The sequence below is a fragment of the Ambystoma mexicanum genome, chromosome 10 (assembly GCF_040938575.1).
Source record: "Ambystoma mexicanum isolate Mex_15411 chromosome 10, UKY_AmexF1_1, whole genome shotgun sequence".
Lineage (NCBI taxonomy): Eukaryota > Metazoa > Chordata > Amphibia > Caudata > Ambystomatidae > Ambystoma > Ambystoma mexicanum.
In genome coordinates this window covers 353,814,271-353,886,359 of record NC_090932.1, presented here as the reverse complement: position 1 = coordinate 353,886,359, position 72,089 = coordinate 353,814,271, and positions in this window count along the sequence as shown.

Sequence of the window (72,089 nt, the reverse complement as noted above, 5' to 3'; positions counted from 1 at the left end):
TGAACGAGCACGACAACACACACACAAAAACACATGCATACGTTTTCTTTCCAAACCCTTGGAAGGGTTTTTATTTTTCACAAAGAAAAACAAGTTTGCACCTCGTTCGCCGCTTTATTTTTCTGGTTACAACTTTGTTGCTAAGTACATTTCGCAGGGGTGTTAGCAAGAAGTGATGTTTTCTTTGCATAAAATGAACTCAAAACAGAAAATGTGACCAAGTGCCCTGGGGATGAGTAACACAATGAAATTCAAAGTTTGTCAGTACTACTTCATATAGCGTGACTGACAGTACAATTAACACTGAAAACAATCCAAGCAGCTGATGGCATGTATCCCACTTTAAACACATTTATGTTCACAGTTAAACTCAGATTATAACTCAAACCTGACGAGCCCAGACCATGCCTCATCAGGGGATTAGCGAAGCAGCAAAAATGTGGCGGTAATGCTATTACTCTGCATTACCACTCCACCCAATCCTGAGTTTGGGTGAAAAGCTGCAGATTTACCTCCAGCATTTTCAGTTCTATTACCGCCAGCGCTATTACTGCCGGCAATAACAGCACCAGAAAACCCCATAGAGTACTACGGACTATAAATAAATTGGGAATTACAGTGCCACCTCATCTCGGGATCTGCCGCAAATTGCGCCGGACTGAGTTGCAGTAACGCTAATAGCGTTAGCGGTATCCCAACATAATTCCTGCTGGGGAAGCGTCAAGGCCCTGATGTTATTCTTGGTAATCTGGTACTACCCGAATAAAGAATCAGGTGCTGCCTGCCAAAAAAAACTAAACTGGGGTTCCAAGTATTAATATGATTACTTTTCATAGTCAGGGATGGATTTAGGGCCTTCCAAATGGCTGGAAGAGCCCCCTTGAGAGTCCCCTTTGCAGTACAGGTAACATGCTCCTATTGCGGGATGCCCTCAGGTCACTGTGGTTGAGGTCCCTTGATGGTGCTCTCTTTTTCATCTCTCTTTGTGACTCGCAGAATGCTGGTGGCATGGAGGCAGTTTCATTTTCCCCCAGGTGCCAGCAGGCTCCCTAGCCTGGGGCACCAACTCGCAGCACCGTCTTGACAGTGGGCTGCATGCTGGAAGTCATTCCAGGTTCGGCTGTGGCAGGGCCTTTCCTTTTTTTCATAATGTTCCCGGTGGCAACACTGTTGAGGGGCTAACTCCCCAATAGCTGGCAGAATGCATTGTTTACAAGCCCAACCCAGCTTAAGAAGCAAGAGGGAATACGCAATGAAGACAGAAGGAGGCAGAGGGTGGTATTGTCACATTTCTTTTCTGTGCTTGAGTGATGCTAGCCCCATGAGGGGAGCAAAGCCTCTCTCCCTTCCATTCTTAGTTCTCGGCCACCATGCTCGGGAGGGGGAAGACAATGCCAGCAGACCTCTTCAGTGTAGTGCTTGTACACCAAGTTGTCTCCTGCATGGGCCGAGCATACCGCTGGTCAAAAAAGTAGATGAGGTCCACATCTAATTCCTATGATGGGGCGACACCCTAAACCATGGAGCGCGGCACTAATTCTCAACTCCAGAGCAGATTGTCCGTGAGGCATGTCATCCAGCTCAAAGTGTATTACTTTGTTGTTTTTTATTTTAATGGCAAACAGAGTTTCGCGACTGCCTGCGAGTGAGGTGGCCTTTCTTTATGTTCCCCTTTTTGAAAGCGCAAGGAGCGCAGGTGCATATCTCCCTCTAGAGTGTTTGGGGCTTGCACTGAAGGTGAAACATTAGTCCTTCAGCAGAACACAGGCCGTTGGCAAGCCCGCCAGTCTATTGACAGGGACACCAGGGATGGCTACCCTTGCAGGGATCATGGCCTTTCAGTTTCTCCCCAGGCGAAACCTGCCAATTTCCTCTCATGGTCCTCATTGAGCGACTCAAAATACCTGGCCACTGTTGGTGTGACCTTTCAGGTTTCCTGCAAATCCAGATGTCCTTCGTCACCTCTGAGAGGACAGTTCCGTTGAAGGCCATTCTGTGGCAATGGACGTTTTAATAAAATGCACTTTGAATGTTTCATTGATCAAATAGATGCACCCCTCTGGAATCACTTGATGGTATGGAAGTGTTGGACTGACTCGTCAAGCAGATGTCCGAGCATATTAATGAAAGTGAAAAACTACCAAGGAATTTATCTTGTGATGTAATGTTTGGTGTATCTAATAGCAGGATAAAACACTGTAGTGACGTAAATTAGATGCTTGAAAGGAGTACCATGTCACCTACTAATATAAACGTAGAGTTCAGAAAGGTGTGATAATGACATGATTAAACCTGTTCTATTTCAACTTGGAATGTTGCTCGTCTTAGTTCTAAGGGCCATGCCCAGACTAGAGTGCCTTTTATTTTTCAACTTTTGGCATTGCAATGTTTCAGGAAAACTGATATATGACACCCTTGTACTTCCCCAGATTCATTAATTGTTCCACCTACCTCTTCATCAATCAAGGGTAGAACCACAAGTGGGCTAATAATTTTTCTTTCTTCTCTTTTAGCAGGCAATTATGCCTCTATATCCAATTCTTCCTAACAATAATAATACTTTATTTAAAGTGATACAGTTTACTTAATAAACTTCACACATAATCTAAATTTAAACATCTACATATAGTAGAAAATACCTAAGAACAAATAGCTTAAAACAACATACAGTAGATCATAAAAATACAGTTAACAAGCAATCCTAAAAGATACATTTCACATTCCGATATAACGTGTATAATGATGGGAAAATCAGACACCGATAAAAGAACAGAAGTGCAAATATGAACATATAAAGTGAAAATGGTATACAGAAAAAACAGATAATCAACAAACATACCAGAATTAATCTTTCACCTTGTTTGTACAAATAAGCACAAAATAAAAAATAGAAAGCAACGATCAACAGCACATCAGAACACTGAGCATCACCAATTGATGTGCTGAAGACAAATCAGAGCGGGTCAGGGCAGAAGTATATTCAACCTCTAATCATTTGGCAGCTAACACCTTAATTTACCACTTCATACAGCATGAGCAAGAGTCTATAGTATGATAAGCCACACATTGTTTTTGGGTTACTATTCAAATCCTGATACCCAACGTCTCTTCAATCCTTAGCCAGATGTTGTACAAGGCCGTCAACGTCCGCAGGCTCTCGGAATTAATGCAGTGGTGCTGAAAGGTTGAGTCATTGATTGTTGCCAAGTCATGGGTATAAGTCCAAATATAATGGTGGATTATATCTATCATGCCACCACATTGGGTTAATAAATGTCTAGCTGTTTCTAGTTCATTGTCTGCTTTACATACCTACAAGTCCGTTGGTCCCTTGGGATATGCTCTCTACTACCATTGACCATCAAGGTTGGAAGCTGGTCCATCCTGAGTAGCAGTATAAAGCGTTGTAACCTTTTGGAGGGGCAAAGATTGAGATCAGCCTGTGGTTTCATGTAATAATATAACCTATATTGTACAAACTGATAACCTTTCAGTATGTTGAGGTGAGCAAAGTTCTCCAACCAATCCCACATTTAAACACGCTTATTCAGTGCATTCTGTAGCAAAGTTGAGTACACCCCTCCTCGCCAGGCCCAGACAATATCAGCTAGATATTTTGTCATCTTAACAGACCGAGAGCAGGGGTTCCTATAACATTCATTTTTTTTGTATTAGAACAGATGATCAGGGGAAAAGGAGTATTGGTTGATTTTTTATAGTAGCCTCGATTTTTCAAGAATGAAGTTTAGTATCTTAAATAATTGATTAACCGTTCATCGGATTTATCTAATGATAATTTGTCATTGAATAACTTTTATTGTTATTTGATTATGGGGGAAACCAAGAGTGTTATGATTTTTATTGAAATGAGTTTGAGGTCTGGGGTAGCCTGGACTTGAAGCTCCATTATACATAATAATCTGGGGCAACGATTTAACAGAATTTTGGAGGAACACTGGTTTAGAGTTGTTGATGTTTAGCTTGTTATTTGTTGTTACATAGGTCAAGAGTGAGCATTATGCACTACTTTTAAACTATTCGGTTTGAACATGTGTGGTTAAGTGAGATGGTCAATGTTTTTCTAGTGTTATTCTGGAAAACTCAGACATAGGTTAAAGTGGGATAAAGTTCACCCAACATAGGGTTCAACCATAATTTTAATGGAAAAGTTCAAGTTTCCTTATAAATAGTTTAAAGGGTCATATTACTGATTTATAATTGATTGAGATATGTGTATCTTTTTTGAACTTTGTAACTAAGGACATATTGACCACTAATAACACGTCTCCAAAGCTGAAATCTTAACATGTGTGATTTGACAATGGCTGCCATTAATACAAGCAGGAACTACTCAGGATGCTAAGTTCAGAGCATCAGTCCAAACTTGAGTGCTCTTCAACAAAAGTGAAGGTCACTTGGTACATCTAAAATGGAAGGCTGAACGGCAAACCTTCGATTAGAATAAAGAGTTCTATTCCAGTAAAGATTCTTTTTGGGAAATGGTAGCTGCAAGTCCTAAAAGAAATTCTGCTAGATTATACACTGGCAGGTAATTGTTCTGGAAATTAGTGGTTAAGTTACTTTAAATGGGTACATGTGATTCAGTTGACAGAGAAGCAATTAATTGTTTATCATCATTAGCGACTGAGGTTATTTTATGAGAAATTCATATTCTATTCAACGCCTAATTTTTGAGAAGGCATATGGTACCAATGGGGCTCTAAGGACTTACATAAGACACTTGTATTGTTGTGTTAAAATACATTATTATGGCTATTATTTGAATTCCCTTGGAGTCCTTCCCACAACAGATTCATCATCTCCCGCCGACCTCTCATATCGCGTACCATCCTACCGGGGAGTTCTAGAGTATTATCTCCCCATCATTGCAGTGTGCTTCATAGTAGTAGCTTTAAAGGTCTGGGGATCTCAATCTCCCCTTCTATATAGGTAATTTCAATGTTGATAGGGTGATTCACAGATTCTGATTTCCCCCAGTAAAATGTAAGTACTATCTCCTGTAGTTTCTTGAGAAATGCAGAGGGTATAGCTATGACCATTCGTTTTTATTTTTTTTTCATTTATTTACATTTTAAAGAACTCACACAGCCTGCAGGCATCGAGGCGCTGTTACAGGAAATGTTTTTGTTTTTTTAGTTGCGTAATTGATTTATTTTTGTCTTAGTTGCATTGTTATAACGCACTTAAACACCCAGAGGTTTCTAAGCGCAGACCCGGGGATCAAACCTGTGTTGCTTCGTGTCGTCTTGCTTCAAAGGCGTGCATGTTGCCATTGAGCTATCCTCCCATGACCTGCAGAAAGTGCAGTAGTCTTGGAAATATGATCATCTTAGAGGCTGATATTCTCCCCACAAGGTTGACTCCATTGCTATGCGGATATTCAAATTTGGTTGCATATTTTCTCAATTTACTCGATAAACCGCTTCAAGTCTACACTGACCATGTATTGAGACCTCCAGTGTCAAGGCATTGAGTCCACCCCCTCCTGTGCTAGCCACAGGATATAGCACTGACCTACCCCAGTTGATATTGTAGGGGAGTAGTCAAGTACGCCCACCAAAAGCCCCGTCCCAAGTTGCCTAGATGTTGGGAACCAGAAATTGAGACACATGTAGTGCCAGTGAGGATGCCTGTACCGCAGAGAATCCTGGAAACAAGGTATCCATTGAGAAAACCCTATATGCATACACAACGAAAAATGACCTTTTGGACAAAGTCCCAGAGGAAGTGTGAAAACAAGTGAAAAAGAAGACTAGTGACATCATACAGAGCAGAACTGACCCAACCAGAAAAGATGCACAAGGTAAAAGTACATAGACCTTCTATAGGATCTGAAGAGAAGGTGGTAATGATGAGCAACATTTCAGGCTCGAGATGAAGATGCTCATGCTATAGAAACGCTGAAGAGAATGCTAAATCAGTTTACACTTGTACAGACGCAGTAACACAAGTAGACAAAGTGATCCTAAGGCTGGCTACATAGTAAATAGTTGTGGCGATTAACCAATGTATATACATAGAAAAGTATAGAACCTTCATATCCAAATGCACTTTAAGCAAGGCTTGAGACCCCAAGATTGGAAAGGGTTTTTCAGTATGGCGCAGTTGGAAAACAACTACAGGCAAAGGAGAAATACAAGAAAGGCTTGGCTGGCCCAGCACTAAGAAGTCAAGGCCATTGTGAGCCTGGTTGTCCATCCAGTAGTTACAAGAACATGAGAACATTAAATGCTGCAAAGAGCTTGGAAGTGTGGTCTTCAAGTCACATGGTGAGATCAAAATAGACATTGGGTCGAGCTACACTGAAACCAAGAAGATATACCCTTTTATTCTCAGGCACAGAGAGCTTCTACAAGGCCAAGTTCAAAGCCTTAATTGACTGTCAGACTGCAAGAGTGATGATAGGGCTAATTGGGAGGGGAGGCATGATCATGCCAACTCCCCCTGCACCTTGTATGGTAGCCTGCGTGCTGCTAGCATGCAGAATGTTCCAGAATGGTACAAGAGTGACAAACTAATTGTAGAGGGCCACATATCAAAGAGCCCTATAGTTTGTATAACCAATAACATGTTGAGTATTAGTGTGACTAGTGTGACACAGAAGACGACTTGCACTTGGGATGGGCTTAGTTGCCCACATGACAGTAGAAACCCAATCACAACCCCTGTCAGTATCGAACTTATATTTAGATGTTCCCTGTAAGCCTATCACAACCCCAAGTAGGTTTTTGTAGTTTGCCACATAGTGTGACATCATTGATGAGGAGTGTTGACTATAAGAGTTGTGTTTTTTTATAATGTGCTCAGAGGAAATCGAGCAAACGTCCATTGATGTCCGTTGTAACTCCCTGTTTTAGATAATTGGAAATAAAACACACCAGGTCTTGCCAACTTCCTCAGTTGGTTTGATTATTGATGTTTAAAAACATTCTGCATCCCCATCTATATCTAAGTAATTGCTACCTAGTCTTAAATGGACCTACGTCTATAGGTTCAATGTGTAGACCAGACACCTGCCCGAAGAGCTCAATCTCCTGCAATATCAGAAGCACTGTGTGTGCTGATTCTTTCATGTATAGTAGAATATTGTCTGCATATAAGGAGATAATATGTCATCTCGCATCTACCTCTAATTCAACTGCCAGCAAACTTCCTTCTAAGGGTAGCTGTTAGGGGCTCAATAACCTGTGCAAATAATAACAGAGAAGGGAGCAACCCTCGTGGTGCCTCTACCAATAGTAAACCTCTCAGATGTAATGTGGATGGTCCTCACTGTTTCCTCCGGATCATGGTATAGAATCTCTATCCACCTGTGAATCATTGGCCCAAGCCCATACTTCCATTGTGCGGTCCGCATAAACCCCTAGCTGATGGAGTCAAATGAATTCTCAGGTTCGAAACTTGCCAAGGCATAGTCTCTTGCCATATTCCTCAGACTTAGCATTCAAAATACATGTTTCTTACTGTCATTTCGGTTTTGTTCTGCAGTGGGAATGATTTGACATTGTCTGAACTTTTCATTGCAGACAAGCCGATCAGAGGACGTATAGACATGGACTCAGGAAAACAAGAACAAGGCGCATTCAGCAATAAACAATGGGCCCCAGAAAAATCAGGACCCTTACAAGATCCAATCAACATGAGGGCGCACCAGTGAATAACAGCACTGAGTGTGCAATGTCCAGAGTATTAAGAAATCATACTATGGAACAGTGACAATGGCAAACAGAACATACAAACAGGTGTTTCATGACTAATGTTTGAACTACCCATCCTGAAAAGGTGGTAACACTTACCTCTATTCCATCGAAACCGGTTGATGATACAAATGGATGTGTAAAGGCATAAATACACACCTAGAGAAATTACAAGGATAATATAATTACAAGTCAAAAGTCGCGGCCACTTGCTTTCTTCTATTTTGCCACTGAATAATTATTTTAAGTCTACTTGTGAAGTTATTGGTACAATGGTTAACAATAAAAATGACAAATGATCAGTTGGGAACCAATGTATTTTTGGAACTAGTTCAGACAACGACAGTTCTTATCTCTATCTTTCACCTAGATAGGAGGCCCACCACTGCAGACTAGGGATAGTACACCGACGCACAGGGATAGTTAGAGTCTGTGCAGGGACATTTACCTAGCAGTACAGGTTCACTAAATTAAAGTTACAGTTCCTCTCTCTCCAGACTTTTCATGATATATTTAGTGCACAGAGAGGTAACACGCCTTGCCCTACAGGCCTATTGGTTTGTTTTTGAACTTTTCATTGGTCATTGACACATACTATGTGGTCAAAGGAGGAACCCTGTATTTGGCCTTTATGAACTTGTCAACTGCCATATGCTTTTGGAAGTGGTGGCTGGCTTGGCTATTGGTAATAGCTTGTTGAACATTATAGTTTGTCTTCATCCTAATACTTGAGACTTCTTTTCTTGTGGTTCTACTGCGAGGTTACATAAACCTTTTGTATATTTCAAAATGTCAAACAGAACTGCATTATGTTTCCATACTTTTTATTGCAAAATAGACATGATCTATGCCTGTAACCACTGTCATTGGGCCTCATTACGACTCAGGCGGTAAGGGGTTTACGGCGGCGTAAACAGCGCCGACCCTTACCGCCTGATGCCGAGGTCCCTTAGCTCCATGGCGCTAAGGGACCTTGATGTTAATTACGCCACCGTAATTTACGGTGGCGTAATTAACGCCTTCCCCACTCCCATTATGCCCTATGGGGCAAAAATGGGAATGGGGAAGGGTAAATGGGGATTGGGGACTTACCGCCCCGCCAACCTCGGAATGGGGCGGTAAGTCCGCCAACCACCATGGCGTAAACGTAGTTTACGCCATGGTGGTAAAGGTACGACCCAGGCGGTAACTTACCGCCTGGGTCGTAATGAGGCCCATTATCTTGTACCAAGTCAAATATTCTGTAACAGTGCCACGATGACTCTGGGCCGTTGGGCGCTTGACAAATCCAAATAAATAAATAAATAAATAAATCAACAAATAAAACAAATAAATACTGTTCAAACAGTGTGTTAAATACCTAGAGACATTTCTATGGACAGGGTCATTGACACTCATTATATTAATGGGAGATCTGTGCCACTATTAATGTAGACCAACACTTTAGTCCTCATTGCATGGAGCCCCTGGGCAATGCAGAATCTAATAGATGGATATTAATGTTAAAACTTGTATACGCAATTTTTCTTAAAGGAGAGTTCCGGGACTTTTTTTTTATTGTCCCTACGGGTCGGCCATGTGTTTGTAAGCATAAATCGGTAGATCGTAGGAAACTTTCCTATGGACCTTACCCGACTTTTCGCCCCTTATCGCACTCGAAATCAGCCTCCATTTTGTGATAATCCTATCATTCCGCCGCATCGACCTGGCTCACCTGCCTTTGCGGCACTAAATCAAATCCCCCGCCCCTGAAACAGACTTTATCAAAACATTCATATTCCCCGCCTCTATCCGTGACGTGACTGAGCTGCGTAGGCAAACGCGCCCAGGCGTCTTCTACGCGACTCCACACAGACCCCGGAAATCAACACAGATCAGCTCACAATACAGCGCCACAATTCGGAATGTGAAACCGTGGTTTAAAAGCAAACGGCAAGATTGTACATTTGGCAAAGTACGTTTATTGGACATCAAATGTTTAGAGAATATTCAGCGATTTGCATTTTTATTTGCTCACGTTCCAAAAAGTTCGTATTGAGGAACGCGATGGTCCTTTGCTGTACACAGGGTCTTAGAGCATCTCACAATACAGCGCCACAATTCGGAATGTGAAACCGTGGTTTAAAAGCAAACGGCAAGATTGTACATTTGGCAAAGTACGTTTATTGGACATCAAATGTTTAGAGAATATTCAGCGATTTGCATTTTTATTTGCTCTCGATCCAAATTAGTTCGTCTTGAGGGAAGCGATGTTCGTGTGCAGTACACAGGGTGTTGGTTTACGATAAAAATAAGCTCTTCGGTCGCACTGATAATCGCATGGCTGTTCCAACAACGAGGCACTAGGCCACCACAACGGTAGGTATGTTGCATCTAACCGTTAGTACCGCATAAGGGCATACTTGTACTTGGCGATCGTCCCATAAAATGGTCAGGGTGGTAACGTTGTTCACGCGGAGAAGCAACTGGCGGCTGTAGAAGCCGTCCGCCGGTGTCTGGTACTCGTGACACAGACAGTAGTGAATGATGTACCTAAAAACATAAAAAATGAAATTAGTCTCACCATCAGATCCTTATTAAAATTATTCATTTCATAGCGAGGACAGCGCTACTGGGTGTACACAAGTGTTTAAAGGCGTGGCGAGGCATGGAGGGGGGGGGAGTGGAGTACAAGGTAAGTAGCATAAAATAATAAATAAATAGGGCCAGCTGGTGGCAAGTGCAAGGTAAGTGCAGAACAAGTGCTGGGAAGGGGGGGCTGTAGGATACTGAGACAGTCCCCCAGTGCAGGGGTTGACAGGGAGGCAGTGCAGGTGGAGAGTGGAAGGGCCCAGGACTGAGGTCGCAGACAGTGGACCAGTTGTAGCAGGGGAGAGGGAGAGAGAAAGCAGAAGCAAAGAGGAAGGTTTTGAGGTGCTTCAGTAAAAGCAGATGTTTCTCCTCAAGATAGTGCGCGGTAGAAAACAATATGCCACATAGAACGAACAAGTACAACTGAACCCGTCTTTAAAGCCACTGTATAGTAATGAAATTGCGGTATAAACTCATCAAAAGTTACTTACATTATATTTGCATTTTCCATTGTGTCTCTGTGTAGGGCAGACCCGAAACACCACTCCTTCTTTGCCGACGTTACTTCTTCTAATGAACGTGGCTCATCGTTTCGTTTCTGAAATTTTATTCATTATCTTTTCTTAGTCTTTCAGGATGGTCCCGGCCTGTCAAGGTCAAATCACAATAGAACCTTATATTGGGTCGTGGGCCGTTCCGCCACCCGAGCAAAACATCAAAGCAGCTGACCTTCACTTTGAGCGAGCACACATTTCTAGTTAGCTGCAGTTAGTTTTAGGGACATCTTGTCTGCGTGCCTTTTTTTTTATTGTCCCTATGGGTCGGCCATGTTTTTGCAATACGGAAACATTCTATAATTTTTGTAAAAATGATTTATATTACTGTTTGGTTTAATTGCAATGGGCCTGCAACATGAGGAGACTCGAGAGAACAGACAATCAAATTACAATCATTTAAACCGTGATGTGTATTTCTCAATGAGCTCTGCTTTAGGTGGACATGGAACAGAGGCAATGTTGGGTGGCAATGCAGTTGTCCCCTGCATAGGTTCGTTCACCACTCCATGTATGTGCCTATCGAGGACATCTACGATAAGTCTCTCAATAAACTCATATTGCATATCCTCAAACACTGGTTTGATCACCCATTGTTTACTTCTTTTAGTGAAGGCCTTATTGTAGCGAAGCGTCCCTAAAGTTCCGGTCGTCCTACTTTGTTGACGGCCAACATTATGGTTATGTGCCAAGACCGCTAGAAGAGTCCGATTTTTCATGCCTTCCATGCCAAAATGCAATCTTTTGGGCCTGTACTTTAGGCACATATTGTGGAACACCTCCAAATCTCCTGTGTGGCAGAATTCCGTGAGTCCCCTCAAATCTCTTGTTATAGTTTTATCAAATACAATCTTTTCAATGGCCTTGTGAGTGGGTGATGAAGGAATCAACCACTTCTTCTTCCGTGCCTCCTCTGTGGACAAATGGCCATGTTCACATTTGTGGAAATGCTCATTTGTCGACCATCGATGTACGTTGCTACAGTGCAACATTACTGACCGCCATTTTTCCAGTAGAATTTCCAACGACCCTTCACATGTTTTTGAGCTCCACCAAAGATGGTTGCTGATTGACTTGGACCACTGTGAAATACCTTGCATATCTTTTTTTTTTCCTGCAGCCGACAATTTTTTATTGATTGTTTTTGCAAGATGCCATACGTCAAATTGGTGATTTATATTTTTGTACTCTTCTCTCATTGTCTTGGCAATTGAAACGTGTCTGTCCGTGGCTATCAGGTCGATCACCATTCCCCGCGATTGTAGTTCTTGCAATGATGCTACAAAGCCAACTTTCTCCATGGCCACTGAGGATGTACTTTGTGACACCTGCACGACCACCGAACTCACAATTTTCTTACTTTCCATGTCCTGAAAGTGGTAGGTGCAGTACTTGGCTGAAAATCCTGGGCTGTCGCACTGTCCATCACCGGCTAGCCTGAAGCGTTTGCCCGCGAATGTACTTTCCATTGACATTTTTTCCATTCTCCAAGCTTCGCTGATGGCTGGAAATAGATAATCGGTTTGGTATTTGTAGAACTGACTTTTCGCAATGAAATGGATTCCCACAAACTGAAAGAAATACTGTAACTTTTTAAAACTTGAACCACTAAAAAGTGCGGCCGCTGCACAAAGTAGATTGCCTGCTGGCAGTTGCCCCAGCATGGGTTGTGCAGACCATGCGAACGGATGATATTGTGTACAGGTGGCATGTATTTTAAGGTTAGTGCCTCGAATTGCACGAGTCACATTAATCAATGGCTCCCCACATACTTCCCCACCAACCGAATGCCCACATTTCATCATCATAATAATATCCATCAAACAGCTATCGAATACAATGAATTTGGCCTCTTTCCTTATACTGTCACTCTGCATCCCAGCTGGTTCGGCCTGTAACGTTGAGGACATGTCACTCGCATGAAAGGTACAATCTCTGATATCGTCTTCCGCTATGCTGAGTGATATTGATGGTGTTTCATTGTCGTCCACGTCATTCTCTTCCATTGCAACATCTGTTCCTTGTCCGGAGATGGGAGAAAAAAACAATGTCTTCAACTTTCGCGCGCTCTTATTTTTTGCGGGTGTGGATTCTGTGAATTGATCTCCGACTGCATCCAAACTACCAGGAGGACATTCACTATCAATGGCTGGTGGTGGTATAGCTCCGTTGTCAATCACTTCATATTCTTCCCATTGGCACGATGCATCTCCAGTCTCAAGTCCCTGCCAAAAGGTTTGACAAGCAACATCTCTCGTTCGCTTCACTGTCTGTGTAGATCTAGTTCTTACACCCACTCGCAACTAGAGGACAGATTAGAAAAGGGATGTTCAGTTTAAACACAACTTACAGTATTGAACTATTGACAGTGAAAGACAACATAATATAGTGAACAGGACACTAACCTTCTTTTGCTTTCTTTTCTTTGAAACTTTCTTGCCTCGAACTTCAACATCTGGACGCTGTTGCTCCGACTCGTGTGTGCATGTCTCCACTTCCTCTCGCGCTGCAACGACTATATTTTCATGATAAGCACATCCATCACTCACTGAGGCTCCATCGACTCCCTGAAACATAGAACTTTCATTAGTATGTATAATAATATTGAAAACACAAAATGTACTTGGGGACCAATACCCATACGTACATCTCAATAGCAAAACACGAATGAACGCATTGTGTAGAACATTCAAACGACAATAGTTCACGCATTGTTGATCTAGTTAGATTGAACTGTCAAGATCCATACCTCGGGCTCCGCATAGACTTCCATTGATGATATTATTGAAAATGACGCTTCAGCAACTCCCTGAAACACAGTAATTGCATTAGTATGCTTTTCTATTTTGTTAAAAAGAACATAAACTTTGAGCAGGCGTCAACGGCTCATCTAAATAGACCTGCACAAATGATCACTTGTCTAAAATAAATAATGGATATGTAAATATGATTCGATTTGCTCGATCGTTGGAAGTGTCACCACCCAGAGATCTGCATCAACTACTAGGGGTGATGTTCTTGTAGAAGAAGCTCCGTCATCTCCCTGAAACATAGTACTTGCGTTAATAAAGAAGGAAGTATAGCGGATGTAATCACGTCATATGATGTCGCTTGATCGAACTGTCAGTATCCATACCTCGAAATGCATAAGAACATCAAGGGACGATGTAACTGCGGTGCACACTTCTGCAAGCTGTTGCGCCGACCCGTAACTGGATGCTCCCCCTTCTACTTGGACTAATGCTCCATCGACTCCCTGAAACATAGGACTTTCATTAGTAATGAACACAATATTGAAAAAAGAAGACAAATAGGAGGGCGACGACAGAAGGACATATCAATGGCTAAAAACGAAAGAAACATTGTGTGTAACAATCACGCTACAAGAATGCAAGATCTGATGATCTCCATCGATGGAACTGTCCGGAAACGTACCTCGAGCATCTGAGTGACATCTACGGTTGTCGTCAATGCGTTGGACTCCTCAGCATCTCCCTGAAAGACAGTACTTGCATTATTTTGGATAACAATAATTATAACTGAAAACAAAGACTAGAGGACGAGTACAAGGGTGTACCATTAGGTAAAATAATTACACGATCAATTAAAACTATTGATTTACATGCCTAAAACAAGTCAGTGTCAGAATAGCTAAGTAAGATTACCCGATAGGCGCTTGAAGTGGCTGATGACTGCAATAACGACACGGATGGAGAATCTTCCGCCTTCATATTGAGTGGATACATAAATGGGGAAATTATTGTTAGCTAATGCTACACACTACCGCAAGGCCGAGAGATAAATACGTAAACTTGACTCACCAGTGGAGGGATGTGGATGAATAGAGTGGGAATAGCGGTTGAGAGCAATTTTCGCCTCGCTCGCGGTGTTTTCTTCTTTATTAGCAATGATGTGGAGTACATGTCTGGGCTAAAGTGCCTGCTGCAGATGCGGTATCGATCACCCCTCTTGTCCGCAAAGACTTCTAGGACTCTACTTTCTAGCTCAGAGGCTGGATATCCGCAATATCGGACCCATTCTCTTATCTGATCTATTGTCTTAGGGAAAACATGCATTATAGTACCTTCAGATTTGTTATGGGTCTTCGAAGGGCAACCGCCAATGGAACAGGCAGGCATTATGGAAAGTTCTGAAAAGTAAAGATCAACAATTCTCTATGAATACCAATGTGTTAAAACAGTAAATGACACATAAAAGGTTCAATGCAAGGTCCGTTTTGGTTCTTGGAACTATACACGTTATTCACATGCGGATAAGTATTTCAATAACTTTCAAAAAATAGAAAAAGTAATTTGACTAAACTCAGAACATGTGACTAGTTCCTTGCATGTACTGTCGTGAACGAAAAGAAAACATGGATGCAATTTGATGACTACTAGCAAATAGATATAAATTAAAAAATTGGACGCAAAATGATTATGGTACATGGACTTACCTTGACGAACAAACAGTTAGATGCAGGGATCAGAGTAGTTTCTTGTCGTAGAACAGGGAGCAGTTCACAGGTTGCAAACTGACGAGTTTGCTCAAAGTGGTCACGGAAGTTCACAGAGACGAAGAGCAGATAACCAGCACCTTCACGGGTTGACTAGCAAAGCGCAAAGAAGTTCTCATTAGAAATATGAAGTGGGTTATAAAGAATTCGAACCAGGGGTGTGTTTGTGAATGAATGACGTGTATATGTCGTGGCATTATGTGGATTGCAGGGGGCCGTCCAGCGTGAGGGGGATGCTTGGCAGGAGACACGGGGTCTGGAGGTAGACATGGGAACAACAAACCCATGCTCTATAGACCACTTTGAAGTGTACATGGTCTTTGGCACCTCTTGGCCTTTATCGCTCCCTGACAGCTCCACTTGCCAGCAGCTCAAGTACCCCGGTGCGAACTGCCTTTGATAGGGCGGGGGGTGGATCGGGGCGGTGGTCGTGCAGACAAGACACAGGAAGACTCGTGAATGGAGACACACTTATGTGGATTGCAGGGGGCCGTCCAGCGTGAGGGGGATGCTTGGCAGGAGACACGGGGTCTGGAGGTAGACATGGGAACAACAAACCCATGCTCTATAGACCACTTTGAAGTGTACATGGTCTTTGGCACCTCTTGGCCTTTATCGCTCCCTGACAGCTCCACTTGCCAGCAGCTCAAGTACCCCGGTGCGAACTGCCTTTGATAGGGCGGGGGGTGGATCGGGGCGGTGGTCGTGCAGACAAGACCCGTTTGCCGCAGGGCCTCACCAAGGAGAGGCCATCTAACTGAATGTAAGAGGATGGCTGCAGGATCTACTACATGGAAGGCAGGGGGGTGAGTTTATAAATACCTCACCCTCCCAGGAGAATATACACTAGATTCATTTAAAAAATCAAAACAACCATTGTTAAAATATATGTTGGGCTTTATTTTAGATTTTAATTAAACATAAATAATAAACATTACACATTGTAAAGTTGAGGTTGCAGCACATCGAGGGAAAATCCGCGGTATTGTCCACTGTCACTGGGGAAATGTTGTCTAATGGCAAGTACCGCACAGGCAGGTATTACTCTCCGAACGCGGTGTCCGAGCCTCCCGTGAAGCCACCAAGTGAAGCAACGATAGGCCACCAGCCTGTACCACCTGTGAAAAAAAAAGATGCAAACTGTATTAAACTGACCAAACTTTCTTATCAATGTCGATTCAGGTAACACATGTCATTTTCCTTAGAAAAAAATTATATCTAGAAAATGCACTATATGGAACCAATTTACATGCGTTCCAATGATATGTAAATGTAATTTTATATGTGGGAGACGACCATGAAATAGTGGTGGCATCACTGACATCACAAACAGAGTATACTTACTCGTTACTCGGATTACGCGGACGAACAGTGCCACGAAGTTCGTGCATAAGCACCATCATCATCCTCAACACTGTCCGTGAGAGGCAGGCTTCCCTGAACTCTGGCAGCTCGGTGATGCATTGCGGACTTTGCTCGCCTTCCTGCTGACTTTGCTCGCTTTCCGAAATGTAGGCCAAGCACCCGGAATTTTCACGGCAGCAGCAGTTCTCCTCCTCAGTTGGCATTAGCTCGCACCGATTGCACGTGCACCAGGTGGAGACGCCGTCCATGCGACATGGTCCAGGCTCTTCATCCGTTGACTGGTCCTCCCAACTGCCGTCCGAATCCCCATCGTTTTCGCGTGCTTGCCTTTCCAGTAGTTCTTCCTCGGTGTACTCGGGCTCGTACATATACGGCATTATTGTGGCCATTGTGCGGTAAAGATAGTAAAATAATTTATAGCGGTGGTACTGGTATCTGTTCACACGGGCTACAAGCGGCGAAGGTAGCTGACCAGAGCACTGAAACGAGTCACAGAATACTCAAAGTAACACAGAGAGAGGAATGGAATCGAAAATCTGCTGCTGTATGTTGTGAAACGGTCTGTTTATACTTATTGGGGAAAGAGGCGTCCTGCCATTTCCATGGCAACACGTCAATAGCTGAGGCGCAGCGATTGTTGACACGAGACGTGCTTGAAATGGGCAGTACGCGTCTGCTGATGTCAGGCTCAGGGGCGGGGGATTTGATTTAGTGCCGCAAAGGCAGGTGAGCCAGGTCGATGCGGCGGAATGATAGGATTATCACAAAATGGAGGCTGATTTCGAGTGCGATAAGGGGCGAAAAGTCGGGTAAGGTCCATAGGAAAGTTTCCTACGATCTACCGATTTATGCTTACAAACACATGGCCGACCCGTAGGGACAATAAAAAAAAAGTCCCGGAACTCTCCTTTAATTAGATCGAAATTAAAGTTATATGGTCAACAACAGCACACACTGTTTGTGGATATAATATTTCTATCGTGGCAGCTTTGCATACGTTTTTTTGTTTTTGTTTTTTTGTATGTGCATACCATTTCCTGCAAGATATTTTTGATTCCTCCAGTAAGAATGTTATATCTTCAGCAATGCGCCCAGATTATTTGTATTTAATGCTAACAATTGATTTTTGGTTCTGCTATTTTCCAGAGGGTTATCTGCCAGCAGCAATTAGCATTAATTTTGCTGAGTGGAATTAGTTAATTTTAATAAATTGCTATTGTGTTACTATTTATTATCTTGCATATTCTCAAGGTACTCTATTGTGTATATTGATTGCTGTTTTATGGTTTATACATAACTACAGTAAACATATACTGACTGAGTCTTACACGTGTGTGTGTGTGTGTGTGTGTGTGTGTGTGTGTGTATTATTTACTGGGGAGAATCTGCTGGACACAGCCTGATAGATTGATACCTCATCCAGTGCTTTGAGCTGTTTCAGGCGGATCCTGACGTATCTGCACATACGTTTGGCTTTATATGCAGAGTGGTGAACGTTAGAAATGTTCCACAAAGTTCACGTCACTGAGGACAATTATAAGCTGATCATTCATGTAACAAAGCAATACCCAAGCCTACAAACCATTGGTAGCTGCACTGCAGAGCATATGAGACCATCAAAAGAGCCCATAGGCCCTGTGAAATACCTTTCTATTGCCTTGCACTATCTAAATCTGACCCTCTATGCTGTGCCATTTTGCCCACCACCTTCACATGTTGCTCCACCACAAACGTGCTGTCTTCCTCCCTCAATTGATTGTTCCCTGCCCTGGTCTGTCTGAACCTCCCCATAGGAGCAGAAATAACCTTCTCCTGTGGCATAGACCTGTGGCACACTACTTTACTGACATGCCTTGATGCCCTCCTTCATCAGGCCACGAAACGGGGTATCTACCAGGGACAGGAAAAACAAGTTATCCAAAGACAAGATTCTACACACTGTGGATCAATGTGCAAAAGAGGAAGCATGACACTTTGTTTCAAATTGGACCCCGATGGTGCTGCCAGACTTTGCAATCTGTGAGAGGCCGTCGACAGGTGTCTCAGTTCAGGGGCTGGCCCGCGCTGCGGCTTTGATGCTATCAAGAAACACGGAAATGTACTAAGAAGCAGATTTGCAGCCAGCCACAGGAGCTGCAGTATTTGGAGGACAAGGTCATGACATTCATCAACCTGATATACCTAGAAGGAGTGTGTTTAAAGCATGGTCAGGACAAACCAATACATGTGCATGACGTGATGTTTAACATGTACTTACCAGGGATAATTTGTGTATAGCCAGTAGAGTTGGTGACGTGGTGGTGCCAACCTTGGTGAACAAATGAGGCATGAAAGGAGGCTGAAGAAGTGCAGACTATTGCTGCACAGGACAAAGGTCAGGGATGTTGCAATGTTCATGCACCTTAATGCCCAGGGAGGAGACAAGGAAGCACTGAAGCAGGCCTGCCGACATATCCCTGTCCTTGTGTAGTGTTCATTGAGCACTCCAAGTGTCTTGCAAATTGTTATGATATGATATGATATGATATGATATGATATGATATGATATGATATGGCATTTGTAACGCGCCTATACACAGGTGTTTCAAGGCGCGACGAGGCAGGGAGGGGAGGAAACAAGGGGAAACAGACAACGATCCTACTAGGCCAGGTGTCATTCAGATCGCGCAAGTGCAAGGGTGGGGGAGGGGGAAAAGTGCAAGGGGAAGGGGAGGGGGAGAAGTGCAAGGGGAAGGGGAGGGGGAGAAGTGCAGTTCAAGGTAAGTGGCGTAAAGTAATAAATAAATAGGGCCAACTGGTGGCAAGTGCAAGGTAAGTGCAGAACAAGTGCTGGAAAAGGGGGGGGCTGTAGGGATACAGAGACAGTCCCGCAGTGCAGAGGGGTTCCAGGGCATCAGTGCAAGTGGAGAGTGGCTGGGCCCAGGACCGAGGCCGTTAAGAGTGGTCCAGTTGCAGAATCAGTGCAGTTTCAGTGAGGAATATTAGCTGTTCAGCAGGGGAGAGGGAGAGAGAAAGCAGAGGCAAAGAGGAAGGTTTTGAGGTGCTTCCGGAACCGGAGATGGTTCTCCTCAAGTTTCAGGGAGGCAGGAAGGCTGTTCCAGAGGGAGGCCCCTGCCGCGGAGAGAGATCTACCCCCAGCTCGTTGTGAGGTTCAATCTCTTCCTCAGCCACCAGACGGTTGACACCAGTGTGAGGCATGCCCAGCTGCATGCCAACTTGATTGGGCTGCTGGTGCACCAATTGAATCTACCTATCTTCTGCGTTCCCTTCCTCGTCTACTCTCATCTCCTGGACACAGCGTTCCTGAGTGTATCATCATGAGAGACACACAGTGGTGTCAGGAGGCCATGCAGCCCTGCCAAACCACATGCTCCTAAAAGGGCTTTTATCTTTGTTCCCACCAGTAGACATGTGTTCTCTCTGGCCTTCCCCCACCCTGCGCCCCCTGCCAATTGAACATTTTGGAGATCCGAGGGGGGTGGCGTTTGCACAGGATTTTGATTTTTTGAGTGCTTGTGGATGATGATTGTGGAGTTAAAGCAGAGCGTTGTTGCCCAGGATTGTGATCCTTTTTCTTTTTTAGTTTCAGGGTAGAGGTCAGGGTGAGTTTGCACGTGATGTTTAATACTTGGGTGGGAGAGGTTATTTTGCATTAAAATGGAAAACATGAAAGGATGCCATGTTTTGAATAAGTTGTTTTATTACGTAATCCCTCTCAATTAGCCAATCAGCATTGCTTCTATGTTGTCTAGGTGACCCACGGTCCTCTCCTCCATCACTAGGATTGGTCTCCTCTTCAAGTCGATATATGTAATGAAATGCATCAGTGGAATTGATTGAAATGTGGATCAGGTATCTAAGTTGCCCAACATATATGAGATGACATTTGTAGCCTTTGCAGTATATTTATTTAAGTTAAATGTGCCGTTTGGGCTGGCTTTACCTGGTGATAAATAGAAAAGTACCTCCCAGATTCGTGGTTGCCATTGCAAGTGTTGCAAGGTATATACCACTTAATTGATATAATATTTCGGTATATTTAAGTCAAAAGGTAAACACATTTAGAAAATGAGCAGCTGTAAACTGGTTTCCCTTCTGACATAACATATGAAATTAAGTATCTTGCAAAAAATGTCAGGGTCTCATTACAGAAGCCTTGCACCACTACAATAATTCTGCACGGTACTAGCACAGGGAAAAAACTGTCCTGCTGAAAATACATATTCTTCCATTAAATGTTTACACGAGGGTAATATTTGCAGTAGTTTGTTCTGATTCAATAAACATTGAATGAATGCCTATTCCCCCCCCCCCCCAACGCTAATTCAGTGTAAACGTGTGCCTGTAATGAGGCACCAGAACTATCTGAGCTTAAATATGTGTCGCTATACCTTGAAATCTCCCGTTATGTGTTTACATATATGTATCTGGTCACATATTGTTTAATTTGCATGAAATTTTTTCAAAACATGTGTTATTTGGATTTCTACTTTTGAGCGTATCACACATAGTTCATACCTGCTTTTGTAAAGTAAAGCTTTATGGCTTTACTCCCACTTTTCCCACTTCGGTTTCAACATTGCCTCCCACAAATTATTGTAATGTTCATTTTGAGCTTACAATAACACATATCGTATTATGCTATAAATAATCGTTCAACCGTGGTGGCTGCTTTCAGCAAGGAATTCAGGGTAGGTGAGCCACAATTCCACAGAATTTTCTGGAAGCACTTGTTGGATAGGCACTCAATCACACACAAACTAATCCTAACTCATTTAAACTCATCAAACCTTTTGGTTTCCTGGTCACAGAAGGTTGAATTGTTTCAGTCACACTGAGTTACAGCCACTTAACGTAATCTCCTGCCGTCAACCATTGCTGCGATTTACTCTACAAAGGTAGTTACTGTTTCACAAAAGATGTGCATGCCGTATGAGTTGGTCTTTTGGATTTGCGCCTCCTTAGTGGATAAGAAAAGAGGGCGTTCATGATGCATACTGGAATAGGGAGGTTACATTGTGGAAGAATTTGTCAAATACGAATGTGACATTTTTTTTTTTAAGATTCAATTTCGCTTAAAAAATATGTGGGGGGTGAGTAATCTTGATAATTATGATAGGGAAAGTTGAGAGGGGGGAGATTTGCAGGGGGTCTCCCCCACATATCTTAGTGGCCAAATTGAATTAAAGAAAACAAACACTGAAATCGTATTCAACACATTTTTTCGATGTACTCACATAAAACCATGCACACTTACTTGAGATGCTAATTGTAAGCATCTTCCCCCCACCAAACGCTGCAGATTTCATAAAATAACCAACCTATTCTATTAATATTTCTATCTCCTGTTCCTCAAATACCACTGATTGTTTGTGCTTACAAGCAGTGGCATATCACAACATTTGGGGAACCCACTGCAAGACTTGCAGAAGCCCCCCCCACCCCATGCTCAGCAACAAATCACAGGTTGTGCCACACTCTGGGCTGGCCTAGTCTACCACCCCAACCGCCAACATCAGCAGAATTACCTCCATGTCCCTCTTCCTCATCCCAGTACTTACCTGTTAGGCACCTTGGAATAATGTCTTTATGAAGTCAGAGTGGGGGCCCCCGCTAGGACATAAAGCAGTAAGCCCCCCTGCACCACAGGGGTTATGGGGGCCTGTGCTATGCCATTGCCCACAAGACTGCTCAAAATAGACAATTGTGTATTTTTCATATAACTGTGGTGAGCCCAAACTGGCCCACACCACCATCATCCAAACGGTAAAGGATGCTTGTGAAAGTTTAGTTTGACAGAATTGGTGGAAGTTTGGGTGGTATGGAAATAATGTATACAATTGCCTAAACTGAGCTGAAGTGACAGCTTAAAAAGTGCTCTTTTAACTAATTCAATGGAACCCAGGTCACACATCGCCTCCAAGAAAGAGTGTTACTCCTTATGCACCAAAAAGCTGCAAGATAGAAGTGTCTAGGGCTGAGGAATTGAGGCGGTTCAGAATTCAAACGCTATTCTAGTTTAGAGATGTTGCTGTTTTTAATAATGTTATGAGCAACTTGTATTTTTAAGGAGGTATATATTGATGTTCATGTATATGTTGGCCATGTTGATAGGTGCATGTGCTTACAGTACTGTATTCAGTGCTCATTTTGAGCAGGGCATTTTGAATTTCTCTCTCTCTCTCTCTCTCTCTCTCTCTCTCTATATATATATATATATACATATATATATATATATATTCAGCCAAAAATGTTTATTAAAGTTACGTTATGGTTAAGATGTGCTAATAAAAACCTATGAAATTCAAAGAAAAAACGTTGTTAAAGGGATGCTGTCGTTACAAAGTAAAATTACATAAACAAAGAAATACACCACTTATTGTTTCGTATGCAACTATAACTAGCGCCACCGCCATTCACTGCTAAGACTAACACCCAAGACATCATAGATGTCATCACATATACCGTACACACATTACATCATACGTCACGTGGTAGTTTGCAAACGTGATATGGTTGCGGATGTCCCTGGACGTCATCATGTGACCATGCACGTTTGGTATGATGACTTGCCCGTGATCGGTGTCTGCGCTTCGCAGCCATCTTTAAATTACATTTCCACCTTCTATGTCCATTGAAGTTCAAACGTTGCCCTTTCCCACCGCCTAGTACCGTTCTTACTGCTTCTCAAAACCTTTTACGCACTTGTCTCTATATCAGAATTCCACAGTATCATCACAGCATTGTGGACGTCCGTGGACATCATCACGTGACTGCACCCAAGCTGCATGATGACGTGTGCGCAATCGGTATCTGTGCTTCCCGGACATCTTTAAATTCAATTTTGACCCACTCTAAGGACTTTGAAGTTCAAACTTTGCCCTTCCACACCTCTTAATACCATTCTTAGTGTTTTTATAAACTTTTTACAACTTGGTACGCACTTTCTCTATATCGTAAGTCTGCGGTCTAGTCATAGCATTGCGGATGCCCCCGGATATCGTCACGTTACCACGCCCATGTGACATGATGATGTTTCCATGATCGGTATCTGTGATTCGTGAACATCTTTCAATTCAATTTTCACCCACTCTAGGGATTTTGAAGTTCAAACTTTGCCTTTCCAAATCTCTGAGTACCATTGTTAGTGCTTCTATACAAATGTTAACATTTTTTGCAGACTTTCTCTGTACCGGAATTCTAAGGTCACAGCATCAAGGACGTCCACAACAATGTCACTGGACCACTCCTGTGTTGTGTGATGACATGTTCGTTATCGGTGTCCGTGCAGTGTGAACATCTTTAAATACAATTTTAAGATAGCCTACAGACTATAAAATAAAAATTGTGCTCTTCAACAGCTTCTAGTACCATTCTTACTTAATCTCTAAACTTTTCACAACTTTTCAAAGCCTTATTTGGGCTCTGATGTTCGCAAACAGGATGATAGTCTGCAGACTGTTCCTCCAAGGGGACCCAAACATTTATTTTACTCATTCTCAATCTGACAGAGCTAGTAAGAGAACCTTTTGCTGTTCTGAGAACAACATCCTAATACTTGTTCCTGCAATAGAATCTTCAATGGCCATCCCTCCTCCAGAGGCCCCACCACCACCTAGAGGACCTGGACAGGAGATCCGGGGCCCTGCAGCAGATGATATGGAGGAGGAAGAGGGAGAAGAACATGTAGTAGAGGAGGTACCTACTACATCAGGTGAACAGCAGGAATTGTGGATGTTGAGGTATTTCACCACTGTGGGTTGTGTGCCAAAGGCTCAGGCTGCCCGTGCGCATTTTACTGAGTGCAAATACTCAGTTATCGGCAAATGGTTCAGTACTCCTTTGACACTGCCTTCATTCACCACAACCCCCGCACCTTCACCCGGCTTCCCTGAGAAAGGTGATTACCTATTAAGTAAGAAGAATGACATCCTCTACTACACCCTCCTCAACCACTCCTGTCACCACTCCGGACACACACCGAAGTGGGGCAGAGAATTCACCCTGCCATCTCACAGCCCATACAGGAGGCTGTTGACCCATACCTTTTGTGATCAACATCATGTTGTATGTACTGTGACGCAATCATCTCTTTGGGGGAGGGAATCTGTAGCATATTTGAGGTGGTAATGAAGGTACATGAGGAGTGTCCCCTACCTTCATTTTTTAGCAGACCCTACATCCGTACTTCCTTTGTCCACTTTTCCCACCCGTATGGCCGTTGGTGCCACTTCCCTACCTCCCTCCCTCTTTTCATCCCTAACTCCTTCCTTCTTCTCTTCCTCCCTCTGCCAAATAGAAAATACAAAAAAAAGATTGCATTGGGAGCCACCTTTAAAGGTTAGACAATAGAATGAGAAAGAAAACACTCTTGTAGATTCCATCTACTTTATTTTTATACTTAAAGTAGTGAGCGTCTATAGGACTATCTAACATTTTCATTAGCATTGCATTGCTTGCTAATGGAAATTGTAGAGCATTTGTATAGCAAAGAAAACAAAAGGCAACAGTAATACATTTCTGTCCTAACCCTTTTATCTGCTATACAAAATATAAACATAAAGAGTACATACATTGGCTGTATTTAGCCCTTTATTTATGGCTTTCACACTTCCCAATCCTATTACACTATCATTATAAAATTACACCCCCCCCCTCTTCTCCAAAGATATAGTCAGGACTATATGGAGAATTGATGGTGAACGTTTTAACCTGACTTTACTTTTCTTTTTTTACTACAATGTTGGCTCTTAAAAGGACCTTTTTTAGTTTTTTGTTTTTTATGTACTATATCTACTAACAAATGGTGTACTGTAAGTTGGTGTTTCCATAGGAATAGCATTTTTTGGGTGGCTTATAACTTCACTCCCTCTGGACGAATCCTCACCAAACTTTGCAAAAAAGTATATGGCCCACTCTGAAATTTGCAAAGTTTGGAGAGGTTTGGTCCAGGGGGGGGGCAAAGTTATAGGGGGGGTCCTAAAACTTTTGTTTTTTCCCATAGACATAATGGGAAAAAACTTTGCGCACGCCTACAGCCCAAACCACTGGACGGATTTACACCAAATTTGCGGCAGGAGCGGGGGCTTGGTCCCGAAAGCGTGCTTTTGCAAATTTGGAGTAAATCCGTGCAGTATTTTTTTTTAAAATGACCAAAATGTAAGGCAAAAAAATTAGTGATATCTCCGTTCACTTCACTGACGGACTTCCCTGTTCGCTCCGCGGACAGTGCCCTGATTGGCAGAACGGCTTGCGCGATATCCGCGGACACCCGACGTGTTCGCTGATTGGACGGCGTGGTGCGTGAAGTGCATCAGATTTTCTGTGGCACCCGCCATCTTGCATTCGTGGACGCAGTGAAACTTGGATTCAAAATTGTATTTAGTGGAGTGTGTTGGTGTGTAAGAGTGTTTGGGGAGGGTGGGGGAGTATGAGATAGGTTCAATGTTCTGTTTTTTTTATGCTAGACACTTCTGTTGTGTTCGATTTGTCTGCGGACAACACGGCTGTTCTGAAATGTTCATTACAAACTAAATGGTGGGGTGTTCTGAGGACGGAGTATGTGTCCGTTTTGTTCGCAAGCAAGCTAAAATTGAGCTAAGAACACTTGTGGTGTCCTTAAATGTTCGTACATAAACAAAATGGGGGTGTCCTGAGGACGCTGTCCGTATTGTACTCTGGCAAGTTGAATGTGTTCTAAGAACACTCGCGGTGTCCTGAAATGCTCTGATTACTTGCCGGTAATGCTTCATTACTCCTAGTCCTACTCTTCCTCGTCACAGTACTGACGACCCTCCTCACCCTCCCTGCGGGGAAGGTCCCATGCTCCGGCTTGGTAATATGAAACTGAGTGATGTGGATGTGGGGGAGGAGTTATAGGAATTTAAAGAAATAGAAGAAGGTCCTGTGTCGGAGGCAGAGGCCTCATGAAGTGAGTACTGAGACGAGGAAGAGTGAACGTGGACGTAATGTTTGCAATTAAACAAAATGGGGGTGTTCTGAGAACGCTGTTCGTATTGTTCGTTGTCAGGTTGAAAGTGTTCTAAGAACCCTCCTTATGTCCGTTGACATTACAATTTCCTATGGCCCTTACCCAACTTTTTGTCCACTAAACAAACGATAAATCAGGCTGCTGTGCGTCGACATTATGTGATAATCGTATCACTTGCCCCATCGACCTGGATGACCTGCTTTTGCGACACTAAATCATATCTCCCACCCCTAAGCCTGACATTATCAAAGCATTCATATTCCCCGTCTCTCTCCGTGACAGTACAGGGTGCGTAGCCAAACGCGCCCAGTCGTCTCCAGTCCTACGCGACTTTACACAGAACCCGGAAAACAACACAGATCATCTCACAAGACAGCGTGCAACAATTTGGAATATGAAACTGTGATTTAAAAGCAAACAACAAGATTGTACATTTTGTAAAGTACTTTTATTTGACATCAAATGTTTAGAGAATATTCAGCGATTTGCATTTGTCTTTGCTGTCGATCCGTAAAAGTTCATCTTGAGTTACGCGCTGTTCGTTTGCGGTACGCAGGGTGTTGGTTTATGATAAAAGAAGCACTACGGTGGCACTGATAATCGGAAGGCTGTTCCATCAACGAGGCATTAGACCACCATAATGGTTGGTATGTTGCTTCTAGCCGCTAGTAACGCGTAAGGGCATATTGGTCCTTGGCGATTGTCCCATAAAATGGTGAGAGTCATGAAGTTGTTTAGAAGTAGCTGCACCTGGCAGTTAAAAAATCCATCGGCCGGGGTTTGAAAATCATGGCATTCACAGTACGGGAGGACATACCTGTTTTAAAAAACATAAATTAGTCTCACCAGCTGATCTTCATGAAAAATATTCATTTTATTCATTAGGGCGTGAAACTATTTGCTAGCGAGGATAGTGCAACGGAGTATGTTAACTTATTCCCATTAACCCACCCTCTGTCCTCTGCCTTTTTCAGAGCCCTCTAAGCGACAGGAGACCAATTTGGCGGTGATAGTGCGCGGTAGAAAACACTATGCCACATTGAAGGAACAAGTACAACTTAACCGGGCTTTAACACCACGCTATTGTTGTTATATTCCGGTATAAAATAATCTAAAGGGTTACTTACATTATATTGGCATTTTCCATTGTCTAAGCATAGTGCAGTCCCAAAATACAACTCTGTCTGTGCCAACAATCTTTCTCATAGTGATATAATATATAAAAGTGGTTTCATTTCAGAAATTTCATCCTTATTGTGTCTTACGTTTTTGCAACACTCCTTCAAAAGAAGTCTTTTAGAACGATCCCTGTCTGTCAAGGTCAAAAAACAATAGAACCTTATAGTGCGAGTCGTGGGCGTCTCCGGCACGCAAGCAAAAAATGGAAGCAGCTGACCTTCACCGTAAACAACCATAAATTCTTAGTTTGCAACATTCTGTGTAGAGCCATCTCTGAGAAATTGCTTTTTACACTCCATCTTTGTATATTGTTTGCGTGCTAATAAAAAAACTTTGTTAAAGGGACGTTATGGTTCCAAGTAAAACTGAAAAACCCCCAAAATTCGCCAGTTATGGTAAGCTAAGCAACCAGAACTCGCGCCACCACCGTGCACTGCTAAGACTAACACCCAGGACATACAAGATGACATCACAAATGTCATTGATGACATCACTGATGACATCACATGTGTATGTACTTTTCATGAAATATGTGTACAAGGGATTCTTATTATAATGTTGCGAAAAAAGTGTCAAGGATCATTGCAGTAAATATCATACCCTAATTAGTGCTTTGAATGATGCATTGATATAAATAGCATTCTATTATGGGGTTCTATCTAGTATACTAAGCTACTAATGCAGAAACATAGCATTGTGTGCAGCGTACAAGATGAAGGTAAAATATTCGTAATGTTAATATGTTGAATAATGAAATGATAATTGTTTTCTTAATAGATTTTTGTGTACTGTGAAATATGTAATAAGTAGCTAATAAAACCCATGTATTACATAATTGCATTACTATAGAGAAAACAGAAAGAGACAAGAACACATACCAATATACATATACATAGGGTAAATAGCAGCTTTGAAACAGAGAAATCATCATTTATTTGCTTGAAAATAATGCTGTCTTTAAAGCTTGTGTCTTCCCCTATGTCTATGTTTCATATGATGTGACTGGATTCTAAGGGAATTACTATAAGAACCTACTTGTAGGATACGTCTACAAATAAAATCCAATTTTTAGTTTCTGACTGTTACTGAAGAAAACCATGTGGCCTAGATATGTCAGCAAAAGAAAAAAGAGTGAGCCAGAACAACACTCGCAGTGTCCTGAAATGTTCGTACATAACGAAAATGGGGGTGTTCAGAGGACGCTGTCCGTATTGTTCGCTGGCAAGTTGCATGTGTTATAAGAACACTCGCCGTGTCCTGAAATGTTCGAAAATAAACAAAATGGGGGTGTTCTGAGGGCGTTCTCCGTATTGTGTGACTGCTTAGCTGTATGCAATGAGGGAATGGCACAGAGAGTGAAGTGGAAATGGTAGAAGGGCTGTCCAAGAGTTACGCAGTCTGCGGACACCGTGGCTGTCTGTGGACAGGACGTGCTACATCCGGGGTTTTCCAGCAAATACAGCCTGGAAAGAAGACTGTAGGGATCAGCCAATCAGATGTTCAGGTTGTGGATTTGTGTTGAAAGAGACTGTGTGTAGTGAAGATGGCAGAAGTGCAGAAAGTCAGGGTGTTGGTGCTCGGAGATATGTTTGTGCATGGTTTACAACAGTATGCTCAATGCAGGCATGTTGCAAGAATGGTTGCTTATCTTACCATAACTGCCAAATTTCAGGGGTTTTTCGGTTTTACTTTGAACCATAACGTCCCTTTAACAAAGTTTTTTCACTGAATTTCATAGGTTTTTAGTTGTGCAACTTAACCGTAACGATCCCTTTAACAAAGTTTTTTTGACTGAATTTCATAGGTTTTTATTAGTGCAACTTATTCATAACATCCCTTTAACAACGTTTTTTTTACTGAATGTCATAGTTTATTTAGTAGCGCAACTTAACCATAACATCCCTTTAACAAAGCTTTTCTACTGAATATACATTTTCATAGTGTGAATTTGATAGATGTTTACTAGGATTCCCTTCCTTTATATACATGTAACATAGAACATACTGAACCCCTAGCTAGTGATTTTGATGTCCGCGGACTGTGCATATGTTCACAAACGGTCGCGGAGACATCAACACTACCCAAACACTCAAGGGGTATCTTAAATTACTCTATCATACCATATAAACACTGCACAAGTTCAAAAACCAGCACATAAACACATTATATGTAATCATAAATAAACAGTGCAACCTATACATCTAACACATCAACCATCCATTTAAATACCATATGTAGTAAAATGGAGTATACCAAAACAATGCCTCCAACATAATTACCTCACAGAAACTGCAGAGCTAGAAGCAACAGTAGACCTAAACAACACTATGAATACAACTTACCAGAAACTAGTAAGTGAACTTCATTTTTCTTATATATTTCTAAACTTTTTGTGTTAGGTACACTACAATTAATATATTTTTGTTTTTAACGCAGAAATGTGCAGTACTTTGGAATGGCTTGAGGAGAATTTTCCACGTGAGGAAATGTCTGAAGACAGTGATAATAATGGTAGACACTTCTCTATATAAGCAAATTAATAATCATTACTTTATGTGTACTTAACATATATATATATTTATTTTTAACAGACCATACAAACATTGAAAATAATACACCAAAAGACACAATGGAAAAGACTCTGCAACGAATGGAACAGAAAATGGACATGCTCAAGGAAAATGTCAATGTTTTGAAACAGTTAGTGGAGAACCACATAAAAGAAAAAATCAAATACCATTGTCCCACATGTACCTGTTCCCCCTCTCCATGTCCCAGTCACCTATCCCCAAACCCTCAACACCTAGAAAAACGCTTTGATGAGACTTCCATCCCTTCATCCCCTCCCATCCATCCTCTCCAAACCCCTAATTTCCCTTTATTTGTATCAGTTTCTGCTTCCCCCTCTCTTTCATAAATTGTGTATATGTATATAATTTAAAAAAACATTATGTTTCTTTTAATGAAATTCTTTGTGTCTTATTTTTTTTAAAGCAGTTAAAATGTCCACAGACAGTGCGCCTGTCTGGGCTGTCCGTAATTAACAAATTGGGGATGTCCTAAGGACACTATACTTGTCCGTACCATTCGCTAGCAAAGGTGGAACTGTTCTTAGAACACACTTGGTGTCCGGGATGTCCGTAAATAAACAAAATGGGGGTGTCTTAGGGACACTATATCTGTCTGTACCATCCACAGCCAAGTTGAAACTGTCCTAAGAACACGCGCGGTGTCCAGGATGTCCATAATCAAACAAAATGGGGGTGTCCTAAGGACACTATACCTGTCCGTACAGTCTGCAGAACATCTACGCACATGCGCAACACACCCGTAAGTCCTGTGAACATCGTGCCCGTCTGTAACTGTGCGTCCCACTTGTGTCACACTTTTAATTTGTTTGAGGACCTGAACATTGTCCGTAGAACACCCGCACGCATGTGCACAACCATTCCCGTGCATTTGGTGTCCTGCAGACACCCGTTCATTTCGCGGCCCTGTTCCCGAAGTCATCATGTGACCACACCCACGCTGAGCGTGTGTCCTAATTTGTGGACACTGTCCGATTCACCAACATTTTTAAAGAACTTATTCAACAATCCAAATTATTTTACAGTAAAAATTCACCATTGCACATGTCCCAGACAATGGCCCTGGCTTTCCACATACTTTTTGTAACTTTTTTAACCTTTTTGGGTGTTCGATCTGTTTGTGAAGCACACCCCTCCTCCCCTATAAAAGGCTACACCGCATAGCAGATCTTCATTGCACTTCTGGCTATTGCAGATTGACTTTTGCTGCCTTTGCTGCTCTTGCTGAGATTATCTCATCAACCCTGATGGCATCCATGGCTGCTGTTGCTACATCTGCCTCAGCACCACCCCCGAACCCTCCACCACCACCGCCTCCCCAAGGGCCTGCAGAGGGGAACACACATGAGGATGTGGAGAGCGAGGATGAAGAGGATGAAGAGAATGAGGTTGAGTAACTCCCTACCACCAGCACTCGCCGGGAGTCTTGGGTGTGGCGGTTGTTTACCATTCATGGTAACGTACCAAAAGCATGTGCGAACAAGGTCACCTGCAAACAGTGCAAAATGGTGCTGAGTCGTGGGAGACGTGGTTCGTACAGCTTTGGTACGACATCCATGAAGCGACACCAAAAGTCGTTCCACAGTGCGGACATTCGCAAAGTTGTACCTTGTGATAAACGTAGTAGGTTGAGTTCCTCTATAACATCCTCCGTTTCCTCTACTCTCACCACAAGAGACATTCCTGTGTGAGAGCACATACCTCCAGCTGCTTCACAGGCCATTCACAATGCTGTTGACCCTTACCTTTCGAGGGTCACAATATTGTGTATGAACTGGGACACAGTACACTGCAGGGGGGAGAGTCTTTGAAGTGCTTTCTAGACTACGGTCACGAAGCACCAGAAGACCTGCTACCTACCTAAGTAAGGCCCACCCTACATCTTCCTCTCTCCACCTACCCTTTCTTATCCCCGTCATTGGTGTCCCTTCCTTACCCTACTTTCCCCTCCTCTCCTAGTGTGTCGTGTGTAAAAAACCCACAAAATATAAAACACCAAAAAAACAAAAATCCAAAAACAAAGGCTCTTTTCAGAGCCGCCTTTCACAGTGTAAAAATAGAAGTGGCAATTAAACAGTGCAGGGGCCTGTGCATTTTCTGGAAGTCCGCAGACAGTCTTAGGACATATAAAATTTTAAGGTGCTGCCCTAGCAAAACCAATGCACTTTTCTCTGGGAGGAAGTGGTGGCTCTGAAAAGAGCCTTTTGGTGGTGTTTTTGTGTGTTTGAAAAACTTCAAATCGTCAACATCTACTGCAAAATAGTTGACTAATTCAAAAAAAGGTTGCAATGCATTTTTCACATTTCTCAGAAAAATCTTATTGCCAGCATAAGTAAGATGGACTCCATCTCTGCGGAAAATGTATGTCCTATGAAACTTAATATTTTCATTGTGAAAAGAGGACATGCCAACATCTCTTAGAAAGGCACAAACAGCCTTGTTGACATTGCGCCTCGCTTTCTCCATTTGTGGACCAAATAAAGAAGAACGCAGCCACATTTGTCTTCGCGCAATACGAAAAAAAATTACTTGGGAATTTGGAAACATGTCCATGACCTTCTCAAGTCCTTCTTTCATTGCAAATTGCAAAGAAATTCCAGACACATGTCCTAAACTGTTCCCTCCACAATGAACTGTAATTATGTCTGGATGATGCTCTCTCTCCAAGTCCAGCCACTTCATTCCACGCACTCCATGCCAGGGCACTTCCACGTGAGGGAATCCAAGATCTGCAGTTACTCCCCAACGTTCTGCCTGCACCTCCAACAAATGTATCCATGAGTCTCTCAAAATCCAGATAATCTGTTTTCTGAAGCAAACAGCCATAGCTATCTGTTCTTCTCTCAGGAAAAAGACGTTCTGACAAAATCTCTCCTTACACACTAAATTTTACTGACCAATCCCTAGGTCTGCTCATTCTCATTTGCATGCCTCTCCACCCCAGAATCCCTGTATGTAATACCCGCTGTCCGCAGACTACCGCCATGTCCGCAGACATATCGAAAATCTGAGCATGGTGAATGTAAATTTAAATAGTGTTCCCCATTTCCCTTTTGGGGTGGGCTCTGAAAAGAGCTGTTTTTTTTGTTTGTTGTTTTTTTGGTTTTTTTGCAGATGCCTGACAGACACCTGTTATTTTGTATTTTTTTTTTCTTCTTACCTTACAACTAAAATCTACACATAACCTTCTCCAAAGCAACCCTTACATTCCAAAACAGCATGGCATTTCCCAAAAAAGATAAGCAAATGCCATCTTCTTCAAAATAAACAGCATTACTCAAATCAATATTCTCATTATTACAAAAAACAAATACCAGCTCTAAGCATGAAAGCACACATGCCTCGATTGATTGCATTCCTAGCAATGTTTTGCTGAGGACACAAAACAGAACTATTGTCCCATATTGCCCTAGGTAGGGGCACTGACATAGCCCAAATGGAAAGCGCCACAGTGCAGAACTACCAGATGGAAACTGTTCAACCTGCGTATATCCTCACAAACTTGCAGAATTCCCTCTACATTGCAAACAGGCACAGCGCTCCACACCACCTCCACTCGTTTAACATCAAAATTGTTTGCCACATGCCTGCAATGAGCATACTGCTGTAAACCATGGACAAACATATCTCCGAGCACCAACACCGTGACTTTCTCCACCTCTGCCATCTTCACTACCCACACTCTCTTTCTACACAAATCCACAACGCCAACATCTGATTGGCTTATCCCTAGAATCCCCTTTCCATACTGGATTTTCCTCTAAAACCCCGGATGAGGGAATGGCACCGAGAGTGATGTCGAAAGGGTAGAAAGGCTGGCTAAGAGTTACGTGCCGCGCGGACACCACGGCTGTCCGCGCGGCACGTAACTCTTAGCCAGCCCTTCTACCCTTTCGACATCACTCTCGGTGCCATTCCCTCATTGGATACAGCTAAGCAGTAACACAACCATCCACCAATCACACCCCAGACCTCTACATCTAACTCCATCATCAGAGTTCCGCACTTCAAATGTACTGTTGATCACTCTGAGTACAAGTCTCATATCATTGGAAAGCACCTACTACAAATACTACTCTACAAGTCTCCAAGATTTCTACTTACAGCTACATTCATATCCACATGATTGAATACAAACTACAGGTATGCATATTTTATTCACAGTACATGTACAACTGTTATGAATCCATATAAACAGAGTAAAGCCACTAAACCCGCATAACCTATACATACATACCAACACTCCCGATTTAGGTGCGAGACTCCCAATTTTTCATTGAACAATTGCACTATTTTTTACTGTCTCCCGCCTAAATTAATGCTAAACCCAATGCAATCCTATGGGAAAAATAAATGTTCCCGATTGCTGTGTTGAAATCTCCCCCTCAGGTGCTCCCGATTGTTGGCATGTCTACCTATAAAATGAACTTATTTATTTTTTTCCCATCTACTATAATCAACTTTCACTTCCAAACCTGTCTCCTATCTACAACACATCTTTAAAAAACCAAGTGAATTTCATGCACTTAAAATTCTACTCATTTCCAAACCATGTTGAACTAACATATTGTAAATAAAATATAAAGCCTGCACATAGTCAAATGGAATGCATGCATACGCTATGTTCAGATATCAAACAAGAATACTACAACAAAAACATAAAAAACAACGTCTACATTAACATCAGTGCTATAAACACACAAAATAACTAACTGCTTTCTTTTATAATTGCAGTGAAGACCACTCTCCTGAAAATCAGCAGCATCTGAACTACAAACAACATATCCAAAGAAACCTGCTCATTCCACAAAAAAAGCGTAAGTACAATACTACCTTAATATTCTGACTGTTCCTCAAACACACTGTGTGGTTCATTCATGCAATTTGTGCACCCAAAAAAACAGCGATTTCTGAACCATTCTGCCCACAAATCCCCATTTATTAAACAGACATTAGCAGGCAGAATGGCACACAAATCCCTGTTTTTTTGGAACACAAATAACATACTCAACCCTTAGAATGTTAGTACTGCAAAACAAAGAACCGTTTTAATTTTATACCATTAAATTTACTATTGATGCTTCTCCTCACCACTAGCTCACTTTCTACTTTCATCTGAACCACAGTTTAGTAACACACACATAGAAGAATAGCCTTCCCAACTAATTGTAACAGCCCAATGAACAATCACACACCAACACATACATCTTTCCCATCATACTCAGACACTCATGCACACAGCACACATACAGTGCAGAACGGCCCAACCCATACCTACCCAACGCAGAAATAGAGAAAATGAAAATAAAAGTGTCCAAAATAAGCATCCATCTCTACAAGAGTTTGTACAAAATGTTCAAACAAAACAGCTAATACAGTCATTTAGCAAAACAAAACAAGCTTCCAGTACAGAAACTTTGCCTCCCGTATAGAAATGCAAAAGGAAACAAAAAATGCTTAACAAGAATACAGCTACCACGGTGTCCAGTTAAAGTACCGAATTCAAAAGGATCGAATGCCAAAGGTGAGAGTCAATTTGACCTAAAACAAAAGGGTTTATTTATTTATTTTTTTATATTTTTTTGGGGTTTCCGTTTTGGAAAAAAAGTGGTTTTTACCACAGAACAATTCAACCCTTTGGTTTTCGGTCCTTTTGATTCGACCCTTTGGTCATTCGATCCTTTGCATTCGAAACCTTGACCTAGAACTGGCTACCACTACTGCTAAAACTGCTCCTATAAATCTTGATATACTAGCAATTAACCATACCAGAAAAAGTATTTTAGCAACAATGTTCTGCCACAGAGTCCTTCAGAATCTTATAAAAACAGGAGACACATCATTCATAACCCTTCAAACCTACCATAGAAAATTAATCTTAGAAGCTTTAATAGAAAGTGCAAAGTTATTCATTTTAGTGTTAAACAGAATGAAAGCACTAACAAAACTAACTACTAAATAACAACAAAAAAATCTCAATAAACGGAATGTCAACAAAAACATCTTCTTATATATCTGTGGAGGTGAATGGAGTCACACCACGAGCAGAGATCCATATTTTAACCCTTTAAGTGCAATGGGTATTTTTCCCCAGTGCCAGGGCCTTTTTTGGTGATTTTGGTATGTGGCCATTCAATGGCTTGTAACTTTTTTGTTACATCAGATATCTCGGCCAAATTTGGCTCCTTTTTTTTCCCACATGTAGGCGGTTGTAACGCCACCACGGAATCCTATATTGCTGTAGGAGTGTGAGAGAAAATAACCAAAAAGGGGAAACATTTTGGGTTTTTTCAAAAAATGCCAATAAACTGATGTATAAAGTAGCCTGTGGTTTTTTTCCTTGTAAGAGCTAGGAACGAATGGTTTGCTGTGCTGAATCCCACAATTTCCTGGCTTTCAAGAACAGGTTGAGTGGAAACGGAAAATAATTATTTTGATGTGGTTATCAACCATTTTGTGAGAGGTAGGCAATTTTGGCCATTTTTGCCAATTGGACATGCATGGACATGCATGAACACCCATCAAAACACGCCCCCAACAACACATGGCCTACTGTCCCGCGTTCCCACAGGTGTCCCAATGAAAATGGTACCTCACATGTGTGGGTGCACCTATCTGGCAGCCAAAGGGAAAGCCTGAAACACAAGTAACCCCAAGTCTGTTTTCAGACAGGAATTTCAGACGCTCTGCCGACCGGCACAACATAGAGATATGGGCCTCGGTGTCCAAGGCACCAAGGAAAACTGGGGACCCCATGCATTTCTGAAAAGAGGACACCCGTGGGAATCCACACAGGTATGATTTGCACATATCGCCCCAGAATTTATTACCCAGACACCCCCGCAAAGTCCAAAATGTGGGGAAAAAAATGCATTTTCTGCACATTTCGCTCGGCTCACCCATCGAAACACGCCCCCAACAACAGATGGCCTACTGTCCCAGGTTCCCACAGGTGTCCCGATGAAAACGGTACCTCACATGTGTGGGAGCACCTACCTGGCCGCCAAGGGGAAAGCCTAAAACACAAGTAACCCCAAGTCTGTTTTCAGACCGGAATTTCAGAAGCTCTGCCGACCGGCACAACATACAGATATGGGCCTCGTGTGTCCAAGGCACCAAGGAAAACTGGGGATCCCAATCATTTCCGAAAAGAGGATACCCGTGGGAATCCGCAGAGGTATGATTTGGGCACATCGCCCCAGAATTTATTACCCAGACACCCCTGCAAAGTCCGAAATGTGGGAAAAAATGCATTTTCCGCACATTTCACTCGGTTCACCCATCGAAACACGCCCCCAACAACAGATGGCCTACTATCCCACGTTCCCACAGGTGTCCCGATGAAAACGGTACCTCACATGTGTGGGTGCACCTACCTGGCTGCCAAGGGGAAAGACTAAAACACAAGTAACCCCAAGTCTGTTTTCAGACCGGAATTTCATACGTTCTGCCGACCGGCACAGCATACAGATATGGGCCTCGGGTGTCCAAGCCACCAAGGAAAACAGGGAACCCCATGCATTTGCAAAAAAAGAGGACACCGGTGGGAATCTGCAGAGGTATGATTTGGGCAAATCGCCCCAAAATGTATTACCCAGGCACCCCGGCAAAGTACGAAATTTGGGAAAAACAACGCATTTTCCGCACATTTCGCTTGGCTCACCCATCGAAACACCCCCACAACAACACATGGCCTACCATCCCACGTTCCCACAGATGTCCCATTGAAAACGGTACCTCAGATTTGTGGGTGCACCTACCTTGCTGCCAAGGGGAAAGCCTAAAACACAAGTAACCCCAAGTCTGTTTTCTGACCGGAATTTCAGACGCTCTGCCGACCGGCACAACATACAGATATGGGCCTCGGGTGTCCAAGCCACCAAGGAAAACATGGAACCCCATGCATTTACGAAAGTAGGACACCCGTGGGAATCCGCAGAGGTATGAGTTGCACATATCGCCCCAGAATTAATTACCCAGACACCCCGGCAAAGTACGAAATGTGGGAAAAACAACGCATTTTCCGCACATTTTGCTCGGCTCACCCATCGAAACACCCCCACAACAACACATGGCCTACCATCCCACGTTCCCACAGATGTCCCAATGAAAACGGTACCTCAGATTTGTGGGTGCACCTACCTTGCTGCCAAGGGGAAAGCCTAAAACACAAGTAACCCCAAGTCTGTTTTCTGACCGGAATTTCAGACGCTCTGCCGACCGGCACAACATACAGATATGGGCCTCGGGTGTCCAAGCCACCAAGGAAAACATGGAACCCCATGCATTTACGAAAGTAGGACACCCGTGGGAATCCGCAGAGGTATGATTTGCACATATCGCCCCAGAATTAATTACCCAGACACCCCCGCAAAGTCCGAAATGTGGGAAAAAAATGCATTTTCCGCACATTTGGCTTGGCTCACCCATCAAAACACTCCCCCAACAACACATAGCCTACCGTCCCGCGTTCCCACAGGTGTCCCAATGAAAATGGTACCTCACATGTGTGGGTGCACCTACCTGGCCGCCAAGGGGAAAGCCTAAAACACAGGTAACACCAAGTCTGTTTTCAGACCGGAATTTCAGACTCTCTGCCGACCGGCACAACATACAGATATGGGCCTCGTGTGTCCAAGCCACCAAGGAAAACAGGGAATCCCATGCATTTCCAAAAAGAGGACACCCGTGGGAATCCGCAGAGGTATGATTTGCACATATCGCCCCAGAATTAATTACCCAGACACCCCCGCAAAGTCCGAAATGTGGGAAAAAAATGCATTTTCCGCACATTTGGCTTGGCTCACCCATCGAAACACTCCCCCAACAACACATAGCCTACCGTCCCACGTTCCCACAGGTGTCCCAATGAAAATGGTACCTCACATGTGTGGGTGCACCTACCTGGCCGCCAAGGGGAAAGCCTAAAACACAGGTAACACCAAGTCTGTTTTCAGACCGGAATTTCAGACTCTCTGCCGACCGGCACAACATACAGATATGGGCCTCGGGTGTCCAAGCCACCAAGGAAAACAGGGAACCCCATGCATTTCCAAAAAGAGGACACCCGTGGGAATCCGCAGAGGTATGGTTTGTGCACATCGCCCCAGAATTTATTACCCAGACACCCCCGCAAAGTCTGAAATGTCGGAAAGAAACGCATTTTCCGCACATTTCGCTTGGCTCACCCATCGAAACACCCCCCCAACAAAACATGGCCTACCGTCCCGCGTTCCCACAGGTGTCCCGATGAAAACGGTACCTCTGATGTGTGGGTGCACCTACCTGGCCGCCAAGGGGAAAGCCTAAAACACAAGTAACCCCAAGTCTGTTTTCAGACCGGAATTTCAGACTCTCTGCCGACCGGCACAACATACCGATATGGGCCTCAGGTGTCCAAGCCACCAAGAAAAATAGAGAACCCCATGCATTTCTGAAAATAGGACACCCGTGGGAATCCGCAGAGGTATGGTTTGTGCACATCGCCCCAGAATTTATTACCCAGACACCCCTGCAAACTCTGAAATGTGGGTAAATAAACGCATTTTCTGCACATTTCGCTCGGCTCACCCATCGAAACACGCCCTGAACAACACATGGCCTACCGTCCCGCGTTCCCACAGGAGTCCCAATGAAAACGGTACCTCACATGTGTGGGTGCACCTACCTGGGTGCCAAGGAATAAGGCTAAACCACTGCTATCCCCCCCATAGGGTTTGGGGAGCCAACCTACAGATTTAGGCCTGGGGTGTTGCAGCCACCAAGAAAAACAGGGACCTCCATGCATTTCTGAAAACGAAGACACCCGTGGGAATCCGCAGAGGTATGATTTGCGCAAATCGCCCCAGAATTTATTACCCAGACACCCCTGCAAACTCTGAAATGTGGGTAAATAAACGCATTTTCCGCACATTTCGCTCGGCTCACCCATCGAACCACACCCCGAACAACACATGGCCTACCGTCTCGCGTTCCCACAGGAGTCCCAATGAAAACGGTACCTCACATGTTTGGATGCACCTACCAGGGGCGCAAAAGGAAAAGGGTAACCCACTGGTAACCCCAAGCCTTTCGCCACTGCCCATTGTGTTCATGAGGGCAACCTACAGATTTGGGCCTAGGGTGTCGAAGCCAGCAAGGAAAACAGGGACAGAGAAGGGGGGGAAAATCATGCAACCATTCCTAGGAGGCTCAGGGAGGGCAGCATGATGAGCCATATCCCTGGTTGTCTAGTGGGCCCCAGGGCCCCAAACCCGCTCCCACCTCCCCCCTTCCCTCGAAGTTTTCATTTTTTTTTTATAATTCCCTGGGGGCAGATGGCAGCCATCTGCCCCAGGGTTCTCATGCCTGTGCCCCCATGCTTTTGAGGCTGGGGGGGGAGAGGGCTGGTTACTTGAAGCAGCCTCCCTCCCCCCCAACTCACAAACGGATCCATGGTGGTCCAAGTGGGTTGCTGTTCACGGATCAGCACTCTGCCTCAAGTAGATGGTGTCCTTGGAAAGGGGAGAACCTCCCCTTTCCAAGAACACCACTTTATGCCATATACCTGGTGGTCTAGTGGGCCCCAGGGTCCCAAACGCCTGCCCACCTGCCCCCTTCCCTCAAATTTCTTTTTTTTCTTTTCACCCCTGGGGCAGTGATCATCTGCCCCCAGGGGTCTCTGGTGCTGTGGCCACATGCTTTGGGGCCACGATGGGAAGGGGGCCGCTTACCTAGTAAGCAGCCCCTCCTCCCGCCACGTCACAAACGGATCTGTATTGATCCGGTGGCATTGCTGCCTGTGGATCGCGTGCCCTGCGCCCGATCCGCGGAAGCAATGCCACACAATGGGTATCGTTGTAAAGGGGAGAATCTCCCCTTTCCAACGATACCTGCCTCGATCTCCAGCTGGAAATACAGCTGGAGATCGGGGCGGAGCAAGAAGGTCTCTTACCTGCTCTCTTCACCGCAACAGCTAGAAATGGCTGCTGCGGTTATTTTACTTTCAGTTTCACGCCGACATGCTTCACGCACCCCCTCACATAGGGGTTTGGATTACAGCTTTGCTCGATCCCTGCGTTGCCTGGATCCAGCAAAGCAGAGTGCCAAAACTGACGAGCCGGCTCGTCGGTGGCAACCTAGAGCGCTTTCCACTGATGAGCCGGCTCCTCGGTGGCACTTAAGGGGTTAATGAAAAAGCATACAAACAAAATCAAACAAACACAATTGCCATCCATAGCAGTGGACGAGGTTATGAAAAAATTAATAATACCATAATGGCACAAGAAATACTGCTTACAAAAATATCCCCCGAAAACTCAGAATTACCTCTCCATTCGACTGAACCAGAACGTCCAGTATACAAATGGCCATGCACCTCAATGTGTAACATTCCCAAAAGTTCTTTCAAATCTTTAAGCCAGTTCCTCAATTAGTATGTGAAAGGCAAAGACAAAATCAAAATGAAAGTGCTGCAAAATATGGATATCTGTCCAGTGCGCAAATACACAGGACAACAAGGACATTCATTAGCCTGCATTTCAGGACCTACTTGCAAAAGCACCTTCCATCATATCAAAATGATATCAACACATCATTCAACTATAAGAAATCTAGTCTATAAACTGTACTATGCTAAACGTCCTGCTTTAGCACTAGCCAATTTAAATAACACTCTTCTACATGGTACACCCAACGACCTACTCTAAGAAATCAACCATATCCAGAGAAAATATTTTGGAAGTGAAAGCCACTTACAAAATGCAATAGCTTTACAACAGACTAGCAACAATTCTCCACATGGCAACCTTCTACTACACACGTACAAAAAAGAAATACTGAAATTTAAAAGTACATCCGCTGAAGTACCAAACCATGTGTGTGTGTGTTGCCGCAGAACTTTTTATAAAACTAACACAAAAACTATAGACATAACATACAAAATAGAAGACAATGAAAATTCCAAATGGTTTGAATTACCAGTCTACCTTATAGCAGAAAACAAATACGAAATAACTGACCCCTTAATGCTTTGCAATTACTGCACTACAAAACTTGACAACAACCAAACTCATTCATGTGCTATCACAAATAACTTGGAATTATTCCCACTACCAAAATCCCTGCAACAACTCAATTTATATGAGAGCATCATAATTCAAACAGTGCACCCATTTCAAGCAATAATACGCCTTCAACCAAAAACAGCAAAATTACCTCCCTCTGAATTGGTGAAAAACATTTGTGGCAAATAGTTTATTTACCATTAGATCTGAAAGAAAATGTGCACACTCTGGGAGTGCAACGTCCAATACCGCAATCTTTAATTGTCTTAGTAAATGGTGTAACAACAAAAGACAAAATAATTTGGCAACAACTCGTAGACTTACATAAAGTTAGACAAGCCTTGCAATATCTAAAAGACAATAATGAATACTACAATGAAATAAATATTGAATAAAACTTAAGGGAAACAACTGAAATTATTCAAGAGTCACCAGAAACTGGTCAATTTGAACTTTTAGATTCTGCTACAGTATCCAAAATTTTAGATCATTACACAATTCATCCATTACACTCTATTGACACCGTAGATGATGCACTAGAAATGTACCAAATGCGACAAACCAAAGGATCACCACTCAGCATATGGGAAAAAAGTATAGAAGCACATGCTTTTCCTCTACTCTTTCCTACTGGCAAAGGAGAAAGGTACGATGATAGACCCACTCAGATAACAGCATCAGAATACTGCTCATTACGAATGTATTCTGAAGATCTCAGATTTAGACCAAATGTGGAATACATATTTCACCTACTCTTTGAAAGTGAACTAGCAACTCTGTGTTACGGAGTTACACACATATTGAAATCAGGAACCCACTTTCAAAATATGTCAGCTGCACAATTAATACAAAAAGTGCAAGAAAAAGATGAGGTTTTATAATCAAGCATTACAAATCTGTTAGAAAACATGCGTGGTTGGAAAGAGTACTGGTTCCGACATCAAGGAGATGTACATTGTATGATAAGAAACCTTGGCCCACCTACTTGGTCTGTTACATTAAGTTGTGCAGAATATGCATGCGAAGATTTACATGATTTCCTACGCATATCAAATAAAAACAAAACAAACATAGATATACTAACACCTGGAGAACTTTGCTCTCTAGATCCTGTTAATGTTTCAAGATATTGCCATCATTGTTTCATTGCTATGCTACACTTTATTTGTAATAAAACTGTTCCTCCGCTCTGAGAAGTGCAACACTTCTTTTGGAGAAATGAATACCAAGCCAGAGGAGCACCACATATCCACATGCTTTTATGGATTAAATATGCTCCTAAATTTGGTCAAGACAGAGATTCCACTGTTTTACAGTTTATCGAAAAATATGTTACTTGTGAAATGCCATCAAAAGCATCAAATAGTGATCTTCATGCACACATTTTACAATTTCAAAGAAACAAATGTGCCAAATATTGTCATTGCAAATACAAAAACAAAGGGAAATACACCAAATTTCGCTTGGTTTCCCTAGACAAGCTACAGAAACAGGTGAAGTGAACAACTTCATGTCTTCAGTTAGACATATTGTTAAAGGTAAATCAACTAAGAACATGTATTACATAAAAAGAACAGAAGAGTCAAAATATATCAATGATTACAACATTTCCCTCTTAAGGAATGCAAACATAGATGTGCAGTACATTGTAGACAATTCCACTGCAGTTGCACGATATGTTACAGCCTACTTAACAAAAGCAGTAAAAACTAAGCTTCAAGACCTCTGGAATGATCTATCATCAGACAAAACACTGTCTCAGAAATTGTACAGCTTAGGAATAACAATGCTCTCTCATAGAGAATGTGGCTCCTATGAAGCTGCAGATCGTTTAACCGGTACTGCTTTGTATGGAAATATGAAAATATAGTATGGCTAAGTCTTGCTCCTTCTAAATCTAGAAAAAGAGTTCTCAACTCATATGAGGACATAGAATTAGCTATGACAGAAGTAGAGAACACCATGTGTCACTATGAAGATACAGAAGACTTAACTGTACTACAATCAAAACTGAACAAAGAGTAGCACACCATTTTTCAAGAAGTAACAAAAGAAATTGCACATGGTGTACAAAATGGAAATAAATAATGTACCTGCCACAATTACAAACCTATACTACTATACGTCAGTGGTGAAGCTGGTTCAGGCAAAACATTCTTAATCAAACATACAGATATGGGCCTCGGGTGTCCAAGCCACCAAGGAAAACAGGGAACCCCATGCATTTCTGAAAAGAGGACACCCGTGGGAATCCGCAGAGGTATGGTTTGTGCACATCGCCCCAGAATTTATTACCCAGACACCCCCGCAAAGTCCAAAATGTGGGGAAAAAACGCATTTTCCGCACATTTCACTCGGCTCACCCATCGAAACACCCCCCCAACAACACATGGCCTACCGTCCCGCGTTCCCACAGGTGTCCCTATGAAAACGGTACCTCTGATGTGTGGGTGCACCTACCTGGCTGCCAAGGGGAAAGCCTAAAACACAAGTAACCCCAAGTCTGTTTTCAGACCGGAATTTCAGACTCTCTGCCGACCGGCACAACATACCGATATGGGCCTCAGGTGTCCAAGCCACCAAGAAAAACAGAGAACCCCATGCATTTCCGAAAATAGGACACCCGTGGGAATCCGCAGAGGTATGGTTTGTGCACATCGCCCCAGAATTTATTACCCAGAAACCCCCACAAAGTCAGAAATGTGGGCAAAAAAATCCATTTTCCGCACATTTCGCTCGGCTCAGCCATCGAAACACGCCCCCAACAACACATGGTCTACTGTCCTGCGATCCCACAGGTGTCCCGACGAAAACGGTACCTCACATGTGTGGGTGCACCTACCTGGGTGCTAAGGAATAAGGCTACACCACTGCTATCCCCCCAAAGGGTTTGGGGAGCCAACCTACAGATTTAGGCCTGGGGTGTTGCAGCCACCAAGAAAAACAGGGACCTCCATGCATTTCCGAAAACGAAGACACCCGTGGGAATCCGCAGAGGTATGATTTGCGCAAATCGCCCCAGAATTTATTACCCAGACACCCCTGCGAACTCCGAAATGTGGGAAAATAAACGCATTTTCTGCACATTTCGCTCGGCTCACCCATCGAAACACCCCCCCAACAACACATGGCCTACCGTCCCGCGTTCCCACAGGAGTCCCGATGAAAACGGTACCTCACATGTTTGGGTGCACCTACCAGGGGCGCAAAAGGAAAAGGGTAACCCACTGGTAACCCCAAGCCTTTCGCCACTGCCCATTGTGTTCATGAGGGCAACCTACAGATTTGGGCCTAGGGTGTCGAAGCCAGCAAGGAAAACAGGGACAGAGAAGGGGGGGAACATCATGCAACCCTTCCTAGGAGGCTCAGGGAGGGCAGCATGATGAGACATATCCCTGGTTGTCTAGTGGGCCCCAGGGCCCCAAACCCCCTCCCACCTCCCCCCTTCCCTCGAAGTTTTCATTTTTTTTTTTATAATTCCCTGGGGCAGATGGCAGCCATCTGCCCCAGGGTTCTCATGCCTGTGTCCCTATGCTTTGGAGGCTGGGGGGGAGAGGGCTGGTTACTTGAAGCAGCCCCTCTCCCTCCAACTCACAAACGGATCCATGGTGGTCCAAGTGGGTTGCTGTTCACGGATCAGCACTCTGCCTCATGTAGATGATGTCCTTGGAAAGGGGAGAACCTCCCCTTTCCAAGAACACCACTTTATGCCATATACCTGGTGGTCTAGTGGGCCCCAGGGCCCCAAACGCCTGCCCACCTGCCCCCTTCCCTCAAATTTCTTTTTTTTCTTTTCACCCCTGGGGCAGTGATCATCTGCCCCCAGGGGTCTCTGGTGCTGTGGCCACATGCTTTGGGGCCACGATGGGAAGGGGGCCGCTTACCTAGTAAGCAGCCGCTCCTCTCCCGCGTCACAAACGGATCTGTATTGATACGGTGGCATTGCTGCCTGTGGATCGCGCGCCCTGCGCCCGATCCGCGGGAAGCAATGCCACACAATGGGTATCGTTGTAAAGGGGAGAATCTCCCCTTTCCAACGATACCTGCTTCGATCTCCAGCTTGAAATACAGCCGGAGATCGGGGCGGAGCAAGAAGGTCTCTTACCTTCTCTCTTCACCGCAACACCTGGAAATGGCTGCTGCGGTTATTTTACTTTCAGTTTCACGCCGACGTGCTTTACGCACCCCCTCACATAGGCGTTTGGATTACAGCTTTGCTCGATCCCTGCGTTGCATGGATCCAGCAAAGCAGAGTGCCAAAACTGACGAGCCGGCTCGTCGTGGCAACCTGGAGCGCTTTCCACTGACGAGCCGGCTCGTCGGTGGCACTTAAGGGGTTAATGAAAAAGCATAAAAACAAAATCAAACAAACACAATTGCCATCCATAGCAGTGGACGAGGTTATGAAAAAATTAATAATACCATAATGGTACAAGAAATACTGCTTACAAAAATATACCCCGAAAACTCAGAATTACCTCTCCATTCGACTGAACCAGAACGTCCAGTATACAAATGGCCATGCACCGCAATGTGTAACATTCCCAAAAGTTCTTTCAAATCTTTAAGCCAGTTCCTCAATTAGTATGTGAAAGGCAAAGACAAAATCAAAATGAAAGTGCTGCAAAATATGGATACCTGTCCAGTGCGCAAATACACAGGACGACAAGGACATTCATTAGCCTGCATTTCAGGACCTACTTGCAAAAGCACCTTCCATCATATCAAAATGATATCAACACATCATTCAACTATAAGAAATCTAGTCTATAAACTGTACTATGCTAAAAGTCCTGCTTTAGCACTAGCCAATTTAAATAACACTCTTCTACATGGTACACCCAAGGACCTACTCTAAGAAATCAACCATATCCAGAGAAAATATTTTGGAAGTGAAAGCCACTTACAAAATGCAATAGCTTTACAACAGACTAGCAACAATTCTGCACATGGCAACCTTCTACTACACACGTACAAAAAAGAAATACTGAAATTTAAAAGTACATCCGCTGAAGTACCAAACCATGTGTGTGTGTGTTACCGCAGAACTTTTTATAAAACTAACACAAAAACTATAGACATAACATACAAAATACAGTATCCAAAATTTTAGACCATTATACAATTCATTCATTACACTCTATTGACACTGTAGATGATGCACTAGAAATGTACCAAATGCGACAAACCAAAGGATCACCACTCAGCATATGGGAGAAAAGTATAGAAGCACATGCTTTTCCTCTGCTCTTTCCTACTGGCAAAGGAGAAAGGTGCGATGATAGACCCACTCAGATAACAGCATCAGAATACTGCTCATTACGAATGTATTCTGAAGATCTCAGATTTAGACCAAATGTGGAATACATATTCCACCTACTCTTTGAAAGTGAACTAGCAACTCTATCTTACGGAGTTACACACATATTGAAATCAGGAACCCACTTTCAAAATATGTCAGCTGCACAATTAATACAAAAAGTGCAAGAAAAAGATGAGATTTTACAATCAAGCATTACAAATCTGTTAGAAAACATGCGTGGTTGGAAAGAGTACTGGTTCCGACATCAAGGAGATGTATATTGTATGATAAGAAACCTTGGCCCACCTACTTGGTCTGTTACATTAAGTTGTGCAGAATATGCATGCGAAGATTTACATGATTTCCTACGCATATCAAACAAAAACAAAACAAACATAGATATACTAACACCTGGAGAACTTTGCTCTCTAGATCCTGTTAATGTTTCAAGATATTGCCATCATTGTTTCATTGCTATGCTACACTTTATTTGTAATAAAACTGTTTCTCCGCTCTGAGAAGTGCAACACTTCTTTTGGAGAAATGAATACCAAGCCAGAGGAGCACCACATATCCACATGCTTTTATGGATTAAATATGCTCCTAAATTTGGTCAAGACAGAGATTCCACTGTTTTACAGTTTATCGAAAAATATGTCACTTGTGAAATTCCATCAAAAGCATCAAATAGTGATCTTCATGCACAAATTTTACAATTTCAAAGAAACAAATGTGCCAAATATTGTCATTGCAAATACAAAAACAAAGGGAAATACTACACCAAATGCCGCTTGGTTTCCCTAGACCAGCTACAGAAACAGGTGAAGTGAACAACTTCATGTCTTCAGTTAGACATATTGTTAAAGGTAAATCAACTAAGAACATGTATTACATAGAAAGAACAGAAGAGTCAAAATATATCAATGATTACAACATTTCCCTCTTATGGAATGCAAACATAGATGTGCAGTACATTGCAGACAATTCCACTGCAGTTGCACGATATGTTACAGCCTACTTAACAAAAGCAGAAAAAACAAAGCTTCAAGACCTCTGGAATGACCTATCATCAGACAAAACACTGTCTCAGAAATTGTACAGCTTAGGCATAACAATGCTCTCTCATAGAGAATGTGGCTCCTATGAAGCTGCAGATCGTTTAACCGGTACTGCTTTGTATGGAAAATATGAAAATATAGTATGGCTAAGTCTTGGTCCTTCTAAATCTAGAAAAAGAGTTCTCAAATCATATGAGGACATAGAAACAATAGCCAAAAATGATCCCAAAAGCCAAGACATTTTGAAAAACAATTTACTAGACACATACTACCCGAACAGGAGTACCACTTTGGAAAACATGTGTCTATACCACATAGCCCAAAACTTCACATACAAAAATAATATAAAACCTGATGAAAAAAGGTAGATATAGAGTGACAGATTGTGAAGGCAGCTTAGTGAAACTTACCCAACGAAGCTTAATTAATCATATCATATTGCCATGAAAAACTCCTCAACAGAAAGAACTATATTACATATCCCTGCTACACCATTTTAAATCATGGAGAAAAGAAGAAGTGATACTAGAAAACTATCACTCCTATGAAGACACTTTCAAAGCAAATGAAAGCACTATCACCGATATAAACTTTACGCAGTACAAAACAATGTTGCACAATGAACAGCAACACAAAGAAGAACTCCAGGCCTAACTAGATAAGGACACTCCCGACAGTAGTCAACCTTCTGAAACATGAAGTTAAGAACCACTGGGATAGCCACTAATAGCAAATGAGGCAGAATTAGCTATGACAGAAGTAGAGAACACCATGTGTCACTATGAAGATACAGAAGACTTAACTGTACTACAATCAAAACTGAACAAAGAGCAGCACACCATTTTTCAAGAAGTAACAAAAGAAATTGCACATGGTGTACAAAATGAAAATAAATAATGTACCTGCCACAATTACAAACCTATATTACTATACGTCAGTGGTGAAGCTGGTTCAGGCAAAACATTCTTAATCAAAATCATCAGCAAGTTCCTTCAACAATTGACGAACAACAAACTGTCAGCTGTTGTAACTACCCCCACAGGTTTAGCTGATTACAACATAGGCGGTGTCACTTTACACTGATTACTAATCCTTCCAGTAGAACACCAAAACAAATTAGAATATTACAAACTTTCTACAGAAGCTGCAATGGAACTACACAAATGAAAATGCTACCAATAGATGAAGTGAGCATGGTCTCCAACCTAATGTTGTCTTTTATTCACCTCAGATTGCAAGAAGTACTTAAAACAAACTCCAAAGAGCTCTTTGGAGGAAAACACATTATTGTTTTCGGAGATCTTCTTCAATTGACACTGGTAAAAGGTGAACCTATTTTTAAAACCTTAGGACACAAACTCTGCCATAAAACTGTTGGCAGCATAGGAAACGTCAAGCTTTGGCAACATTTCCAATACCGAGAATGAACAGAAAACATGCGTCAATCTGCAGACCTCACCTACGCCAACATTTTAAAAAGTATTAGAGTTGATGTACTATCTCAATAAGCACAAGCAATATTAAAAACCCGGCACATCCATGCACTTTATGGCCATGAATCATGTGCTACTGATGGTATGGAACAATTAGCGCACACACATGTCAATTGTATGTCCTTAATGCCAACTCTTGCAAACTGTACCAAATTCAATGAAACAACGTTGAAAAAAGAAATGCAACCAATAATTGAAATTTGCTCCACAAACTGGACGTACTTGTATACCACTACCAGTGTGTCAACAAGCCACATCAAGACTAAATACCTTAGAACATTTTATCTCCAACACAGCTGGTTTGGAGAAAATATTAAAATTATCCTTAAACTGTAGAGTAATGCTTAAACGTAACCTTGACGTGGAGCAAGGACTAGTTAATGGAGCACTGGGTACAGTTGTTGTCTTTCAACCATACCCACGTGACAACAACATTCAGTTTGTCAATATTCTCTTTGACAAACTTTCAGAAGTAAAATGGATAGGGCGCTCAACAGCTTGATTCCATCTCTTCAAAGACATGTATGTAAGCAGAGAACAATTTTCTCTAACTCGAGCATATGCAGTCACCATTCATAAATCACAAGGACTTAACCTAGACAAAACATTGATAGATATTGGTAACAAAGTCTTTAAAGAAGGCATGAGCTACATAGCACTATCATGCTTACGTACACTTGACAGTCTATTTCTAATCAACTTTGATGCAAGTAAAGTAAACACTGATATTCCTTGCATTTTAGAATACCATATACTATGTTCACTATACACCCCCGTCTAAAAACATATCCTGTTCCACAAAAAGTAAAACGTTGTAAAAGAAAACTAATTCAAACACAAATGCAACAGGATCTGACTGCAAACCCTCCAAAGAGAGTAAAAGAAGCTAATACTTCATCAATTACCACACCCAAAGAAGAACCTATTACTCAAAGTAACTCAGGTACTTCTTCAAAGAAGCAACACAAACTCCAAAAAAATGACTTGGGCACAGATCTATCTGGTCCATTCAAATGTTCAAATATAACTGGTGTAAATTGCTACGCAACTGTAGCAATGAATATTCTATTTCAATTGCCACCAATTGTTGACAAAATTTACTTACACAGTACAGACCAATTGTGTTTGCACATGTCAGTACTTCATAGAAACATAACAAACAATCCTGACAACACGTATAGTGTTCATGGAATAAGACAAGAATTGGACTACTGTGTTGGAATGGTGACATTTATTATAAACTCACAAGAAGATCCACAATAATTTCTAATGTACTTACTACAAGTACTGGAAAAGAAAAACATACCTATAAATGAAATCTTCCAGATTTCATACATGTGGAAACATACATGCACTCTGTGCAACAATGTGACACAGGAACAAATCCCTAATGAGCGCTTCGTGTATGTATCCATACTTAATTGTGAATCCGTTCCATTTCAACAACTTGTAAAAAATGGAAACCATGGTAGATTATGTACTACCTCAATTCAGGTAATCGCTCCACCTTTCTAATACAAACACATAGTAAATACGTAATACTAATGCTTCTACGTTACAATGCAGATGGTACCAAAAACAAATGCAAGTTGACTGGATTCACACATGGTCAAGTATCACTTGGTAAGAAAACCTTCAAAACAATAGGTACAATCTACCATGCAGGAGCCACAACCAATGCAGGTCACTACACTGCATATATAAAAAAGAAATGTGGATGGTTCGAATGTAATGATAGTACCATTACTCTAAAGCAGAGATTACCAGCCAATCTTACAAATGCTTATTTAATCTTCTTAAAACCAAAATGTAATAACTAATCTGTACTTAAACATTAACAAAACTTCAATTAAAAAACTATAAACTGTTAGAATACGCCAGCAGGTATCTAACTGCCCCAAAATTTTGCAAAAACCAAACAGGTAAATCAATACCACCAAATTGTAACAAAAAATAGACAGTTAGAATAGGCCACCAGGTAACTAACTGCTCCAAAAATCTGCAGCAAGCCAACAGATTTTTCCCACAGACCTAATGATTTGAAAAACAAACGCAGAAACTGAGCAAATTGCACAGTACACTGGTTTGTAAACTACTAAATATGAGGGTCGAAAACAAGTTGAAATGACTATTATGCAATGTAATAAGTCTTTATAAAATACATACACTAACATGCTCTTTTCTTTTATCCCATGAATTGAAAAAGAATATGTGCTCTAGTTACCCAACTCATGAAAAAAATATATCCAATCTAAAAAAATCAAACAGTAAGTATATTCTAATAGAATGCATAAACACTGCTGCATAACAGAACCGAAGGCCATGCATCTAAGACCGAAGTTATAAGCACCAAAGTTGTAAGTCACCATGGGTGTCATATGCTGCGGTGGTTGTGGGCAGGGCCTAGAGTCTTGGGTGCATGGCTGAAGCCCATGTACCCAAGACCGAAGTTATAAGTACTGAAGTTATAAGCCACCATGGATGTGATATGCTGCGGTGGTTGTGGCCAAGACTGAAGTTATAAGCACTGAATTTATAAGCCACCATGGGTGTGATATGCTGCAGTGGTTGTAGGTGTGATATGTTGCTGTGGTTGTGGCCAGGGCCTAGAGTCTTGGGTACATGGCCGAAGGCCATGCACCCAAGACTGAAGTGATAGGCACTGAAGTTATAAGTCCACATGGGTGGCTCATAACTTTGTTCTCCCTGGATGAATTCTCACAAAACTTTGCAGAAAGTGTGATATGGGTGGGCCCATATAGACAGTTAAAATGTTTGATTCTATAGACCGAAGTTATAAGTTCTGAAGTTATAAGCCACCATGGGTGTGATATGCTGCAGTGGTTGTGACCAGGACCTAGAGTCTTGGGTGCATGGGCAAAGGCCATGCACCCAAAACCGAAGTTATAAGCACTGAAGTTATGAGCCACCATGCAGTGAAGTTATAAGCCAACATGGGTGGCTTATAACTTCGCTCTCCCTGGATGAATTCTCACAAAACTTTGCAGAAAGTGTGATATGGGTGGGCCCATATAGACAGTTAAGATGTTTGACTCTATGGGTACGATATGCTGCGGTGGTTGTGGCTAGGGCCTAGAGTCTTGGGTGCATGGCCAAAGGCCATGCACACAAGAGCTAATTTATAGGTACTGAAGTTATAAGCCACCATGGGTGTGATATGATGCGGTGGTTGTGGGTGTGATATGCTGTGGTGGGGGTGATATGCTGTGGTGGTTGTGGCGTGGGCCTAGAGTGTTGGGTGCATGGGCAAAGGCCATGCACCTAAGACAGAAGTTATATGCACTATAGTTATAGGCCAACATGGGTGTCTTATAACTTCGCTCTCCCTGGATGAATTCTCACCAAACTTTGCAGGAAGTGTGATATGGGTGGGCCTATATAGACAGTTAAAATGTTTGATTATATGGGTGTGATCTATGGGTGTGATAGGCTGCGGTGGTTGTGGCCAGGGCCTAGAGTCTTGGGTGCCTGGCCGCAGGCCGTAGGCCGTAGGCCATTCACCGAAGACTCTAGGCCCTGGCCACAACCACCGCAGCATATCACACCCATAGATCACACTCATAGAATCAAATATATATCAAATGTTTGCAAATCTACAGTTTGTGTACTGTTTGATTTGTATAGTTTGTATGTGAAGTTTTGGCTACGTCATGTCATTAAAATTGTAGAGTTTGGTAACAAGCACTGTAGTATAACATATCCATGGAAGTGAACATTTTGTATTGTGGTGTATGGTTAGATGTTTGTTTCAATCGTTCTGTTATGCAGCAGTGTTTATGCATTCTATTAGAATATACTTACTGTTTGATTTTTTGTAGATTGGATATATTTTTTCCATGATTTGGGTAACTAGAGCACATATTCTTTTTCAATTTATGTGATAAAAGAAAAGACCATGTTAGTGTATGTATTTTATAAAGACTTATTACATTGCATAATAGTCATTTCAGCTTTTTTTCGACCCTCATATTTAGTAGTTTACAAACCAGTGTACTGTGCAATTTGCTCAGTTTCTGTGTTTGTTTTTCAAATCATTAGGTCTGTGGGAAAAATCTGTTGGCTTGCTGCAGATTTTTGGAGCAGTTAGTTACCTGGTGGCCTATTCTAACAGCATATCACACCCATAGAATCAAACATTTAACTGCAGCATATGATTCATTTTTATGTCCGCTGACACCGCGCGTGTCCTTAGAACAGTTTCAACTTGCCTGCGGACAGCACGGACGGGAATACTATTCTTAGGACACCCCTCATTTTCACTAATTACGAACATCCCGGACAGCGCGGGCATGGCGAATACATCAGTAGCACCTGCCACCTAAACAAATACAGTATTTGACCCATCTCTTACTCCCCAAACCTGCCCAAGCACTCTTGCACACCAAAACACTCCCCAAAACTGTATTTTGCCTCTGTTTGCCGCTGCGCTGTCAGTGGATCCACCTCACTCCAGCCAATCGGTGGACATGATGCGTGTCCGCGGACATGACGCAAGCCGATTAGCCAATCGGTGTCCTGCCCGCCGAGCGAACAGGGAAGTGTATCCACGCAGCGGCCATAATATCACACATTTTATGACCAAGCCACTGCTCCTGCCGCAAATTTGTTGAAAATCCATCCAGCGGTTTGGGCTGTAGGTGTGCGCAAAGTTTTTTCCCCATTCACTCTATGGGAAAAAAAGACATTTTGGGACCCCCCTATAACTTTGCCCCCCCCTGGACCAAAACTCACCAAACTTTGCAACAAAAATTCAGAGTGGCCCATATACTTTTTTCACAATGTTTGGTGAGGATTCGTCCAGGGGAGCGAAGTTATAAGCCACCCAAAAATAGCTCTTCCTATTGGATTATCAACTTAACCATAACTACATAGCCACTAGTGTGGCTGTGTAATATATATATATTTATTTAATTATATTTTAAAATGACCAAAACATAAGGCAGAAAAATGTGTGATATCTATGTCCGCTCCACGGACACACCTCCCTGTTCGCTCTGCGGACAGGACACGGATTAGCCAATCGGCTCACGCCATGTCCGTGGACATGGGACGTGCTCTCTGATTGGCTGGGGTGAAGCGTGAAGTGCGTCAGATTTTTGGAACCGCCCGCCATCTTAGGTTTGCGTCTGGTGTCCGCAGACACCGCAGAAAACATATTAAAAAACACAACATGCACTCATCAAACTTATCAAATAATCTTTGGGGAGGTGAGGGGTGATAAGGATGGGATGGAATATGGCTCCAAGAAGCAAAAAAACATGTTAACTAAAAAAACATCCGAACACGAAGAAAGCATGTGGCAGTGTAGACCACGCTCAAGCATACAAGAGTTCATGTGGTAAACTGCATGCGCGCAACTTCTTCACCCGCTCTTGACAAATACCGCACCAGTCAAAACACGCAGACACTTTCTTTTTCAAACTTGCACACGTGCTCTTATCAGATGTATCCGAGCTCACACGCGCCTCATCCGAACACGAACACGCGTTGAAGAAAACACGCAGAAACGATGACCTTTCCCAGGAGTTAACAGAAAACATGTAGCAGTGAAGACCAACACACAGGCGCTGTAGAAAACAGTTAGCTGTGAAGACCGCACGCACGCAATGTAGAGAACACATACCTGCAAAGACCACGAACACGCATTGTAGAAAACACGTAGCTGCGAAGACTGCACACATGCGCAGTAGATAACACATAGCTGCAAAGACCAAGCACACGCGTTGTAGAAAACACATAGCTGCGAAGACCGCCCACGCATTGTTGAAAACACAGAGCTGCGAAGACCGCACACACGCGTTGAAGGAAGCGCGTAGCAGTGTATCTTTTTCAAACTCACATGCGTGCTCTTAACAGATGAATCCGAGCTCACAAGCGCCTTATCCCAACACGCACACGTGTTGAAGAAAAACACGCAGAAATTAGATGAATCCGAGCTCACACGCGCCTCATCCAAACACGCACATGTGCTGTAGAAAACACGTAGCTGCGAAGACCGCTCACAAGTGGTTTGGGCTGTAGTCATGCGCAAAGTTTTTTTCCCATTTACTCTATGGGAAAAAAAGACATTTTGGGACCCCTCTATAACTTTGCCCCCCCTGGACCAAAACTCACCAAACTTTGCAACAAAATTTCAGAGTGGCCCATATACTTTTTCGCAACGTTTGTTGAGGATTCGTCCAGGGGGAGCGAAGTTATAAGCCACCCAAAAAGAGCTCTTCATATGGGATTAGCAACTTAACCATAACTACATAGCCACTAGCGTGGCTGTGTAATATATATATATATATATTTATTTAATTATATTTTAAAATGACCAAAACAAAAGGCAAAAAAATGTGTGATATCTATGTCCGCTCCGCGGACACACCTCCCTGTTCGCTCTGCGGACAGGACACGGATTGGCCAATCGGCTCACGTCATGTCCACGGACATGGGATGTGCATTCTGATTGGCTGGGGTGAAGCGTGAAGTGCGTCAAATTTTTGGAACTGCCCACCATCTTGGATTTGCATCTGGTGTCCGCGGACATCGCAGAAAACGTATTAAAAAAAACCAACATGCACTTGTCAAACTTATCAAATAATCTTTGGGGAGGTGAGGGGTGATAAGGATGGGATGGAATATGGCTGCAAGAAGCAAAAAAACATGTTAACTAAAAAAACATCCGAACATGAAGAAAGCACGTAGTAGTGTAGACCACGCTCAAGCATAGAAGTGTTCACGTGGTAAACCGCATGCACACAACTTCTTCACCCGCTCTTGACAAATACTGCACCAGTCAAAACGTGCAGACACTTTCTTTTTCAAACTCGCACACATGCTCTTATCAGATGCATCCGAGCTCACACGCGCCTCATCCGAACACGAACACGCGTTGAAGAAAACACGCAGAAATGATGACCGTGCCCAGGAGTTAACAGAAAACAGGTAGCAGTGAAGACCAACACCCCAGCGCTGTAGAAAACACTTAGCTGTGAAGACCGCACGCACGCAATGTAGATAACACATACCTGCAAAGACCACGCACACGCGTTGTACAAAACATGTAGCTGCGAAGACTGCAAACATGCGCAGTAGATAACCCATAGCTGCTAAAATCAAGCACACGCATTGTAGAAAACACTTACCTGCAAAGACCGCACACATGTGCTGTAGATAACACATAGCTGCGAAGCACACGCACACGCATTGTTGAAAACACGTAGCTGCGAAGACCACACACATGCGTTGAAGGAAGCACATACCAGTGTATCTTTTTCAAACTCACATGCGCGCTCTTAACAGATGAATCCAAGCTCATACGCGCCTTATCCCAACACGCACAAGTGTTGAAGAAAAACACGCAGAAATTAGATGAATCTGAGCTCACACGCGCCTCATCCAAACACGCACATGTGCTGTAGAAAACACGTAGCTGCGAAGACCGCTCACAAGTGGTTTGGGCTGTAGTCGTGCGCAAAGTTTTTTTCCCATTTACTCTAAGGGAAAAAAAGACATTTTGGGACCCCCCTATAACCTTGCCCCCCCTGGATCAAAACTCACCAAACTTTGCAACAAAATTTCAGAGTGGCCCATATACTTTTTTCGCAACGTTTGTTGAGGATTCGTCCAGGGGGAGCGAAGTTATAAGCCACCCAAAAAGAGCTCTTCGTATGGGATTAGCAACTTAACCATAACTACATAGCCACTAGCGTGGCTGTGTAATATATATATATATATTTATTTAATTATATTTTAAAACGACCAAAACAAAAGGCAAAAAAATGCGTGATATCTATGTCCGCTCCGCGGACACACCTCCCTGTTCGCTCTGCGGACAGGACACGGATTGGCCAATCGGCTCACGTCATGTCCACAGACATGGGACGTGCACTCTGATTGGCTGGGGTGAAGCGTGAAGTGCGTCAAATTTTTGGAACCGCCCACCATCTTGGATTTGCATCTGGTGTCTGCGGACATCGCAGAAAACATATTAAAAAAAACCAACATGCACTCGTCAAACTTATCAAATAATCTTTGGGGAGGTGAGGGGTGATAAGGATGGGATGGAATATGGCTGCAAGAAGCAAAAAAACATGTTAACTAAAAAAACATCCGAACATGAAGAAAGCACGTAGTAGTGTAGACCACGCTCAAGCATAGAAGAGTTCACGTGGTAAACCGCTTGCACACAACTTCTTCACCCACTCTTGACACATACCGCACGGGTCAAAACGTGCAGACACTTTCTTTTTCAAACTCGCACACGTGCCTTATCAGATGCATCCAAGCTCACACGCGCCTCATCTGAACACGAACACGTGTTGAAGAAAACACGCAGAAATGATGACCGTGCCCAGGAGTTAACAAAAAACACGTAGCAGTGAAGACCAACACACCAGCGCTGTAGAAAACACTTAGCTGTGAAGACCGCACGCACGCAATGTAGATAACACATACCTGCAAAGACCACGCACACGCGTTGTACAAAACATGTAGCTGCGAAGACTGCACACATGCGCAGTAGATAACCCATAGCTGCCAAGATCAAGCACACGCATTGTTGAAAACACATAGCTGTGAAGACCACACACATGCGTTGAAGGAAGCACGTAGCAGTGTATCTTTTTCAAACTGACATGCGCGCTCTTAACAGATGAATGCGAGCTCACATGCACCTTATCCCAACACGCACACGTGTTGAAGAAAAACACGCAGAAATGAGATGAATCCGAGCTCACACGCACCTCATCCAAACATGCACATGTGCTGTAGAAAACACATAGCTGTGAAGACTGCTCACACGTGCTGTATATAACACGTAGCTGCGAAGAGCACGCACACGTGTTGTAGAAAACACTTAGCTGCGAAGACCACTCACACGTGTTGTATAAAACACGTAGTTCCGAAGACCGCACTCATGCGCTGTAGATAACACTCAGCTGCGAAGACCACGCACACGCGCTGTAGATAACACTTCGATGAGAAGACCGCGCACACGCATTGAATGAAGGACGTATTAGTGTCTCTTTTTCAATCTCATACGCGCGCTCTTAACAGATAAATCAGAGCTCACACGTGCCTCATCCGAACACACACACGTGTTGAAGAAAAACACGCAGAAATGATGACTGTGCACAGGCATTAACAGAAAACATGTAGCAGTGAAAACTGCGCACACACGTTGTGGAAAACATGTAGCTGCAAAGACTGCACACATGCGCTGTAGAAAACACGTAGCTGTGAAGACCATGCACACGCGCTGTGGAAAACACGTAGCTGTGAAGACCGTGCACACGTGCTGTAGATAAGACGTAGCTGCGAAGACCACGCACACGCCTTCTGGAAAACACGTAGCTGCGAAGACCCCGCATAAATGTTGAAGGAAGCATGTAGCGGTGTAGACCGTGCTCATGCATAGAAGAGTTCATGTTGCAAAGCGCATGGCCATAGGAGATTTCACGCAGCCGAGAAGTCTGTGTACACGCATTGGAGGAAACACGTATCAGTGAAGACCGCAGCAGAGTTAGTGACACGAGTAAATGAAAACCACAGATGCGTGCAACTACTTCAGAGCTCATTCCAAGTTGATGGCTTCCGTGGCTCCACTACTGCCACCTGGTGCTGCATCTGCATCAGCATCAGCACCACCCCCACCCCTCCACCACCACCACTTCCCCAAGGGCCTGAAGAGGGGAACAGGAGTGAGGATGCACAGGAGGAAGAAGAGGATGATGAGAATGAGGTAGTGGAAGTACCTACTACCAGCACTCGACGTGAGTCTTGGGTGTGGCGGTTATTTACCATTCGTGGTAATGGTCCTAAGGCGCATGCGAACCAAGTCACCTGCAATGAGTGCAAAATGGTGCTCAGTCACAGGAGGCATGGTTCATACAGCTTGGGACAACTACCATGAAGCGACACCTAAAGACATTCCACTCGGGGGCCGTTCGCAAAGTTGTACCTTGCGAGGAGCGTAGCAGGTTGACTTCCTCTACTTTATCCTCTGTTTCCGATCCTGTCACCACAAGGAACACTCCTGTGGGACAGCGTATTCCTCAAGCTGTCTCACAGGCCATAAGCAATGCTGATGATCCTTACCTTTCGAGGGTCAGAGTTGTGTGCATGTACTGCGACGCAGTACTGTGCAGGGGGGAGAGACTTCGTAGTGTTTTTGAGGATATCGTTTCAGAGCACAAAAAAGTCTGCTCAGTACCAAAGTGAAACCCACTCTACATCTTCCTCTCTCAGCTCACCCTTTCTTATCTCCGTGGTTGGTGCCCCCCCCCTTACCCTCCTTTCCCCTCCTCTCGTAGGGTGTCTTGTATAAAAAAACACAAAAAAATTGAAAACAACAAAAATAAAAAAAAAATAAGGCTCTTTTCAGAGCCGCCGTTTACAGTTAAAAAAATGAGAATGAGCAGTGAAAATAAATGAAGCAGGACTCTGTGTATTTTTTAGAAGTCTGCGGACATCTCAAATTTTGGGGTGCTACCCTATCATAACCATTGCAGTTTTATCAGGAAGAAAGTGGTGGCTCTGAAAACAGCATTTTGGTGGTGTTTATTTGTGTTTGAAAAATTTGAAATGCTCAACACTTACTATAAAATGGATGCTGTAATTCCAAAAAAGGTTGCAATGCATTTTGTACATTTCTCAAAAAAATCTGATTGCCAGCAAAAGTAAGATGGTGTCCATCTCTGCGAAAAATGTAATATATATATATATATATATATATATATATAACATAATATTTTCATTGTGAAAAGAGGACATGCCAAAATCTCTTAGAAAGGCACAAACAGCTTTATTGACATTGCGCCTTGCTTTCTCCATTTGTGGACCAAATGAAGAAGAACAAAGCCACATTTGTCACTGCGCAATCCGTGAGAAAATTACTTGAGAATTTGGAAACATGTCCATGACCTTCCCAAGTCCTTCTTTCATTGCAAATTGCAAAGAAATTCCAGACACATGTCCTAAACTGTTCCCTCCACAATGAATTACAATTATGTCTGGATGTTGCTCTGTCTCCAAAGTAGCACAGAGAGGTAGCAAGTCCAACCACTTCATTCCACGTACTCCATGCCAGTGCACTTCCACATGTGGGAATCCAAGATCTACAGATACTCCACAGCTTTCTGCATGCACCTTCAACCAATGTATCCACGAGTCTCCCAAAATCCAAACAATCTGTTTTTTGAAACACACAGCCATAGCTATCTCTTCTTCTCTCAGCAAAAAGAGTATCTGAGAAACTCTCTCCTGGCACAACACACCCACTAAACATTCCTGACCAATCCCTTTCACTGCTCATTCTCATTTGCATGGCTCCCCAACCCAAAAATCCCCGGATGTCCACGAACTACCGCCATGTCCGCGGATATATCGTAACATGAAGAGTCCTTCTACCATTTACTTTTCACTTTCTGTGCCATTCCCTCATTGGATATAGCTAAGAAGTCACATGAACATCCACCAATCACATCCAATACCTCTACATCTAACTGCATCATCATAGATCACCACTTTAAAGGGCCAATTCATGGAACAAACGTGCGCCGAAAATCCATGCGCAAGCAGGCGCAAGGGAGCGCAAGAGTGGCCCATATACTTTTTCGCAACGTTTGTTGAGGATTCGTCCAGGGGGAGCGAAGTTATAAGCCACCCAAAAAGAGCTCTTCATATGGGATTAGCAACTTAACCATAACTACATAGCCACTAGCGTGGCTGTGTAATATATATATATATATATTTATTTAATTATATTTTAAAATGACCAAAACAAATGATGACCGTGCCCAGGAGTTAACAGAAAACAGGTAGCAGTGAAGACCAACACCCCAGCGCTGTAGAAAACACTTAGCTGTGAAGACCGCACGCACGCAATGTAGATAACACATACCTGCAAAGACCACGCACACGCATTGTACAAAACATGTAGCTGCGAAGACTGCAAACATGCGCAGTAGATAACCCATAGCTGCTAAAATCAAGCACACGCATTGTAGAAAACACTTACCTGCAAAGACCGCACACATGTGCTGTAGATAACACATAGCTGCGAAGCACACGCACACGCATTGTTGAAAACACGTAGCTGCGAAGACCACACACATGCGTTGAAGGAAGCACATACCAGTGTATCTTTTTCAAACTCACATGCGCGCTCTTAACAGATGAATCCAAGCTCATACGCGCCTTATCCCAACACGCACAAGTGTTGAAGAAAAACACGCAGAAATTAGATGAATCTGAGCTCACACGCGCCTCATCCAAACACGCACATGTGCTGTAGAAAACACGTAGCTGCGAAGACCGCTCACAAGTGGTTTGGGCTGTAGTCGTGCGCAAAGTTTTTTTCCCATTTACTCTAAGGGAAAAAAAGACATTTTGGGACCCCCCTATAACCTTGCCCCCCCTGGATCAAAACTCACCAAACTTTGCAACAAAATTTCAGAGTGGCCCATATACTTTTTTCGCAACGTTTGTTGAGGATTCGTCCAGGGGGAGCGAAGTTATAAGCCACCCAAAAAGAGCTCTTCGTATGGGATTAGCAACTTAACCATAACTACATAGCCACTAGCGTGGCTGTGTAATATATATATATATATTTATTTAATTATATTTTAAAACGACCAAAACAAAAGGCAAAAAAATGCGTGATATCTATGTCCGCTCCGCGGACACACCTCCCTGTTCGCTCTGCGGACAGGACACGGATTGGCCAATCGGCTCACGTCATGTCCACAGACATGGGACGTGCACTCTGATTGGCTGGGGTGAAGCGTGAAGTGCGTCAAATTTTTGGAACCGCCCACCATCTTGGATTTGCATCTGGTGTCTGCGGACATCGCAGAAAACATATTAAAAAAAACCAACATGCACTCGTCAAACTTATCAAATAATCTTTGGGGAGGTGAGGGGTGATAAGGATGGGATGGAATATGGCTGCAAGAAGCAAAAAAACATGTTAACTAAAAAAACATCCGAACATGAAGAAAGCACGTAGTAGTGTAGACCACGCTCAAGCATAGAAGAGTTCACGTGGTAAACCGCTTGCACACAACTTCTTCACCCACTCTTGACACATACCGCACGGGTCAAAACGTGCAGACACTTTCTTTTTCAAACTCGCACACGTGCCTTATCAGATGCATCCAAGCTCACACGCGCCTCATCTGAACACGAACACGTGTTGAAGAAAACACGCAGAAATGATGACCGTGCCCAGGAGTTAACAAAAAACACGTAGCAGTGAAGACCAACACACCAGCGCTGTAGAAAACACTTAGCTGTGAAGACCGCACGCACGCAATGTAGATAACACATACCTGCAAAGACCACGCACACGCGTTGTACAAAACATGTAGCTGCGAAGACTGCACACATGCGCAGTAGATAACCCATAGCTGCCAAGATCAAGCACACGCATTGTTGAAAACACATAGCTGTGAAGACCACACACATGCGTTGAAGGAAGCACGTAGCAGTGTATCTTTTTCAAACTGACATGCGCGCTCTTAACAGATGAATGCGAGCTCACATGCACCTTATCCCAACACGCACACGTGTTGAAGAAAAACACGCAGAAATGAGATGAATCCGAGCTCACACGCACCTCATCCAAACATGCACATGTGCTGTAGAAAACACATAGCTGTGAAGACTGCTCACACGTGCTGTATATAACACGTAGCTGCGAAGAGCACGCACACGTGTTGTAGAAAACACTTAGCTGCGAAGACCACTCACACGTGTTGTATAAAACACGTAGTTCCGAAGACCGCACTCATGCGCTGTAGATAACACTCAGCTGCGAAGACCACGCACACGCGCTGTAGATAACACTTCGATGAGAAGACCGCGCACACGCATTGAATGAAGGACGTATTAGTGTCTCTTTTTCAATCTCATACGCGCGCTCTTAACAGATAAATCAGAGCTCACACGTGCCTCATCCGAACACACACACGTGTTGAAGAAAAACACGCAGAAATGATGACTGTGCACAGGCATTAACAGAAAACATGTAGCAGTGAAAACTGCGCACACACGTTGTGGAAAACATGTAGCTGCAAAGACTGCACACATGCGCTGTAGAAAACACGTAGCTGTGAAGACCATGCACACGCGCTGTGGAAAACACGTAGCTGTGAAGACCGTGCACACGTGCTGTAGATAAGACGTAGCTGCGAAGACCACGCACACGCCTTCTGGAAAACACGTAGCTGCGAAGACCCCGCATAAATGTTGAAGGAAGCATGTAGCGGTGTAGACCGTGCTCATGCGTAGAAGAGTTCATGTTGCAAAGCGCATGGCCATAGGAGATTTCACGCAGCCGAGAAGTCTGTGTACACGCATTGGAGGAAACACGTATCAGTGAAGACCGCAGCAGAGTTAGTGACACGAGTAAATGAAAACCACAGATGCGTGCAACTACTTCAGAGCTCATTCCAAGTTGATGGCTTCCGTGGCTCCACTACTGCCACCTGGTGCTGCATCTGCATCAGCATCAGCACCACCCCCACCCCTCCACCACCACCACTTCCCCAAGGGCCTGAAGAGGGGAACAGGAGTGAGGATGCACAGGAGGAAGAAGAGGATGATGAGAATGAGGTAGTGGAAGTACCTACTACCAGCACTCGACGTGAGTCTTGGGTGTGGCGGTTATTTACCATTCGTGGTAATGGTCCTAAGGCGCATGCGAACCAAGTCACCTGCAATGAGTGCAAAATGGTGCTCAGTCACAGGAGGCATGGTTCATACAGCTTGGGACAACTACCATGAAGCGACACCTAAAGACATTCCACTCGGGGGCCGTTCGCAAAGTTGTACCTTGCGAGGAGCGTAGCAGGTTGACTTCCTCTACTTTATCCTCTGTTTCCGATCCTGTCACCACAAGGAACACTCCTGTGGGACAGCGTATTCCTCAAGCTGTCTCACAGGCCATAAGCAATGCTGATGATCCTTACCTTTCGAGGGTCAGAGTTGTGTGCATGTACTGCGACGCAGTACTGTGCAGGGGGGAGAGACTTCGTAGTGTTTTTGAGGATATCGTTTCAGAGCACAAAAAAGTCTGCTCAGTACCAAAGTGAAACCCACTCTACATCTTCCTCTCTCAGCTCACCCTTTCTTATCTCCGTGGTTGGTGCCCCCACCCTTACCCTCCTTTCCCCTCCTCTCGTAGGGTGTCTTGTATAAAAAAACACAAAAAAATTGAAAACAACAAAAATAAAAAAAAAATAAGGCTCTTTTCAGAGCCGCCGTTTACAGTTAAAAAAATGAGAATGAGCAGTGAAAATAAATGAAGCAGGACTCTGTGTATTTTTTAGAAGTCTGCGGACATCTCAAATTTTGGGGTGCTACCCTATCATAACCATTGCAGTTTTATCAGGAAGAAAGTGGTGGCTCTGAAAACAGCATTTTGGTGGTGTTTATTTGTGTTTGAAAAATTTGAAATGCTCAACACTTACTATAAAATGGATGCTGTAATTCCAAAAAAGGTTGCAATGCATTCTGTACATTTCTCAAAAAAATCTGATTGCCAGCAAAAGTAAGATGGTGTCCATCTCTGCGAAAAATGTAATATATATATATATATATATATATATATATATATATATATATATATATATATATATATATATAAAACATAATATTTTCATTGTGAAAAGAGGACATGCCAAAATCTCTTAGAAAGGCACAAACAGCTTTATTGACATTGCGCCTTGCTTTCTCCATTTGTGGACCAAATGAAGAAGAACAAAGCCACATTTGTCACTGCGCAATCCGTGAGAAAATTACTTGAGAATTTGGAAACATGTCCATGACCTTCCCAAGTCCTTCTTTCATTGCAAATTGCAAAGAAATTCCAGACACATGTCCTAAACTGTTCCCTCCACAATGAATTACAATTATGTCTGGATGTTGCTCTGTCTCCAAAGTAGCACAGAGAGGTAGCAAGTCCAACCACTTCATTCCACGTACTCCATGCCAGTGCACTTCCACATGTGGGAATCCAAGATCTACAGATACTCCACAGCTTTCTGCATGCACCTTCAACCAATGTATCCACGAGTCTCCCAAAATCCAAACAATCTGTTTTTTGAAACACACAGCCATAGCTATCTCTTCTTCTCTCAGCAAAAAGAGTATCTGAGAAACTCTCTCCTGGCACAACACACCCACTAAACATTCCTGACCAATCCCTTTCACTGCTCATTCTCATTTGCATGGCTCCCCAACCCAAAAATCCCCGGATGTCCACGAACTACCGCCATGTCCGCGGATATATCGTAACATGAAGAGTCCTTCTACCATTTACTTTTCACTTTCTGTGCCATTCCCTCATTGGATATAGCTAAGAAGTCACATGAACATCCACCAATCACATCCAATACCTCTACATCTAACTGCATCATCATAGATCACCACTTTAAAGGGCCAATTCATGGAACAAACGTGCGCCGAAAATCCATGCGCAAGCAGGCGCAAGGGAGCGCAAGCGTGAGAAGCGCAGCGCACGCGCACGCGTGCGAATCAAGGAAGACGCTGCGCGTGTTTCCCGCTGTCTGTGCGCTCAATCCAGCCATGGCGTGCCCAGGCATACACGGCGTGTGCTACGCGCACAGCAAAAGCGCACATAGCGCGGCGGACACAACCAAAGTGGGCGGAACAGTGGGCGTAACACGCGGAATGGGGAACAACGCGTGAAAAAGAAGGCATAACTGGTGAAGTACTGCAGGGAACTACACGGAACGCCCACACGCACGCGAACAACCCGTATTCATGGATCCGAATACGGGAAACCCGCGCACGGCATCAAAGCGTCCGCCACACGAAGGCAGGCGGAAGCGTCCCCGCGCACAGCATAAAAGTGCGCGCAAACAACAAACGCGTATATACAGCTACGATGAATGCCCCATTTGTCGCAGCACTGATCATGGGACACCGCAGGAGGAGGAGAATAGCCAGGGCACGCATTTTCGCACCACGGACAAGCCTTTTTGGGATGCCTGACGACCAGGTCTATGGCAGGTATAGGTTTCCACCCCATATCATCGTAGACCTGGTCAGGGAGTGGGAAGATGACCTTACATCTCCCACCCTTTGCTCCCAAGCATTGAGCCCCTTGGAGAAGCTGCTCAATGTCCTGCATTTTTTGGCCACTGGGTCATTTCAGCAGACCACTGCCATATTGGGGGGGGTCTCACAGGCCACGCAGTCACGCTGCCTACACCAGGTACTGGCAATCATGACAGCGCGCCCCTCAGTCCGCAGGCACATATACATGCCCAGAACACCCGCCGAAAGGCAGGCCGTTGTCCTGGATTTTTTCAGGGTGGCACACTTCCCCAAAGTGCTCGGTGCCATAGATTGCACCCATGTGGCCCTACGTCCACCTAGGGCCACTGAGCACATCTACCGAAACCGCAAGCACTGGCATTCCATCAATGTACAGGTGGTATGCGATGCAAAGGGAATCATCACCTCTGTCTATGCAAACTACCCTGGCTCCACCCATGACAGTTTCATATACAGAATGTCTGCCCTGAGCCAGGCCCTGGAAGCTGGGCAGCATGGAGATACATGGCTCCTAGGTCAGTACAAATGCCCTTGCACATGCATGCAAGTCACACACGGACAAATATCCAAACCCTAATAATCTCAACTATTATCACCTCCCCAGTGGACAGTGCCTACCCTCTGAGCAACCACATGATGACGCCAATCCGGAACCCCACCACACCACCCAAGGTAAGATACAACACCACCCATATTGCAACCAGGGCCGTAGTGGAGCACACATTTGGAGTGCTCAAGTCACGTTTCCGCTCCCTTCAACGCTCTGGTGGGCAACTACTCTATGCACCACCAGTAGCGTGCAGGATCATTGTGGCAGCATGTGTCCTGTACAATGTTGCAACACGGCAGTGCGTCCCGGTGGACATGGTGGTGCCCCCACATCCCCAACCACAGGCACAGGCGCTGCCCATGGGAGGGGGCAGGGCATGTAGCGAGGAAGCCCGGACCCAGCTTGTGGCCACATTTTACACCTAAACTCCCACCCCTGCGGAGTGCACACAGGCCTGGCACATACCAGGTGACAATCGATGATGACAAAGAGACAGTCAACTGTCACAACCCTACCACCCTGAGATAGTTGCCATGGAAGTGCCACATCGTCTGCATCCCTAGCTACTTAAACGTAAGCTATCCTGTGTGACCAAAAGGCACACATATGACATATGACATGATATGGCCTATACACAAGTATTTCAAGGTGCAATGAGGCAGGGAGGGGGGAACAAGGGAAGACAGACAACGGTACTACTAGGCCAGGTGTCATTGAGATTGTGCAAGTGCAGGGGTAGGGGGAAGGGAAAAGTGCAAGGGGAAGGGGGGGTGCAGTACAGGGTAAGTAGCCCAAAAAAATATACATAGGTTGGCTGGTGGCAACTGCAAAGGTAAGTGCAGACAAGTGCTGGGAAGGGTCGGCTGTAGGGATAGAGAGACAGTACCGCAGTGCAGGGGTTGCCAGGGAGGCAGTGCAAGTGGAGAGTGGCTGGGCCAGGGACCGAGGTCGGTGAGAGTGGCCCAGTTGCAGCTCCAGTGCAGTTCCAGTGAAGAATTCTGCAAGGGAGAGGCAGAGAGAAAGCAGAAGCAAAGAGGAAGGTCTTGAGGTGCTTCCAGAACTGGAGATGGTTCCCCTCAAGTTCAACTGAGGCAGGAAGGCTGTTCCAGAGGGAGGGCCCTGCCGCGGAGAGAGATCTACCCCCAGCTAGTTGCTCTGAGAAGCGGATGACCCTGACATGCAAGGTGTGCATCACACACACCTGCAAAACAGGCCATGGCCATCACTGTCATGTCACTCAAACCCTCCCAAACCACAACATGACATGGCAAGCAATACCCATACACCAACACAGTACCGATAAGGTACACATTGCCATGTCCTAAATGTACAGTGGTATCAGACAATGATGCCTGACCCGGAATCAGATGAAATGACTGACCAACGAAATCTCCCACCCAAAATAAGTAATTTCCAAATGCATTACAAGAGTCGTAGACGTAACATAACAATGAATGCCTGTCTACATGCACATTGTGCAATGCAAAATCAACACTGCAGCTCATGTGTGCAATGTCCTACTCCTGCAACACACTGCTCAGCGCACAGCACAGTGAACAGCCATTGTGTGTGATGCACACCCTGAGCATCACATCTAAGTGACAGACCACATCAAACAGCAAATTAGGTATGTACAGGATCCATAATCGGTCACAGAACATGTGCTGCAGGGACACAGTGGGCACCAGAAGGCAAACAGTGTACACGTGGATATGCAAGGGTGGGAGTACATGCAGTGCATCAGAGTGCAAGTGTGTGGTTCTGCAAGGACATGCACTCCACATATGCATGTGCACTCAAGTGACCATTAGTGTTCTCTACACATCACATGTGAACATTCACCATGTGTACACCCCAGCATGTCAAACCACAACTATCCCCTCGCACCTGGAAGGTAAACACAACACATGAACAGGCATTGATCAGCAGAACACAACATGTACATAGGATACCACCATTACAATGTCAGGGTTCCCAGCACACTGCAGGGCAAGGCAACTATCAACAACAACACCCCCTCCCTCACAAATGACCATGACCCACTGAACAACTGCACGTGGGTCATGGAGCCTTCAAACCTCAATTCCACCTGGCCACAGGATCACCTTTACCCTTCGTCACCATCTCCCACCTTCTGTGTAAAAAGGTGCCTGCACCCTCATAATCAATGTCCAAAATCACAAAATCCAAGCCACAAAAACGAACCAGAACACCCTCCAGTAGATTACTTGACGTAGCAGTACCTCACAAAGGCCAAGTACTACCACAATGATGCAACAACCAAGGTAGCACAGCAAAACAATGTCACGACAGGATGTGAAACATGTGTGGTACATGACATAGGATGATGCACCATGAACGGATGTGTACTATCACAGGTCCCCTGTACAGGCGCGGGAGTGTCACGAAACAACCACCCCCACCATGTCCCGGGTGCCTGCAAGGTCAAACTCACACAGGCCCCTGAGACCCTGGTGGGGAAGGAGGTTCAGGGATATGCAGTCGGGACAGGTGTTGACACACTGGATGACTGGAATGAGTGGCAGGAGAGGGGAGGAGGAATGACACATGAAACTAGGGAATGCACGAAAATGTACTACCTGCATGAACACATACACAATCCAAACGAACTTGGACATCATTGTCATGGCCTTCTGTAGTCCAGGCTCAGGAGTGGTACGAACCAACCACCCCCTCTAGGGTTTTGGCGCCTGCAAGTTCGGGGCTTACACAGGCATCCGCAACCCCAGCGGGGAAAGAGGGTCAGGGAACGTTGATTGGATAGGTACGGGAAGCAGGAACACCGGGTGAGGGTACAGGGTTCAAAATTGCATAGGATCACGGGTGATTAGGGAGAAAAAACATACCAAATTGAACCACACATACATCCATGCATTAGTACACTCCCCAGCAAGCCTATGCAGAGCAGTTCAAAAGAAAAACAACAAGACACTTAGCTCTGGTTTTGAGTGCTGGCCTCCTGCCTGCGGACTCTCAGGTCCGGTTACAGGAGCACTGCAATGCTGCAAAGAGAGCCACAGTCAACAACCTGTACTTGCCAATTACACAAAAACACAACACCAAACATGCCCCATAGCAACAAACTACTCTACAAACAGACAATCTGGTGTAGATGCTTCGTACCCATATATAACATCACCCCTGTGATGGGTCATACACAGTCAATGCAGTAAGTCAGCCGCTGGTGGGTGCGTGGCAAATGGAACACCAATGTGTCACAATTCACACAACATGCAATGTTCCCTGGGTAAGCAGACAGACCCATATAGCAAGCCATGACTTCAGAGCAAGTTGCGTACCACCATGACCGAAACAAAGTTGGCAGTGCATTTATCATAAAGTACATGGAAAAGACATGCACTGCACCCGAGTATGTCCCTTGCTGTATGTCCCTGTGAGCTGCCCCTTTCCATGTCTTGGAAGGCTACATGGTTGATACAAGTGCCTCAATGGACCTTGGTGTACCGGAGCGTATGTGCCACTGCCCCTGCATGTGTCCCAGACAACCCTACAATCAACAGCCATCAGTCCACCAACACATCTGAGCTGCATTGTGTGCTTCAACACCAATATTCGTCTAAGCTCACCCTCAGTGCTATGACTAAGCCTGCATGTGCAACTCGCCTGGTGCAAGCTTTGCTGTGTCGTGGCCCCCCTGTGCTGCTCACCTTGCCTGGAGTTCCTTGGAAAATGTCAGCAGTTCTAGGATGTGGGTCTGCAATCCCTGTGCCTCTGCTTGTGCACACATGTGCATGTGGGCACCAACAATCGGGTCCAGAATTCCATCGTCCAATGGGCCATGTCTGCTGGCAAATGTGCTCTGGAGGCTCATCCCCCTGCAGAAAGGGCATGAAACACATGATTAATGCTTCAAAGTCATCTGTGTGTGTCTCATCAGGCATCTCATTACTTGACCATGTCAGAGAGTCACATCACAAATCACACCATCAGTCCGTCTTTCACATCCAAAGTGTGAAACACTATCTACAGCATAAATTGCAACAAGCACGTGTACAGGAAAGATATGAAACATACTACACAATGCATA